Source organism: Diceros bicornis, chromosome 4 (genome assembly GCF_020826845.1).
Source record: "Diceros bicornis minor isolate mBicDic1 chromosome 4, mDicBic1.mat.cur, whole genome shotgun sequence".
Classification (NCBI taxonomy): domain Eukaryota; kingdom Metazoa; phylum Chordata; class Mammalia; order Perissodactyla; family Rhinocerotidae; genus Diceros; species Diceros bicornis.
The window spans coordinates 98,428,494-98,500,122 of NC_080743.1; the positions used below are offsets into that span (position 1 = coordinate 98,428,494).

General features: G+C 46.4%; 2 protein-coding genes across 2 annotated transcripts in view; one reads left to right on the forward strand and one right to left on the reverse strand.

Annotated features, from left to right (window-relative positions):
* Window positions 1-22,364: 22,364 nt before the first annotated feature.
* Window positions 22,365-47,100, reverse strand: STYXL2 (serine/threonine/tyrosine interacting like 2). The gene is made up of 5 exons (XM_058540153.1): window positions 46,991-47,100; window positions 35,426-35,520; window positions 32,112-32,343; window positions 30,159-30,376; window positions 22,365-25,360 (listed from the first exon to the last, which is right to left on the reverse strand). The coding sequence occupies exons 1-5, from the start codon at window positions 47,098-47,100 to the stop codon at window positions 22,548-22,550; spliced, it is 3,468 nt and encodes a 1,155-aa protein (XP_058396136.1). The 3' UTR covers window positions 22,365-22,547.
* Window positions 47,101-68,199: 21,099 nt separating this feature from the next.
* Window positions 68,200-71,629, forward strand: part of GPA33 (glycoprotein A33) — a 21,514-nt gene continuing 18,084 nt past the window's right edge. Inside the window, exon 1 of the mRNA XM_058536993.1 lies at window positions 68,200-68,448. Within this exon, the coding sequence (XP_058392976.1) occupies window positions 68,200-68,448 (249 nt within the window). The remainder of the gene's footprint in view (window positions 68,449-71,629) is intronic.

Consider the following 71,629-nt stretch of genomic DNA (forward strand, 5'->3'; position numbering starts at 1 on the left):
ATTTTGGAAATGCATGTTTCTGACAGTAATGCTTCTCATGATGTTGAATCACCAAATTAACCACAACTGTGCCAATCTGTATTTGTTGCTGTTGCGTTCACAATGATTTTAAGTAAACGTGCAAACATCTGGCTCTTTGCTATGTCTTCTAGTGTAGTAGTGTGCTAGTATTCACATATTTAAATCTATTTTATTTTACTACCTATTACTTTCCTTTTATTTTTTCTTTATAGTATAGGTGAGACATTATATTGATTTAAAAAAATATATATGTGTAGGTAGATTATCTAAGAATTTTATTTCCAGATAGTGAAAGGGATACCACGAAATATTTCTTGGAAAAGGGAAGCGCTGTGTCTGAGAGGGCTGTCCTAGACTCTTTCTGTCTGCACTGCTCCATGTTCGGGTCCTGGCACTCTGCTTTCTGTCTCTCTAATTGTGCCCTGGGGGTAGAAGGAGCTTTGTAGTCAGCCTCAGCTTTTAGGGGGAAAAGAACAACCTCCAAGATGAATTGACCTCACCAGAGTCCTCAGGGGCTCCAAGGTCATGGACTGCCTGAGAATTCCTGTGCTGCAACATGAAACACCTTCCCCTTCACCACCTACCCACCCACCCAACACCTCCCCGTCGCAGCTCGGCAGCCAGAGGTTTCACTGTGAAAACCCTTCTCCCCTACTGGAAAAGCAGCAAAGGAAGGATGGTGTGCTTTAAGAGGACACCAGAAGCCTGGCCGAGCCCAGTGTAGCTCTACGTTGGACTTTTGGCTAAAAACGACAGTATCTCTCAAAAACTCCTGTCTATTTAGAAACATGTCACCCATGAGGAGCAGCCTACTAAAGCTCCAGCATTATTAACTGAGATTATTAGGTTAGCCAGGCCGTATGCAAGAGAGGGCAGCCCTCTGCAGAAACACGGCCTTGGTGGGGCTTAGGGAGAGAGGGTCAGGCCTCGGGTCTGGTCTGGTCTGGTGCACAGACTTTACCAGGGGACTGTCAAAGGCTGGTCTCAAGATATGCCACTGACAGGGAAGAAGAGAGACCATTTCCCACAGGACTGTGCCTGGACAGCTGACAGTACTCTCACATAGAAGTGGGGTTTGCAATAAGGATAGCAGGTAGGAAATAAAACAAACAGTTAGTTCTGTTGGTGGAATCAGAGGTGATTTTCAGTCTCTTCCTTTTCCTTTTCTATATTTCATAGAAAAGGGTAAGTAAATAGCATCCTGGCTGGAGTCTGGCTCCTTGGTCACACTGCTCAGGGGTGAATCCCAGAGCTACCACTTATGACCTGTGATCTGGGACAAATGACTTAACCTGTCTAAGTTTGCTTCTTCAGTTGCAAAATGGGCATACTAACAGAACTGGCTTCACAGAATAGTTTGAGGTATCAAATGAGCTAACACACATGGAGCACAGTGGTGCTCAGCAGCTAAAATGACTCCAGTGACTGCAACTTTAGATGAGCAGGTTTCTCTGGGGTTGGTCTGGACCAGCCATGCCTCGAGTGGATCCTCTGAGGTGGTTACTGCCTGTGGCACTGTAGGGGAGGAAGAAAATTCCTCTACCCTCTAGGTCCTTCTGGCTGGCGTAAGAATTAAATTGACATGAGACAGAATAACAGGAGAAAATCAAACAAAGCTTTATAATGTGTATACACAGGAGAGACCCAGGAAACTGGGTAACTCATCAAAATGGCAGAGGCTCTCATCTTAAATAGCATCTTCAGCTAAAGACAAAGGAGGATGTTGGGGGTAGTGGTTTGGGACTTCAAAGGGGAGGAAGGCAATTCACATGGAAAGGGGAAAGCAAATTTTTTGTAGATAGAACTTTGATAAGAATGGGCTTAGCAAGGACCCTCACAGTCTATGGATATGCAGTTACCTATGGTGATGGCCTGTCCTGGGGATAGCCCTTCTATCTTAAATTCTTTTAGGCAATTAGGGGGAAGGTCAAAGTTCCTTTCAGAGTATTTTGTCATTAACCAAACAGACACATTTCGGGGTGGCCAATTCTGATCCCCCACATCACCTTGGGCTTAACTCTCTCTCTTTAGGGAACTGCAGGCATTGGGTGCCATGGACATCCTGGTCAAGTCATCTCCTGCCATGAATAAACAAATAAATGGGACTAGCCCAGCATTAAGAGAGCCCAGGGGCTGGCCTGTTGGTGTAGTGGTTCAGTTCTTGCACTCCGCTTCAGAGGCCTGGGGTTCACAGGTTCACAGGTTCAGATCCCAGAGGCGGACATACATACCACTTACCAAGCCATGCTGTGGCAGTTCTCATATACAAAATAGAGGAAGATGGGCACAGATGTTAGCTCAGAGCCAATCTTCCTCAGCAAAAAAAAAAAAAAAAAAACAACCAGAGAGCCCAGGAAGTGGTGCAGAAGCAAAGCAGGACAGAGCGAGCAGCTGGAGAGGGGTCATCTAGGAGAGAAATGGCTACCATGCTCAAACCATGGTTTGGGCAAACTTGTGGCTCAGGGAAATTGGTCATCAGTGTCCTCTTGCTTCCGTTTCCAGCCACACTTCCCTCCTTGTTTCTTTTAAAGTGATGATGTCATGGGCCAGAGCCACAGAATATTCTTACATGGGACTTTTCCCTTATCTTCCATCAACTACCAACACAAATCCTAACTACAAATTCCTGCATTTATTTATTTATTTATTTTAAACCTTTTTTTTTTTGAGGAAGATTGGCCCTGAGCTAACAACATCTGTTGCCAATCTTCCTCTTTTTTCCTTTTTCTCCCCGAAGCCCCAGTACATAGTTGTGTAGCAAAGTTGTAGAGTTGTAGTTCTTCTAGATGGGACGCCGCCTCAGCATGGCTTGATCAGCAGTCAGTAGGTCTGTGCCCAGGACCCGAAATGGTGAACCCCAGGCCGCTTAAGCAGAACATGCAAACTCAACTGCTACGCCACTGGGCCGGCCCCTCCTGCATTTATTTTAAATACCATTCTCCTCAACCTTTCCACCAACCCTTGGAAATTCCTGCCACTGTAAATTTGGTAATTCTTTTTTGTCCTCCATTAATCAGCCAATATTTACCCAGCATGGGTTACATACTGGACAACAGTTAGGTCCTAGGACTGACAGAATGGGCTCTCAGGTTACTTCAGGCACACCAAACGTTGATTTTGGGGGCGGGAAAGGAATCTTGCTTGCCATTGGGAAAGTCGGTGGTGTCTGCCCTACCCACTCCTGCAGCTAGGGACCATGAACGAGTTCTAGGCTCACAGGGTATGTAAACATGGTAGTGGTGGGACGGGTGGATGGCAGTTTGGATTTGCATGGAGAATGCTGAAATACCTCCTGCCTTAGTCATCTAGCACTTTCCTACCTTTATGAGTTAATTCTGTTTCATCTTTGAACTTTTCACAGAACCTTCTCTCTACCACTTTCCCTTAACTAAAAGCTGATCCCAATTCAAGGACCTGTTTTCTTTACTGCTCTCCTAAGTAGAAGCTTCTTATTATCTCATACTCCCTACACCACAGGACCCAGAAATTTAATTTTGTAGTTCACTGGGAGTACAGAAGTCTTTAGGAGTTTGTTTACTACTAACCAAACTGACAGGAGATTGGTGTATAAATTTGCATCACCAATTTTTCCTTTCTAAAGAGAGATACACCTAATCGGTAGCCTCTAGGGCATCCTGCCTAGCATATAGGGTTGTGTTCCACTGTGAGCCACAGAGCTCTGAAAGAACAGTGGTTTAAAAAGGATAGAAGTTTATCTTCTCTCACGTAAATGAAGTTTGGATTAAAGGTTGATATGCTGGCTCTGTAGAGTCATCAATGCTCCTGACTCCTTCAAGAAGCCATCCTTATTGTGTGGCTTCCATTCACAAGGTCACTTCAAGGTCACAAGTTGGACATTGCGTCTCCAATCATTGAATCCACAGTTTTGGCAGGAAGAAAAGGAAGGGGAAGGCCAAAGGGGACTCCCAGCTGATTCAACACTTCTTTTTCAGGGGCTTTCCCCAGAGGCCCAATGTATTAGAAGCCAGAACTTCATCTCTGGAGTTACTCAATCTCTGTAAGAGGAGCTGGGAAATTCAATTTTTTCAGCTGGGCATTTCACCACTACGCCTTCTCCCAAAATCAGAATTATGTTATAAGGAAGAAGGGGAGAGAATGAATAGTGGGTAGACAACTAGCAATCTCTGCCATTCTTGGGGAAACAGGATTGACTATTTCTTAGCAACTGCAGAATCAGAGATTAGCCAATGAGGTACTCGTGAGTGATACTTCATTTGGGCTGTGCAAAAGATGGATGAACATCCCAGCCCCACCCAGGGGTGTTTATTCCCGGAATGCAGTGTCTATTTCCTTTTTGTGGGATTGAATAAACACTGAGAGAGTATTAGCAAGATTCTTCCCCTCACACAGTCCATGCAGACCACACTACAGTAGGACTGGTCAGTTTACACTGCTGTTGCTGCTCAAATGTTTCCCCTGAAATACCCCTGTTGGTTGTGAATAGAATGTTGAGTTACTAACCAAGGCTCCTGATGCTTCCTCCCTAGCTGACAGTCTCCCTCTAGGAAAGGAGAGAAAAGACGCAAAGGCTTGTGATTCTCTGGGGAAGTTTTATTCTTTCTTTTCTCTATGCCCTTTAACTCAGAGAACAGGAGATAGGGAAGAGAAGGAGACCATGAGGAAGAGAAGGTGCTGGAGGATTCTGGATTCCTGGGATAAGCTGACAAAAGGAACGCTCCTGTGGTCCTTTGAGATGGAAATTGGGAAGCTGCTCGGAGATTTTGCTCTTTCAGTTGAACAGAGTGTGAGATAATTGATAGCTGAAGCCCAGGCTATAGGTCCCAGCAGCTCGACTCTGCACCCAGGATGGGGGGCCTGCCTGTCATTCCTGTTTGTCTTGTGAGGGTGCTCTACCTGACTTTGCAGTACTTTGAACTCTGACTTGACAGGCAGTTTTTACTTAGTATTAGATCGAATCTTCTTTGGCTCCTATTCAGATTGCCATTTTCTGCTTCAAATTCAGAATGTTTTAAGCTTAATGCTTTCTGGGCCAGCCTCTCAGGTACCGGACAGAGATGAACTGGAACTTCACACACCCACATAAACAGGCACTGATAATTATTACAAAGAACATCCTACTCTTATACCACAATTCCACAGCAACTTGCCAAGGCAGAGTAAATAAAGGCATCCTCCTAGGGGACTGTGATACCTGCTCAAGACAAGGTTGACATAAGGGAAGCCATATTGTAGAAAAGAAAAACTATATTGTAACTTTGAATGACCTCTGACAAACTAACCCAGCTGGATATGCAGCCTCCAGGAGGTCTAACTGCTCTGTAGATTTTACAACCCCTGCTTGTGCGTGTACCTCCCAGCTGTAATAAGATGATAACTTTGTTCTTTTGAGTTCCTTAGGAATGTGATGACCACCCCCCCTGCCCCCCCCCCCCCCCCCCCGTCCCCAAACACAGAATCTATGCTAATAGCCATCATCAATGAAAACTGAAAGATCTGGTGTGGTGACTCCCAGTCTGTAACACCAGAAGGTCAACATTCCTAACCCCCTCCCCCATAACCCACCAGCTTATATAACTGCTGTAAGATTTCATGCCGCCTTAAGATGGTTCTTTTGGACATGAGTTGGCCATCTTCCTTCTTGCTAGCAAACTGTAATAAAAAAGTCCTTTTTCTCCTACCACCTTGCCTCTTGACTATTGGCGTGTCTTGCAGCGAGCAGAAGGCCCCACGTTGGGCGGTAACGACTGGGGTGCAGCTTAATTAACCCACTGCAATCAAGGGTAATGTCATCAAGTAATTTGTTTTATCTTAAAAATGGATACAAATTCTACATTTTACTCCTTGGCATTGTTGTATTTACATTAATATTTTTAACTCAATAATCTTCTAGTAATATTGGTATTCCAGGAAGTTGGAAAGGGTGACTTTCCATATTATTTGTGTACTTCCAGGGTATACTTGATCCAAGTTGAGCTTTCTTTGGTTAGCTTTTAGTACTGAGTAACGGTTACCTTGATTGGACTGGGACAATTCCCAAGATTTCCTGCAGGAACATAGTCACTTCTGTGGATGGTAAATCCTTTCATTGTGCTTTATTTGTTTATTAAATTATATTGTATAGCAGTAATTTACGTTTATTTATAAAAATAGATGTTCTATTTAAAGACCATCTTGTTAGTTTTTACACCCTACGTCCTCTGCTCTTATACAGTGATTGGCAAACTTTTTCTGTGACAAGCCAAACAGCAAACGTTGTCGGCTTTGTGGGCCATCCAGTTTGTATCAAAACTACATATGTCTGCAATTGTAGTGTGAAATAGCCACAGACGATGAATAAATGGGCTGAGTGTGGATATGGTTCAATAAAATTTTATTTACAAAAACAGACAGTGGACAGGATCGGTCCCAGTTTGCTGATTCCTGCACTATACCCTGTAGACATTGACTATGTACAAAAATCAGACTGCATATTCAGCCACAAAACATAAACACCCAAACAATTGGAAATTTTAAAATACTCTCTTAAGTAATTCCTGGGTCAAAGAGGAAATCAAAATTACAATTGTAAAATATTTTAAAAATCGTGGTAATAAGCATAGTAAATAGCAAAACTTATGAGCAATAGCCAAGGTTATACTCAGTGTCAAATTTGTGGCCTTAAAGATGTTTATCACAAAATAAATATAAATAAAAAATAAATGCACTAAGTGTTTTATTCAAGAGGTTAGCAAAAGAACAATAGAGCAAACTCAAGGAAAGTAGGAAGAAGGAATTAGTAAAGATAAAGGAAGACATTTATTAATTAGAAAGCAAATAGTAAAAATACAGTTGTTTCTTTTGACAATATACAAGAAAGTAGATAATCTACTGTCTAATCTAAAACAAAAATGAATAAACAAATATAAAACATTAGGAATGAGAAAGAGAATAGAGCCATAAATACAGAATAAATGCTTAAGATTTATAAAAGTATGCTTCATACAATGAATTTGAAAACTTGCATTAAATAAACAAGTTTCTAGGAAAATATAAACAATTAAAATTACCTCAAAAAGATGTAAAAAATAATAAGCCAAAATTTATGGAAGACCACAAATTTTCAATACAGTGTAGAGTAACTAGACAGAAAATCACCAAGGAAATAGAAAGCTTGAGCAATCCTGCAAGCCCACTGGACCTAATGGACATCCACAGAACACTGCACCCAAGAAGAGCAGGACATGCATTCTTCTCAAGAGCATATCTCCTGGATAGACCATATGCTAGCCCGAAAAATAAGACTCAGTAAATTTTGAAAGATTGAAGTCATACAAAATATGCTCTCTTACCAAAATGGAATTAAATTAGAAATCAATAACAGATGGACATAGGAGGAAATTAAACAACACTCCTAAGTAATCAATGGGTCAAAGAAGAAATCACAAGGGATATTAGAAAATACTTTGAGATGAATGAAAATGAAAACACAACATTCCAAAACTTATGGGATGCAGCTAAAGCAGTTCTTAGAGGGAAATGTATAACTGTAAACGCCTATATTAAAAAAGAATAATTTCAAATCAATAACCTTATCTTCCACCTTAAGAAACTGGAAAAAAGAAGAGCAAAGTAAACACAAAGCAAGTAGAAGGAAGGAAATAATAAATATTAAAGCAGAAATAAATGAACTGTAATAGAAAAACAATAGATAATCAATAAAAAGTTGGTTCTTTGAAAAGATCAACTCTAGTAACAAATCTTTAGCTAGACTGAGCAAGAAGAAAGAGTGAAGACAGAAATTACCAAAGTCTAGAATGAAAAAGGGGACGTCTTTACCAACCTTACAAAAATAAAAAGCATTGTAAGGGAATACCACAAACAATTCTGTGTACAACTGTGCATATAAATATAAATGGATATGTATGAATTATTGAATAGGAAAAGATTTTCAAAGCAGAAACCATAAAGAAAAAGACTGAAATTTTTGATATATGAAAACATAAAACTTCTGTGTATCTGAAAAATAGCATTGATAAAACTATAAGAAAATAAACTGAGGAAATAATTTACAAGACATATGACAGAATCACAGTGCATTATAACTGAAGAGTGTATATAAATTAGTCAAAAGATAAACACTCCCAAATGAAAAGAGCATAGCAACTGTGAAAGATGCAACTTACAAATTATGAAATACCAACAGTCAGTAAACATACAGAAAAAAAGTCAAATTCAGGGCCGGCCCGGTGGTGTAGTGGTTGGGCTCACATGCTCTGCTTTGGTGTCCCGGGGGTCGCGGGGTCAGATCCTGGGGGCAGACCTACAAACCACTCATCAAGCCACACTGTGGCAGCGTCCCACATACAAAATAGAGGAAGAGAAGATTGGCACAGATGTTAGCTCAGGGCCAATCTTCCTCATCAAAACAAAAAAAAAAAGGTCAAATTCAACAGTAGTACACAAAAATGCAAAATAATGAGATAACATTTTATTGTGTGATTTTGGGCAAGTTACTGATACTTTCTATACTTGTTTTCTCTCTTCTTTAAATTTTTATTTTTATCGAAGTAATACATGTCTTGTTTTACATGTATGTCATTTTTAAAGTTAAATAAAATTACAAAAAATAATAACAAAATGTTATTCATAACAAAAATCAGTAGACACCTGCCTCTGCTCTCCTCACTGCTGATTTCTGTCTTCTGTGGGCAACTACCTTCAGCTGTTTCTTCTGGTAAATATGACATGTGGCCCTGAAGTGTGTGATAAGTAAGAAAATAAATAGCCACTTCTTGAGATGTCTACAACTGAAGCTGTGTCCTGAACGAAGATCCAGGTTTCTTTTAAGGCCAGGAGAGGATGGGATCACTCAGAGAAGAGGGTGGATCTGTAGGGAGTGCTAGCTATAAGACAACATTTGCAGAGGGAGGGTTTGGAGGTGAGGAACATTAGGTGTGCAGGCATGGGCAAGGAAGTACAGAGCCTCCTGGGGATAATGGTGTAGAGGAGGCCTGGCTAGGGAGGCTGACATGTGAGCATTATCAGATGAAAGAGGGATCAAAGGCATTGGGGTTTTAGTCTCCAGTCTCTTTGAGAGCAGTGGACAATGGGCTGGGACTAGAAGGTTGGTCTTGCTTGGTTGGGCTGATGGAGGACCTCAAAATGACAGACTCACACAAGCTCTAGCACAGTGCCTAGCCCACAGCAAGCATTTAATAACCTCAGCCATCATTAGCATCCCATTATTATACTGGCAAAGATGAGTGTATTTGATAATACCTAGCACAGGTGAGAGTGTGGAGAACTAGGGACTGTTGCTGATACTGGATTTATGCAGACTTTCTAGAAGGCAATTGACTATATGTTACAAGAAGGTTTTTGTTTTTGCTTCTTAAGTACGTATGCATTGAGGTTGTAACTGCATAGGAGTTTATTCTGAAGAAATAACTAAACAGATACACAACCATGTATGTATAAGGTGATTCATCTCGTTGCTTATAGTAGGAAAAACTAGAAGACGTAATTGTTCAATAATAGGGATTGGTAAAACAAATTGGTCAGCCCAAAGATAGAATACTAAAAGTTATTAAAAATCATGTTGTAGGGAAATGTCTTATATGGAAAAATATTAAGTGAAAGGTAAGTTTAAAAATAGTCTGTGTAATATGATCTCAAATATATAAAAAGTATATATTTATATATGCATAGAAAAATATCAACAGTGATATCTCCAGATGGTATGATTACAGACAGTTTTTCTTTTGTTTTTGTGGCTTTCTGTATGTTTCAAATTTGCTTCAATAAAATTTTCTTTTCTATTTTTTCTTTTTTGGTAATGGAAGAAAAAAACTCAATGTGATAAAAAAATATAAAAGTCTATATCGCCCAAGTTTACTTCATTACCTACTCTTTTGTTATTTTTTTGGTGAGGAAGACTGGCCCTGAGCTAACATCTGTTGCCAATCTTCCTCTTTTTGCTTGAGGAAGATTGTCCCTGAGCTAACATCTGTGCCAATTCTTCCTCTACTTTATAGATGGGACGCCACTACAGCATGGCTTGATGAGTGGTGAATACATCCTTGAGCCTGAGATCCAAACCAGCAAATGTGGGGCTGCCGAAGCGGAGTGTGTGAACTTAACCACTATGCCACTGGGCTGGCCCCCATTATCTACTCTTCTAATATTCTCTAATTGATCAATGAGTGTTAGTTTTGTCTTTTCCAACCTGGAAACTGTACGTCTTACAGGAAACCCTTTTGACATGGAGGGGTTTCCTATGCTCAATGTTTCTTTCCGACCAGAGCAATCAACAGCCCCTTTAAACAGTGGCTCTGCTCCCAGTGACAGCAGAAGTCTGCAGAAGTTAAATCTCACCAACATCCTTTAGCTGAGGCCCCCTATAATTCCATAATGGAATTACTGATTGCCTGCAATGGGTACAGATCTTTTTTATTGGCACTGTGAAGAGGATACTTTTGCTGGAGAACAGCGTTAACAAGGGCTCCATTTCTCTTCTGTCTCCCTCAAAGTACCTAGAACATGGAGTACCAGCAACTTAATTAAGAAAGCTGATAGTGGCATTACTAACAAAGGCCCTCCTCCCTCTACATGGACATTCTCAAGCAATAGGTATTAATAATATTTGTGGCATGCACCAACAAATCTGAGGAAGCGCATCTGGTACCTACATCAAGCTTAAAGCCAAATGAGAAAATTGTTTCAGAAAATAACAGATGCTCTCAGATCAAATATATCTCCCCAGGTGAAAAAGAAACAAACACAGAAAATAACCCCAGACATGATCAAGACATCCAACTGAGGAAATATCAATATTATAGACCATTTAATTAAAATTGTGTGCCCAGGGTTTATTTATGACGTTAGTCCTTGATTTGGGGCTCTGGGAATGGCAGATAAAATAAATTAAGAGCATCAGAAAAGTCTGTGGACTTCCAAAATCGCACGCCATATCTGTTAGAGCATTTTACAATAGGGAGGCCAAGTAGGGTATGAGAGAGGGTGTTGGCTCCAGAGTCAGGCAGAAATGTGTTTTAAGGTTGGTCCTGCCAGTCTAGATGTGTGACCTTGAGCAAGTGATTGAACTTCTCTGAACCCATTTCCTCATTTGTAAAACAGGTGTAGGAATACCTATCTCATAGGATTGTAGGGAATATGAAATAGAAGAATGTATAAAAAATATCTGGCATAGTGCCTGTAGACATTCCACCAATGGTGGCACTGAACATTATTGGCAATGTTCAGGGACCAGTGCACAATATCACAGAGAGGAGCAAAACAGACTTTGATAAACAAACACACACAAATCGTCGGATGCTTTAAAGAGGCATCCAGTTCCTTATTGGAGACAATAACAGAGCACTTAAAACTTTTTAAGACTAATTCTGGGTCAGACCACTGGGTGCCCATGGGTTGCAGCTGTATCTAATCAAACCAATACTTGTGTGTTTATGGGAGTCTTGAATTCAACTCTTCCACATTAAAGTCCACACTCAAAATGTGGCAAAAAGATACCAACACCCAGAAAAAAGTGTTGTCTAGAAATTTTATAGATATTCTTGAGGAAAACCAGAATTTCATTTGAAGAAAAAATTTTAAAAATCACCCTGAGGAAATTGATAATTTTCTAGAAAGTTCCTAATGGTTAGAGGGTGGGCATGGAAGTAAAAAAGGTGGAAATTCATGTTGCTGACCCATAACATTAAAAAAATGTTACAATAGACACACTCTACTAATGAATTATTATTTTTTTTGCTCTGCTTCTTTTTTTTGTGTGTGAAATTTTTGTTGTACATTATTGTTTATCAGTCACCATATAAGTACATCCCTCCACCTCTTGTGCCCACCCCCACCCCCCTAGCCCCTGGTAACCACCAAACAGTTCTATCTGTCCTTGTGTTGGTTTGTCTTCCACATATGAGTGAGATCATGCAGCGTTTGTCTTTCTCTTTCTGGCTTATTTCACTTAACATAATACCCTCCAGGTCCACCCATGTTGTTGCAAATGGGACGATTTTGTCTTTTTTTTATGGCTGAGTAGTATTCCATGGTATATATATACCACATCTTCTTTATCCAATCATCAGTCGAGGGACACTTGGGTTGCTTCCATGTCTTGGCTGGAGTGAATAATGCTGTGATGAACATAAGGGTGCATAAGCCTCTTTGGATTGTTGATTTCAGATACCCAGTAGTGGGATAGCTGGATCATAATGTATTTCTATTTTTAATTTTTTGAGGAATCTCCATACTGTTTTCCATAGAGGCTGCACCAGTTTGCATTCCCACCAGCAGTGGATTAGGGTTCCCATTTCTCCACAGCCTCTCCAGCATTTGTTGCTTTTTGTCTTGGTGATTACAGCCATTCTATGAATTATTTTTTAATTAAGAAATGGAAATGCCTTCACATCTTGCTTTGGATCTAGAACTGAAATCAATCAGGTACAGGGGAGAAATCATGAGATCTAGGGTCAAAGTTATAAGATGGATTCCCTGCTCTGTCTTTCCTAGTTGATTGACTGTGAGTGATTCATTTAACTGCTGAACCTGTTTTTCCATCTGTAAAATGGTGATTAAAATGCTTTTGGTGGTTGCTCGATCACTGAGACTATATGGAGTCATGAAAGCTGAGATGTGCCGGCTTTAGCTTTCGTAGAGGTCTTGGGGGCCCTGGAGACCTGGCTGGAGGGCTCATCTCAAAGATGAGTTGGAAGATTTTGTGGAGAAATGCAGGGAAAGCTTCAGGTACAACCAATGTAGCTAAGTCCTCAGGTAACTACGGGGAAATTTCTGAAAATTGACTTAAAGCTTCCGACTTGGAAAAACACTATTTTATTTAACAACAAAAAAGATGGAAGTATAATATCTGATGTCATTTTATTCTAAAATTTTCTTGATCATTTCCTAACTTTATCATAATGAAATAAACACAGCATGACAGTTATCTTATATAGATAGATGCACAAGTTAATGAAATGACATTTTATGGGCTGAAGAGAAGGAAATTTTGAATGTTCTCCATGGAATTAAATCGTTCTGCTCACTTGCCTTCCATAGTAAGCCCTGCTGGCTTTGCCAGGCGTATCGGAGACAAGGGGGTTCTGTGGGGATCTGATGGCCAACCCATTCACAGTCATGTGGCATTTGTCTGGGCAGCACTGTCTTAAAGCTGAGATTTCATTGAGGGTCAGGCCTGCAAGGCCAGAGTTTATAGTGCCTAGTTCAGATTGTTTAGTGTTAGGGGTGGTGAAAATATTTTATTATAGTAAACGCAATTTTAAAGAATCATCCAGTTGGCAGTCATGTCAGAAACACTATTTTTGTATCCAGTAAACATTAGCACCTAAAACTCCACAGTTTTCATGATCAAATAAAAAGCCTTGATCGGCTTGGCTGAACTGCTGACACACAGACTTTAAAAAAAAAAAAATTTTTTTTTGTAGTGGCAGGCCAGCATGTGGAAAGAGAGCTGTGTTCTGTCCTGTGATTCACTGCATCGTGTGCGGAGATGTGTATCTTAAGGGGCTTAAAACAATAGAGAAGAAATTCAGGAAAGGGGTTCTCTTCTTGATTTGCAATTGGCTTCACATCGCCCTCGTTATTCCTCTGACACAACTCATAGGCTCCCCTTTTGATATTATTCCTCGTCAAAACGTCGTCTCTCAGTGTCTGTCTCATTTCAAAGGGACACCGGCTAATTCATGCCAGGGAGTTATCCCTAATTCACAGACATTGTAACTGTAGCCGGTGCCTTAACTCCAAGGAATGAGTCTAATGCTGGGATTTCAAGCCAAGGTCGCCTCTGGGCTCCAACTAGACTGTATTCAAACTCTTCAGAGAAAGACATCGTGTTTCATTCATCTTTGCATTTCCAGCACCCAGAACAATTCTTGTCCCCCAGTAAGGACTCCATGAAAGCTTGTTGAATGAAAGAAGGAATGAATGGATGAAACCAACGAGGGAGTTCTTTTATGGCAGGTCCCAATTATTGTTGATTAATAAATATATTATAATACATGTCAACAGAATAGGTCTAGTATTAGACCTATTTGTCTAAATTTTGGCTGTATCTGAAGTCCTCATTCATCCTGACCCTACTGCCATCAAATAGGGGGCATTTTCCTTCTGTTTGAGAGACTGTGAGGGTGAGTGATTTGCCTATCTCTGTCTGCCTCTGTTTTTCTGTCTCTATCTCTCTCCCTCTCTCTCTCCCACACACGCACATACCCTCCAGCTCTCTGCCGTCTCCCCCAGCAGCCTTTGTAATAAATTGAGAGCTACATAACTACCTGTGCTGCGCAGCTTTAAAAGAGAAAGCTGTCTGAAAGACGCACAAATATTGTGACTCCCTGGAATGTAAAGCTTGTCTCCTAGGAGTCAGGGAGAGAGAGTGTGCGGAAATCTTAACCTCTCTGAGCGGCCCGTCCTGTAAGTAAAGCTCCTATTTAAGTGCAGTCTCTGGGGGTTCTGTGGTTCTCTTCCCGACACCCTTTCGCACTGGACTGTTTACTACGGAGATAGCTGACAAGAGGGATGGAGGAAGGCCAGCTCAGCACCGGCTTTGTTCAGGGACTGTATCCTCTGATGGCCAATTGTCAGCAGCCTTGCAGTCGGAGTCCAGATTTCTCTGCAATTGTGGTTTTAATCCCTCCCTGGATGTAGATCTTTCTTAAAGGCAAAATGGGGTAGTAGAAAAAGTGGCTTTAAAGTCAGACACACCTAGGTTCAAATCCTTGTTTCCTTGCTTACACTGTGATTCTGGGCACATTATTTAACTCCTCCAAGTCTGACTTTCCCATCTGTAAAATGGGGATATTAACACTGGCTTCACAGAGCTGTACTGGTCAGCAGGGCTAAACGGAATGTGGCTGAGTGGTGGTCAGTCGCCTTTCCAAATGGACTTCCAAAAAGAAGAGTGACAGAATTCTGGGGGCCTCTCTGGCTGCGTCTCTGGGGCCAACAGGGCTGGGAGCAGGAAGCCATTGCATTGTCTTCCTGTTTGAAGGCTTGTTTGCATTGTCTTCTTGTTCAAGAAATGTTAATACGGCAATGATCCATTTAAGCCACATGTTCTCAAAGTCCTGCAAAAGGCAGTGAGTCATGCCTGCTGTCTGCCCTTTTGCATGCTGCAGGGGCCTTTGTAGCTCTGTGTTCCTTTGAGGAATGCCTAGTTCTCCTGAAACAGCTCTTAGCAGCCCCGTGTGAATGAGGTCAGAGCAGGCTGGTTGTAGCTGGCACAGAGCAGGGCCAGGACCAGTTATTACTAAGATGCCTTTGGAGCAGCTTTCCTTTCCCCTCCCTTCTCCTCCACTCCAGCCTCTGCTCTGCCTTGGAGAGCATGGACATTTGTCAAGACTGGCTCTACTGAAGCGCTTGCAGCGTCACTGTGACTTGGAGAGAAATGCTTTCAGGAACTCTGGCCCGGCAGTCGGTGTCGGTGAAGTGGGGGCTGCTTCCCCAGGCGGTTGGCTGATCTGCTATGCCTCCCACAGATGGTTGGAATTCCCTCCAGCCTCAAGTGTGCTGTGACATTCGCTCTCCCATCACACCCTAAACGTCTTGCACACTCATCAGAGGAAAAAAAAAGGACAAAGATCTCTCCGAAACTAAACGGAAACAAACTGACTTCTTTGGATCCTAAAAATGATCTATGCTGAATCATTAATTAACTAGCTAATCAATAATTCCATGCTTTTAAAACAAGACTGATTTAGAAATTTATAATTCAGTAGAGGATGTAATAGATGCTTATTGATCAATTATTATGTGCCAGGCATTGTCCTAAGCACTTTACAGATGTCACCTACCCTGTAAGGTGTGTGGGCTCTGAAATCAGACTGTCTCAGTTTGAATTTTGGCTTTGACATAGAGTAGCCATATGGCCTTGGGTCATTCATTGTTTGTCTCTCTAAGTCTCAGTGCCCCATCAGTTTCTTTGTGCGGGCTGTCTTTCCTCTGGGCCCTTGCACAGCTGGCTCCTTCTCATCCATCAGGTTTTGGCTTAAATATCATCTCCTCTGAGAGATGTTTTCCCATCATTCTATCTAAAGTAACACGCCCCCACTCCCCAGCCACCATTGTTTCTTTCAGAGCGCTGTTGTCTTCAACTACAATAGATGTTTGTTGGAAGTGCCCTTTGTGTGAGGCTTGGCTTCTAGGTGCTGGGGATACAGCAGTGAACTACAACTCCCTCATGGGGCTTACACTCTCGTGGGAGAGACAGACAGACAAGTGGACAGGCAGGCAGATAATAAATAATATTCTAAATTCCTTGTTTACTGCCTATCTCCCTCAATACAATTATTAGCTCCTTGAGGGCGAGTTCTCATCTGTCTTGATTTCGCTTGAATTCCCAGTGCCTAGCATGCTGTTTAGCACATCATATGCTTCAAAAAATGAAGTAAATAAGTCAAAGATAAGACTTTGAAGAGAATAAAGTAGATAACCCATGCTAAAGCTCTTATCGTAGTGCCTGTAACTTGGTACACACTTAATGAAGTGTTGATTGGTTTTCAATTAGATTACAAAGCTGTGTTCTTAACCACTTTACCACATTGTGTCTATAATAATAACTATAACAATAATAATGTAGTAGTATTATTACAGAATTACAGATAACAATGTACAATTTATTCACTAAATTCCAATGTATTCCATGAACTGTGTAGGCATATTAAAATAATATTTTATTTAATTATAACCCTACAATAATCCTAAAGGGTAGACATTCCTATCCTTACGTACCAAATTCTTAAAATAAAAGGCAGACTGTGGTCAGCGTGAAAGACAGATGCAGACAAAATGCTGTGTGATTTCCGAGGAGGAAGAGATTCCTGTGGCTGGAAGAGGTGAAACAGAGGAGAGCCTTGGAGAGGGGTGGGCTCTCCATGTGGAGATAGCGGGGTAGGAGGGGAAGCCTGAGGCCGAGCGGGAAGCCCGAAAAGGGCACAGAGGAGTGTTTGGAATGGTGTGCTGTTCACACGTGGGTGAAAGTTGTGGTCCCTGAAGGCAGTAATGGACAGGGCTGGAAATGGAGGGTAAGGTAGTGCTCGAATGCCAAGTGAAGACATTTAAACTTCATTTCATAGGCAATAGGGAGCCATTAAAGCTTTTAAGCAGAGGAATAAAAAGAACCAGAAATGGGAACTTTGGGAAGATTAGTTTTGTTCTAGGCTAGATGGAAAGGAGATGAGGCTGGAACTAGGCAATAGCCAGGTGCTGGATAGAAGAGGCCTGGTTTGGGGGGGAGGTGATAACAGAATGAAGAGAGCAAATGCAACGGGCAGAATTACCTGGCCCACGTGCGGGAATAGGGAAAGGGAGGTGTCAAACCTGGCTGAGGTGTCAAGCCTCGGTGGGTGATGCTCTTCTGATACGCTTGGCATACGGCTATGCTAAGACCCAGAGAGCTTGATAGTTCTCTAAGTCGGAGAATTTTCCAAAAGTCTTTGCTCATGAGGGACTTGGGGCTTTGTCTTACTAGACATTGTCTCTATCTTCCATTACTTTACACGGCATGTTCTCTTGACAGTACAGTGCCCTGGGGTAGTCTTTGTACAAGGCTGGCATTCAAGAAATGTTTATCAAAGTGAACTAAATTGAATTGAATTTTTGGTTGAGGCCACTGTCTTGGTTGTCACCAAAGCTGAATCCAGCTTCTGTCTTCAGGAGCCTGGAGACAGATGAAGCTAAACCAAGTGGATCTGCTCCCTGCTCTGAGGGGCCGTGTCCACCCAGGATCCAGGTGACCGAATGGCCGGCAGCATGGTAGCCTGGCTGCTGTGGTAGCTGATCTGTATGCACACCTGCTCGCAGATGCTAGCAGGGGCCACAATGTCCAAAAATATATATATATTTATATATATAAAATACATATTATATATATTTATATATATAAAATACATATTATATATATTTATATATAAAAAATTTATATTTATATCAAAATAAAACTATGTTGCTAATTACCTTCACATGCAAAAATGGCTGGATGGATTTACACTAACTTTGGCAGGTATTTTTGGGGATGGTATGACTTTTTTAAAACATAGGTTTTACAAGAAATTCACTTGTGAGTATGTGTGGGGGATGGGGAGGTGGTTTCTGGTTGGCACTTGAAACAGATGGCAGGCATCCTGCAGAGCCATGGGAGCTGAGGGAAGACTTGTCACAGTCGACACAGGAAATAGACAATGCTTTAAAACACGAGCCCTGACTCAAAACTCATAAGAGTAGATGATCTTAAGAATAAGTATAGATTTGTATTCAAGATTATTCTCACAAGGGCAACTCTGTGTAGCATGCTTTACAGCAGTTGTGGCAAGAAGTTGTTATTTGTCATTGGCTAACAGTTCTCTCAAGCAACACCAGGGATAAAAGTTTCGGGGAGTCCAGAGAAGTTCATATTCCCTCTTCTGGTAATATTCCAAACACCAAGAGCAGAATCCTCATAAACCCGGCGTCAACAATATGTCACAGGATAACGGTGCACGGGCCTGAAATTTTGCCCCTGCTGTTGGATATCTTCCGTTTGCCCTATCAAATCCATGGGCCACCCTTCCCCATCCTCCTCTGCACCCTGTGAGGCTGACCGAATGGACTGTATGCACCAGCTCCCTTCTCTCTGGGATTTGGTTTGTGGGGAGGTGGGTGGGAGACTGGAGGCTGAAATCTTCTGGCTCCTTCTCTGTGGGGTCCTGTTGGGCTGGCTCCCCAGACCAAAGGTCTCGGCTCTTGTAGGACAGCCCCCTCCATGCAGCCCTCTCTGTCTCTAGGTTCCAGGAGCAGCTCTCTGCTCTTGCCTCTTCAGGCCTGGGGATGTGGCCCCCAGCCCTGGGACACACACTCTGCCTCTACTTCCTGCTCACAGCTTTGTAAATGACTCCTTTATGCAACTCCACTTTGAATTACCCTAATTTACGTGTGCCTTCTGTTTCCCTCTGGGATGCTTCTGATCCACCTCGTTTCCTCACAGCCTCCAAGTTTTCTTTTCCCCTCCAGAGTCTCACCTTTGGGGTAAAAAAAAAAAAACCCTGTTCTCCTCTCTCTCTCACCCCCCACCTCAGAATCCTGTGCAGGATTTCCACTCTTGGGCGCCCCTTTCTGTACACTCTTCTCTCCTTACTGTGCGGGTTTTCTCCTAGTGAACTCTTTATATAACTCAGGAGTAGACGAAGACCATAGATTCAGATCTGTCTCCTCTTTTTCTTTCCTGTGAAACAAAATCATTGACTCGATTAGTTGGTTTTGTGTAGCTAAAGCCCTATTCCAATCGTTAATTAATTCCAGAGCAGATTGATCTTGCGTTCGGTGCACAGTGTTCTCAGTCATTTAAAACAATGTCATTGGAAAGCTCTATGGAGACAGCCTTTTCACTTAAATGTATTAACCTCTGTACTGGTAATTCTCCATTTGCCCCTCCAGATCTGCTTCTGTCCTTCTCCAGACTGCTGAGCTCAGCTCTCCCACCAGCTAGATTCCAGTTAGGTTTGGCCAATAGAAGTTACTCGAATGAGATAAAAAACCAGGAGGAGAGAGAGGTCAGAGCATTCATTGCCCCACTCCCTGCCAGGTTGCCAGGTGGCCCCTCTCCCATGGTTATGGCTTTTGCTGGGCTCTGCAAACAGCTCCTTCACTTTGTCCCTTTAGCCCTAAAGTGACATCAGTTTCTCATTGTTGCTTGTACCTGGGTAGCTTTACTACCAAAAAAATAGCTTTACTATTCCTTCTTGTTCCCTTAGTCCTGCCCATGCCTCTGCACAGACTTCCTGCATTCAACCCTCATCAGTTACCACTTGGGTGTGCCATCTGTTTCCTGCTGGGAGCTTTACTGACACAACACATACCTTTTAATGTCATTCAGAGACTAGAGGGCTGGAGTGCAGCCTGTCATCCTAGGGTAGGTCTAATTCAGAAGTCACACGAGATCGTAACCCTTCACATCCCAGCTATTCCTTCAAGCTCATCATAAGTTACATAAAATTTCTGTTGATGTGGTTTCCCAAAACATAGTGTAGACGCCAGGAATAAGCTGAATTCAGAATCCTGAATTCTCAGGCAGACACCTCTCTGAGTACAGGATTGGGAAGGAGCTATCCCTGAAGACTCAGCAAGCAAGGTGTTCCTCTCCATCTTGACCCTGACCCCTCTCTGGTTTCCTCCTCCAGGGAGCTGAGCTAGTCCGCATGTGCGCCATGAGGGCCATGGTGCCCCTCTAACCTATGAGCTCATAAAAGTAGACCAGGTGGTCTCCCTGGTCTGTTTCCCCCAGGCTCACATTCAGGGCTGGAGAAAGACTGGGTGACTCTTCAACCGAGATACTTTACATGTTCATTCAACATCCCATTCAGTGGGGTATGAGTAAGGATTGACTAGGAATGTTTTTTTTTTTTTTTGATTTCTTGTCTATCTTGACATGATTGAGACCAATTTATTTATTTTTCAGTTATGTTAAAAAAAAGACATGTATAGAGACCTGAGTTAATTGGCTCCTTATGGGTAGGCACTGGGGGCAGCTGCTCAGCTGGCCCATCAGTTAATTTGGTCTATCTATCCCAGAACTTGGCTCTTTAAGTATTTACCCTCAAACTGTAAGCTAATTCAAGGTAAGAAGATCAGGAAAAGAAAAAGAGAGCTGTAGTCCTAGGGATGTTCTCATTCGTCCCTCCAGAAGATCAGCCTTCTAGAAGAGCTGCCCAATTGATTGTCTGTGCCAATCTCAGAAACTTCCCCACAGGAGTGAAGTGAGAAAGGAAGACTGGAGCTCGCCTGGAAGGTAAAACGGGCCACAGCCAGCCCTCTTGCTGTGGGCCGTACTAGGATAACGCCACTTTGTGTGATGAGGATGACCTACCGGGATGGGAAACTAGGGACCGAGGCCAACCCAAACCAAATGAGCCGGGGAAGAAGGAGAGGAGCAAATGGGACAAAGGTGAGCAGTATGTTTTCAAGGCCTCATTCCCCGTCTCAGTCAGTGCAGGGGATGTGAGTACCGCCAGCAACTGAACTGGGGACTGAAGTGCTAGAGAGAAGGTGAGCACATTAATTCAGTAGCTTTGACGGCAGCCATGTGCAGTTCTGGGTTTGAGCTCAAGTCCACTCCCTTTTGTCTTGGTATTTTTATCTTCGTGCTCGTTGAAATGTGTGATGCTGAACTAATGCACGCAGGATGGTTGCACGATCTCGGCGTCCCATGAAATTCAGTTTTTAGGAAAAGTGATCACATGATTAATGGTCACTTACCATGAATCCCATTGGCGGATTCCTCCTTATTCTTCTTCCCTCCCATTAATCACTTCATTGCCAATTGTGTCTCCTGAACTGGACTTTTTGATTGACCAAGACATCTCAGACCCCTGTGTGGCACATGCCTCTTTTGGAATCCTGTAAGGTGCTGCATCTCAAAAGGAGTTGTAGAAACCGGGCCACCAGTGCTTGTTGTAAGGTGCTCAAAATATGTCTGCTTGCTTCAGCAACCCAACTTGTGTGTTGGAGGGGCAGAAACTCTTGGGAACAAAAGCTAAAGAATTCTCACCCACCTAGCCCATCCAGAGTGCAGGCAAGGATCAAGTGACTGCCCACAGCAGTCCAATGACCCTCCAAGGAAGGAAAAGCAAGAGTGACCACAAGAGCTCATAAACTACATTTCCGTCTCCTTGTATTGGGCTTCTTTTCTTCTCTCTCCCATGGTTTGCTTTTGTTTTTCTGCCATCCCAGAGGGACCCTCTCTCTATCCACATCTTACCACAATGAACTCGGTTCTCTCTTTCTCTAGTTCCCTCTGTTACTCTCAAGGTCTTCCTAGTGTCTTTCCACGGCACTGTGTCATAGATGAAATACACTACTGTTAGTTTTTATACTGAGATGATAGTGGTATTGTCTGGAGGCACAGCTCTTGTGGAACAAGGTGAGGCTGGCTCATGATAAGCCCTCTGCGTTTTTATTTATTTATTTTTCCATCTGTGTTTTTAAAAGTGGGTTTCCCCTAATATCCAAAGAGCTAAAAGTGACCAGAATGAAGAAGAAATATTTGACAACATACCAATTTAATGCAGTTCCAAAACATTAAAAAGAAACAACCAGAACTCAGCATTGCCAGGAGAGGTGAGACTTGCCACAGGATAGATTTCCCGGGTCTCATTATGAAACCTCTACAAGCAGAACAATATCCTGCGTTCCCAGCCTTCCTGGAGGTAAGCTGGAGTCTTGGACAAGCTATGCCTTTGCAAGCTCACCTCTCCAGTCTGTGACGAACACTATCAAATACATAAGTGAAGCACCAGAGCGTAGAGGACATCGGGCCACAGAAAGTGGTGTCAGCCGGCTCAGCATCCGGACCTCACATTGACGGCTCTCCTCCTCCGCCTCCTCCTTACCCTACTTCCAGTGCCCTGCTACCTGCTACCTCTCATTTCGGCTCTGCCCCTCTGGATGATTCTCTCCACGTCCCTGTCCTCGATGGGCGGTGGCAATGTGTGCCCTGAGCCCTGTGCTAAGCTGTATGGCTTCTTCCTGTGTTCTCAGTCTCTCCCAGGCCCACCTGGCCCAGCTTAATCCTCCCTCCTCCTCTGCAGCTTAGTCCTGGTTTCTTCCTGCCGGCGCCTCCAGGCAGCAATGATGGCTTCATCATCCATTTCTTCCTCTTCCTCTCTGTCAGTGCTTCTCCGATACTGGGACCGCCGCCCTGAAGCAAACCTCCCTTCTTCTCTGTTTTCTGTCCTCTCTTTCTCTCCCTCCTCTTCAGACCTCGTGAAGCTCTGGGTGAATTTCCTCTTGGCTCCAAATTCAGCAAAGTCTGACCTGGATGACTCTTCCACGTCTTCCCAGTCCCTGGGCCTGGCCCAGTTTGGACGTCGTGGTTCCGGGGACTCTCCCCCTTCGGAGGGCTCAGGGGTCCGGCGGAAGAAGTAGGGCTCTGGGCTTTCCTCGCGGGAGCTTGAGGTTTCACTGAACATCGACCTGGAGAACTTGTGCATCTCTTTGCCCTCCCTGGTGGAGGAAGAAGAGAACCGTGACGTGCTTCTGACAGAGCCGCCATTGGCCTCATGGTAGGAGGCGGTGTCCTGTTCCTCTGACTGGGATTTGGAGAACTTGTAACTGGAGGATTTAGACTCTGTCTCCCGGAGCAGGGAAGATCTAGTGTACTTCCCCCTGGAGCTTCCAGACCAGTCGCTTTGGGGAGGAGATTTTTCCTCTGTCCTGAGCCCACTGAGCCACTTATTAATACTGCTATCCATCTCCTTGCCAGCTCTGCTGCCACTTCCATAGCCATCAGAGACGGCCAGGGAGGAGGAGGTGTCCGCTTCAGGTTTTTGGGAATTACTGCGGGAAGAATAGCGGAAGCTCCCTATGGCACTGTCAGTGTCCTCATCCCTATCACCCACATCATCATCCTCATCTTCCTTGACCTTCTTCTTCTTGAAAAGGGAGCTGCGTTTGTTGTCAGAGGCCAGCTTCTCCATTTTGTACTCAGACATCTTCTCCCTCAACTCCATCTGCATCTCCCTCTCCTTCCGGCCAAGTTCCTTTAGGTCAATATTGTCAGCAAAGAGGCTATAGATAGGCTTGCTGGTCCCCTTTACTTTGCTCCCAGTACCTTCGGCCCTCGAGCTCAGCATAGTGTGGGAGGACAGCACAGAGGGCGTGTCAGAGCTGGGTCTCGGCTGGCTTTGAGGCAGCAGGCAGCCGCCCAGGGAGGAGCCACTCTGTCCACTGAGCATGGAGACTTGGTCATCCCCCAGGCAGCTAGCTGCTGGTGCCACCCTCATGCTTGCAATGGATGGTGAGCGGGACGACAACAGCATTTCATTTTGCTTCTGGGTGAGAGTTTCGCTGACTACATTAGCAATCCAGTTCTGGATACTGGCAATGGAAATGGTGTTTCCAGGCCCCACTGGCAGGTTAGGCAGTGGCGTGGGGTTGGAAGCCAAGCATCCCCCCATGTTGCTTACAGCCTGAGATGGGTGGGAGCTGTGGCTCTGGGCGCTGAGTACTGATGCTGTGTCCCCATCAGCACTGACTGAGGGGGCTGCAGACCAGAACGCAGACAGGGGGATGCTCCTGCTGGCAGCTGAGCTGTCCGCCTCCCAGCTTCCCATGGACTGGCTCTCCTCCAGCGTCTGCTTGCTTCTCTCCAGCAGCTCCAGCCTTCGTTGCCTCTTCTTGGCTGAGGCCATGTCCTCTCCCTTGCTGAGCTCCACCACCTCCTCCTTGTTCTCGCTGCCCACCTTCTTCTGGTGTTTCAGCTTCCAGGCCTGGTAGGCCGAAAGGTTGACATCAGAGAGGCTCTTCTTCTCCCCTTCTGCCTCCTCTGCACCTTGCTCACTGCTGCTGTCTCCTGTCTCCAAGTCTTTCTTGTGAAATCCAAATTGGATTCTCTTGATCTTCCATCTTTCTAGGGCAGTGAGTTTGTCCTTGTTCCTGCTGCAGAAGTTATAGAAGGAGCTGGCCTCAGAGGACACACTCTCCTCGTCATCCTCTCGCACCCTGCTCCCCGCCTCTGAGCTTGTGTCCACCTCCTCCCTCTTGTTCCTGGAGTGATATCTCCGCGAAGCTTCCTTCTCAATCTCCAGCAGCCTCTGGTTCCACATGTCCCAGGTGCTCTCCGTGGACACAGAGTCGGAGCGGCGTCTCCCACCTCGGTTCTGGCTGCTCATCTCCAACTGCTGCTTCAGGACACGTATGTCATGGCTGGTTACACTCTCTGAGGTGCTGCTCTCGCTCAGGGTGTGCCTCCGTCTTCTCCCCACAAAGGAGCCAGCATTGCCCCCCTCCTCCTCGTCCTCCTCCCTACTCCAGCTCCGGTGCCCTTCTGCCTCGTACCTCTCATTTCGGCTCTGCCACTCCCGAATGATCCTCTCCACGTCTTCATCCTCGGGCTCCTCCCTGCCCTGGCCAGAGGAGGCTGAGCACCTGCCGTCGTCACCCTGGGGGACCTTGCCTGTGGGGAGGCCCTGCCTCTTCTTCCACTCCTCATATAGTTTCTCCTCCTCATCTTCATCAATGAGGGTGAGAGGCTTAGAGGCCCGGCTGGCCTTCCCCAAGGAGGAGCCACTCAGGTGGCTGGTGGTGTCATCCTCCTCCTCCACTGTGAGGGCATGCACTCTGGCCCCAACAGTGCTCCCCACATCCTCACCCTCATCTGCACCACCCTCCTGGCCACAGTCCTCTTCTCTCTCTTCCATCAACTTCTCGTTGAGCTCCCGGAGCTGCTTCAGGAAGCCGTCGTTGGGGTGGATGGCCCGCTTCTTGCGCACAGTCATCAAGGCCTCCAGGATGGCCATGTCGTGGAAGATCATCAGGTAGGCCACCACCAGCACTGCCGACCGGCTGATGCCCATTTCGCTACTGACCAGGACTCTCCCTGAAAAGAAAACACAAGAGATAACGAGGTAACTACAGTGACTTCCTTGTACTTTTTTTAAAAGTACTGTTTTGATGTGCTGGATCTCATGTTTACATTGCCTTTGGTATTCATCCATGCTCAAGTCCCGTGAGGGATGAGCATCATTGTCCCCACGTCACAGATGTCAGACAGAGCAGTGAGGCTGCCCTGTGCTTGTGGAAACATTTTCTACATTGTCTGAACCTGGGCAGGGAGCGGGTGGGGAGAAAAAGAGATAACCACTGGCCCCACTTTTGAAACACTGGCATGCATTTCTACTTTCTCCCTGCCAAACTGAGCATCAGAGAGAGGAGAAATCAAAGAATGGGGGAAGAGGGAAGAAAGAAGAAAAGAAATGAGGCTAAGATTGATGATTCACAGAGATGTCGAATCTCAGTGTTGGAAAGCCCCACAAGTCACAGCAGAAACTTGAGAATTCCCTTTCCAACAACATCCTTGATTCTGGATCACCCATCATTCAGCCTCTGCTGGATGCTTCCAGTGACAGACAGCTCAGCATCTCTCTTTCTCTCTCTCTCTCTCTCTCTCACACACACACACACACACACTCACCCTCACTCCGTATTTAGATCGCTCTAATGTTTTGAAAATTTTTTCACACGTTAGGGTAAGGAATAACTTTTTGTAACAGGCATCCAGTGTTTCTACTCTGACATTCTAGGGTCAACAAGGAACACATCTGTACGAACCAGGTCTTTTATACAAAAATCTTTAAGAAGATAACTCTCACATTCTTTGCTAATTTTTTTTTCTTTCCTGGATATGCTGGGTCTTTCCATCATTGTTCGAACATCTTTTCATGTTCCATTACTATACTAGCCACTCTCTTCCAGGTCAAACTTTAATTTGCCAGTTTTTCTCCTAGGAGTTTGTGTCAGGATGGAGCAAGCTATTTCAGGTTCGGACTGACCCACCCAGAGCAGCGTGAGCCCCTCACCACCCCATTCTGGGCACTGAGCCTTCATTGATGCCATCTAAGCTTGCGGTACAGGTGGATATGTCACACAGTGAACTCAAATTATCTTTTATATCAACTGAAACCTATAAAGCTTTTTTAAAAACTCCTAGTAAGTCACGTGTCTCTTATCTTGTAACATTTTTTCAACATAAGGATAACTTTACAAATTCCCATTAATGTTTTTGGTAGATATAACCTGTTGTTATAGCCTAACAGAAACTTTTGCAAGTCTCAACTCTGCCATTCAATAGATTAGTTATCCCCTGGCCTCCTCCTCTGTTTTGCATCCTTCATAAACGCGGCAAATGTGCCCTCTATGCCTTCATCCTAATGGCTGTATGAAATGCAGCCTGGGACCACTGCAGACCTCCCTCCAGGCTGTCACCAGTCTATTTGCCAACAGTCTTTGGGGATGTTTGTCAAACCGGTTGAGTTCTATCTAACAATATGGGATGAGGGTGACTTTTATTAGTATATCTTTGCACCAGTTAAGACCACATCATTGTCACACAGGACGTCAGAGACCAAGACAAGACTTGAGGGAACCTGAGGCCCAGTAATGCTGAAAGGCATTATTGCCAAGGGCCAGCAGTCACTAGAGGGAGGTCAGCGAGCAGAATCGAAGCCGCTCAAGGAGCATCTGCAGATTCACTGTCTTATCTCCTCCCACCGCCAGCTCAGCGCCCAGCTGTGCCTCGCCAAGGCCCTCCCCTTAACAGACTGACCAGGCCACGATCTACTGCTGTAAATTATTACCAAAGTCTCACTCCCTTCCTTTGGAGGTGGAGTTACCAGACCAGCTCCCTTCAGGACACAAGCAGCCCGGCTTCCTCATACGGGCATCAGCTGCTCCTCAGACTTCGTCTGGCAGAGACAGGCGGGGTGCCAGGCTTTCCTATGCTGTGTTCCTTGCACCCTGGGATTCCAAGGAGCCTCAGGGGCAGCCTGAGGGACAAGGGAGAGGCCGGGTGGGTCAGACTCTGGGCGGCAGGATTTTCTATCTTCTCTGTTAGGCACAAGGCAACCCTAATGTCGTATAGATTGTGTTCTGCACAACTCCGGCGGGCGCCTTTCACATCAAAGTCGAAATAGATTTGATGATGAAAAATTTCCAGCAGTAAAATGGCTTGAGGAAGGTGGTCTTTTTCTAATCTGCAGTCACTATTTTTATTCGTAGCAGGGTTGATGTGAGGGGAAGTCCATCTAGATGTAGTCCCTCTGTTTAAAAAATTTGAAGGGTACAGCTAGTGGAGAGAGCATTGGGCTTGAGTCAGAGAGGGTTCAAGTTCTGTCTACGTTCTCAAGATGCCTTTAAATGGCAGGTATTTGTGTTGTATCCTCCCAATTCATAATTCTCCTTTTTCTCAGAATTTCCCCCTCTCCACACCGCAGGAAAACAAGAAGTACTTGCCCAGAAGCCACTCCATTGCCACCATGGATAGAATTCAATGTAGACAAAGGACTAGAGTCTGCCAAACAAATTCTTTCTCTAGGGAATTTGGAAATGGGACTGAGGCAGGAAGTTAGCCCGTTAGGCTAGGCCTGTGGAGGGCCGTGCTATCTGAGGCAGAAGGAGAAAGAGAAGACGGAAACCAGGAGTCCTGAGGTTGGCCAGTCCTTGTTCCAGATCGTCCTGGGGGCACATTCCTGTCTTTAGATTTCTTCTTCTATTGTTATAATTAACGCCTTTGATGATTGTTAGGTAGTTTGAGACGGTGTCTACTAACTAGCAACCAAGAGCACCTTGACTATTACACCGTGGCAAAGTCACTGAACCTTCCATGGGTCTCAGTTTCCCAATTTGTAAAACGTAAAGAACCTTCTCTCATGAGGTCATTGTGATAATTAGGTAAAGCTCCAGGTGTTAGTTTCGCCTTCCTCCTAGTTAAGAACTGACTCCCAAGCACGCTGGAGTGCAGAAATCAGAAACTCAGGCTCCGGGGGTAATTCTAGGGATGGTGACCGCTCTCTGCGGAGAAAAGGGAGGGTGAGGCTGATGGCAGCAAGGGGACAGCAGATGGCCTGCGGAGCGCACGGCCGCTGCGGGTGCTGGAGCCTCCACTCGTCCGACCAGCGGTCTGCGAGGGCGAAGCTGATGCACTCGCCCGCAGGCCCTGCTGCACCGCTGCCGGCCCGCGGCCCCAGCCCGAGCCGGCGTCCGGGAGGCAATGCTGCCGCCTTCCTCAACCCGCCAGGAAACTTCCCTGCTCGGCGCGCCTCCTCCCTCCAGCCTCGGGCAGCGTCTCCCGCCGCGGCCTCTGCTCTCTCTCCGCCCTGGGGATGCGTTTCGGCTCTGCGATCGGTCTCTCCGCCCTCGGCGGCGTGGGGCCGCCGGCCTGTGGCCGAGTCCACGCGCGGCTCCACCGCGCAGCCCGCGCCGTCCGCACCGCCCAGGAGGAGCAGCCCAAGACCCCTCTCCCGCGGACGTCTAGCAGACACACGTGAGGCCACATGGTCAGAAGAATACATTTAAAAGTAGGGTTTGTTTGTTTTTAAGCCTTGAAAAGGGGAGAAAACTATTTCATATATATAGGTAATTTATACATATACATGAAATTTATAAATTCATAAATTATATTTTAATAAAAATTTATACATATAAAAATATTCCCTCGGTAGATCGATAGATAGATAGATGGCTTTTCCATTAGAAGTCACTCTTCATGGCCACTGGCCACTGGCCATTGTTATCACCAGCTGCCACTGGTGATGACAGGCAGCGTCCTTCCCCGCAATCATTAACAATATTGTTTATTATAGTAATGGCTATAACTTTTTAAACACTTATTATTTGCTGAGTGCTGTGCTAAGTAAGCCCTTATTGCGTTTTTAAAATTTTAATCCTTACAGTGATTTTAGGAAGATTAGATCTCTTTATCTTTGTTCTGTATGTAAGGAAACTGAAGCTCCCTGGGACCAAGGAAAGGCCTGAGGTCCCAGGTATACCCTGGAGAGCACAGCAAATCCCCGCCTCAAGCCCAGGGTCCTGAACACCCACCACCCCCACTGCATGGGCTCAGCCCCTCCTCACTGGATGCCCCATCAGCTCCGTGGAGGAGCCTCCCCTCATCTCTCACCTGGACTGCAGCCACAGCCTCAGTGCTGCTCTCCTCATCCCAGTCTCACCTCCCCACCCGTTTAGTCTCCAAAGCCCAGGGAGAGAGTTTTCTAAAACGTAGATCAGATCAAGGTGCCTTCAGCTCCCTTACCTTGGCCTTCAGCTTCCTGCATGTTGGGGTCCTGCCTCTAACCCTCGTCTGCCGTGCTAACCCACACTCGCCTTGGGATTCCTGGGCACACCGAGATGATTCCACCTTAGGATCTTTGCACCAGCACTTCCCTTGGCCGGGAATGCTCTTCTTCCAACTTTTTCGTGGCTAGTTCTTCTTGTCACTCAGCTTAAATGTCCCCTTCTCAGAGAGTCCTTCTCACCCACCCTCTCCAAGGAGCTCACCATCATTCTAACACATCATCCCAGGTACCACCTCTGCCTCACACTTATCAGAATTTGACTTTTTTTCTGCCTTCACTACAATGTAAGAGGCAAAGGCTAGAAGCTTTGTCTGTATCTTTCACCACAGTGCCTAGAACAGCCCCTGGCAGGTTTCGGGCCCTCAATAATTGCTTATTGGATGAATGATTGTCCTTTCCTTTCCCCTCCTCTTAGAATGAGATGACAACCTTCTGAAGACAAATAACCTCCAGACACGGCAGATAATCAAGAGGTTTTCAGAACATTCCCCAGGTCGCTTCCCCCCCATGGAATTCCACCAGCCTGGAGCAGGCAGACCCCCTCACCTCTGTAGGTCAGCAGGGCTTCATCGAGGAACTCGGCAGCCTTCCGGAAATGCTGGGAGATGTCCACCTCGGGGAAGTCATCCACCTCAACACCCAGGTACTGGATCTCCATGCCAGCATAGAATTCAGGCCCAGTGTAGACACCAGTGCCATGAGCAGCATTCAGGATGTGGGTAATTCCCAGCCTCTTCAGCCTCCCCTTGTTCACAGCCACAGTCCTGGGGAGAAAGAGGCAGGGACATTTTTGCCAGAGTCAGAGCTGGACTGAGACTACCACTGAGAATGGGGAGCCTGTCTCGGCTGGGTCAGGAGGGCCACAGCTGGGCAAGTGCCCGCCCTCTCTGCTTCCCCAGGTGTCTGGGACTCACTGCAATTACGGTGATAAAAAGAGGCCAGTGACTCGGCCCCAGCAGGAGAGAGAAGAGACAGGGAGCTGGGCGGGGTAGGGCGGGATGAAGAGGAGAACAAGACTGATGTGTAAGAAAACATTTGAAGGGTCTAGAGATCTCTAGTTTAAAATCCCATGCCTTGGGAATGGACATTCATCAAGACCCAAAAGTGGCAGACAAAAATAATAATAAAATTAGGTGTGCTTCATATTGATATGGCATGCTATATTTTTCGAAGTCCTTTCACATGCATTATTTTATTTTATCCTGATAATAAACTTAAGAGGTAGACAGGGCAACTATTGTTATTCCCATTTGAAGATTATAAAAATGAATCAGAGAGCTTTTATGACTTCCCAAGACTGAAAGGAGAAAAAGATTCTGAACAAGAACTGGTATTTTTGGTTTCTAGTTCAGAGCTCTTTTTTTCTGCTGCTGAACAAGTGGAGTTTAGTTTGACGAGACCCTGAGAACAAGGTTGCTCAAGAAGTAGCGAGGCCTTTAGCTGGGGACATGTGGAGACGCCTGGGGTCCCTGGTGCCCACGATGTGAATGCTTCTGGGTCAACAGAGCTAATTAGAGGTTACTTAGGACTTGGTGCCCAGCTCTGGGAATCAGGTTCTGGGCACTTGATTCCTCCACAGTGGAGCACAAGACCCAGTGTCCAGAGCTATTTCCCTACTGCCTGCCCTGGGGCCCCGATTCCCTCCTTTGTGTCTGGATATATAAGTAATTACCCTGGGAGACTATCTTATTAATTAGTCAATGGATCTGTAAAAATTAGTTTCACAAACGAACCTATTGGTACCAATTACGCACTGGCAAGACCCTGAAGGAAAGGAAAAGGATGTGAGTTGTTTTTGGTTTTGTTCTGGAAACCATTGATAAACTTTTAAAAAATAACATTTTTTCTGATTATAAAAGCAATAAATGTTTACTCTAGGAAATCTGTACAATTCTAAAGAAACCTAAAGAAGAGAATAAAAATCACTTGTAGGACCACCTCCTAGGGAGTAGTTAACATTTGATCATATTTGTTTCTAATTTGTTATCTATGCAAACGCACCCACACGCACAGCTATATATTACTCAGCATCATACTGTATATAGATTGTTTTGTAACCTATTTATCCTCTTACTATATTGTGAACATTTTCGTAAGTTGGTAAACGTATAAAAATCAATATTGTCAATGGCTCCGAATGTTCCATTATATGGTTGTTAACGGAAGTCATGGGATGATGGTGGGGTGTGTGTTGGCACGGCTCTGCGGCAAGAAAGGAGGCCCAGAGCAGACACCTGGAGGGCAAGGCTATGACACGAGCCTGGCAGGATGGCGGAGGATGAGCAACCGTGCCAGCATTTTGCCTGAGGATCTCTGTGTGCAGGTGGGCGAGGGGGACCATTCTCCAAGGCGAGGGCTGGGTGACTAGCCAACCAACTAGCTTCAGTTTGCTGGATGGAGCTATTGGGGCCTTTAGTGAAAGTTGGGGGAGTTTCATCTCTCTCAGGCACTATCCAGAGGGGTAGGATAAAGGGTCATGACACCAGCAGTCAGACTCACTTCTCTGCTATGAAGACGTTGGGCCAGACCTCATCCACCTCGTTCCAGGGGGTCTCTTGGCGGTCTTGGACCAAGGCCCGCTGTAGGTCCAGGACGCAGGGGGTATTGTACAGGCTGGTGTCATCCATCTTCTCCCTGACGCGGTTGTACAGGTCCTCCACCAGCAGCTGCTCGGCAGACTCCAGCATGCCTGGACACTCTGCCTCGGCTCTGATCCCCCGAGGCTTGAGTTCTAGAGGGGACAGGCAGCATTCTCATCCAAGAGTTAGGAACCCCACGGCCTTCCCTGCTCCCTGGGAGAACCCACTCTTGGCCAGTTTGCCGCCAGGACTCTGGGCGTGAAACGCCAGCAGGGTCTGCCAGGAAGGACTTTGTGAGGGCCCAGGAGCCCTGCATGGGCCTGGACCCTTGTGGTCTGGATCAGCAGCAGTACGGTGTAGACGTGTGGGGGAAGCAACACCAGTTTCCCTTACCTCCCATATTTCTCTAAAGCTGGCTGATAATTTCTTAGACTGAGGCCCTTGCGTGTGTACCTGGTATAAGCCCTGTAACCCCCACAGCGACGGGACAAAGTGGATGCTCAGGAGCTTTCACCAAATGAATAAATTGCATTCTAGCGTTACATAGTGCACCCTGTTATTAGCTTGCCTCCTTTACATATGGAATGCAAATAAGCCCAGGGAAAGGAAAAGTTCCAGCCGTCATTTACGCAAAATCATGTTTTAACACACATTTATTCATTACTTCATCTATTGTCTGCTTGCTCCCCCTGGAGCGTAGGGCCTGTGGTTCTCAGCCTCCCAGCTCTCTGACAGGCGGCAAAGGTCTGCCATGAGCTCCGGTGCCAGGCTCAGCACAGGACTCAGGGCCTTTGTGACAACAGGCCCAACAACTCCTAGTCCAGATGAATTCAGATTCCATTCACCCAGGTCTCAAGTGACCCTTTATCTCCTGCCCCTAATATATTTGCTCCAATGTATCAAAATTTGGGGGGGAAAGTAAGATGTTTCCTTTCTCTAAGAAGGGAGACAAGAACAGTGGAGGGCAAAACCTTTCCTCCCATGTAGCAGCCAAAAACACTGAATAGACAGAGAGAAAAAAGAAGTGAGGTTAGGGAAGGAGTGCCCTCTGTGTCAGCCCTAACCTCTTGTCGGCACCGCCTCTGTCCCTGCTGGGTGAGGAGCACGGCCACATTTGGCGAATAGACTCTGCCTTCCTGGAAGAAACTCGGACAGGTGTCTGAGGGCCAGGCTTGCCTGCTCCAGGCCTGCGGGTCCTGGGAGTCCTGGGTTCTCCGGGGCGGAGGACTCCGTTTCCCTAAAGCTCCTCTCTTCCGCCCTCTAAACCACCTGATGGGCACCCACATTCCTGCGTCAGGTCTCTGCTCTAAATGTTCTCTGATCTCTGTTTCAAAAGCAGAAAGAGAAAGCCTCTGCAACCCCAGAGCTCTGTTCTGTTTAAAAATAGATGAAGCGTTCCTATTTTCTCCACCACTCAGTTTGCTCCCCGCTCTCCTGGGGGTTTACACAGCAAATGTAAAATCCCCTCTCCTCCCATATGTTTCCTTTGCTACACGTGAAAAATAAAACTCCCAACACCTCACTGAAATACACAGCATTGTTTTCCTCAGCTATTTACATAACAGACTGTTGTTTCGATTTCTCAACCCTTTCCAGTTTAAAACAAATATCCCAGCCCCTCATTCCCACTGCAACTCCTCCTTTCTCTAGGTCTCTGCTTCACACCTCAGGCTTTTTCGATTCCACCCTCCCCCTGCATCAATTTATCCCACTTATTTCTACCACCTGAGGTTTCTTCAGAAGAAAGTGACGCCCACACACGTCTCCTCTGCACTCGCTCACAGCATATGCAGACTTTTGTGAAAATGGAGGACTCGTCAACATACATTTTTACCCTTCTGATCTCCAGTGAGCAGGGCATTGTTTAGAAATATCACCTGATGGTTCTTTCTCTGTAATATATTGTTTTTTCTTCCCCCACCACCCTTCGGCCACTAAGACTAATGAAACTTAGGCTTAATGCCCCAGAGGAGGAGAGGGTAGAGAAGACCTAGAATAAAGAAGGCTTTGCTCAGCTTTAGGGTTCAATGTTGAATGTCCACAGCATCTTATAGACTTGAAAGTGAAGCTTTCAAAGACAGAAAATGGTTTTCTCCCAGCTCCCGAAGCTAGGTTCCTACTTATCCAGAACCAAAGCCTGGAGAGTGGTCCAGAGAGGGAAGCACAGAGCAGGATGATGCAGGATGGAAGGTAAAGGAAGTTCCCAACCACACAAGAGGGAAAAAGAACTTCCAGAGCTAGGGTGGTGCTGGGAGCAATTTAGAGAGAACTAGACAGGGGTGAAGACAGCCTGGCCTGGCTTAGAGCAAGGTGACAGAGACGCTGGGTACGGTGGTAAAAGAAAACAAAAAACTAGAGACTTCTTTGAGAAGATGGGGCCTTCGGGGGTGCTCAGATCAACAAGCAACAGCTTGTTGCTTGTTGTCTCTCCTCATGAGGTGAGAAAGACCTGGGGTTATACGAAGGAGCAGCACGTATGGTTCTTGTGACTAAAAGCCAGGGAAGGGATCATGGCCACCAGCGGTGGATGCTGAATTAAGTCCAAAGGCCAACTGGGCCCTGTGCTGTCAGCAGTGTGGCCTTTCCCACCCCGCCCCAGCAGAAGTGGGAGAGACACCAAGGCAAAGGGGGCAGAAAAGGGAGGAAAGAATTCGTGAAGGATTATTTGCCCAAAATTGATTAGAAAAAAATCCATCCAATCAGGATGAGCATCCTTGCATGGAATATACGTTCTCCACTCCAAAATTTACTGTGTGAATATTAACATCTCTCCCCACCCCACCTCTCCCCACCTCCTCCCCACACAAACTTCAGTTTGAAAACCATCTTTAAGCACTTGTAGAAATGCAGATCTAAATGTAGACATCCCTGTAAACAGACCTCTCTGGATACGCCTAGCCATTTCTTGGGCTCTCAGGTCTGTGTCTCTAGCATAAGCCACGCCAGGTCCCCTGAGATTAGCTGAAAACTGAATGGGAGGCCCTAGGGGCAGGTCAGAGCTGCCTCCCCGGCTGTCAACTCTAGAGAACTGATCACACTGGTACATAATAATTTCCACCCTGTCCCGTGAAGTTGATGAAAGGGGTTGGCAGAACTGCCTTCTTTGGATCTGCTCCTCTCACTGTGATGGGCAGCACCTGAGAAGCACACTGACTCCTCCCGATGGGCTCCTCCGAGGGTCTCCAGATGACCCGTGGACTCTCCCTGCTCCCACCCAGCTTCTGATGGCATTACCTTCATTGATGATCTGTTTAGCTGCGACGGCTGAGGAGAGGTGAATGGGATCCATGAAAATGCTTTCTGTTTCTGCGTCTGAGACCAGTGAGTACCTGAGAGAAGAGGGTATTCTTGTGAGATGACTCTGGGCAGCATCTGAATGGGAGGTGTTCTTTTTAGACAAGAGACCTGGATCTGATTAACTACAAGTGAAAAACAATGAGAGATACAGGGACTGCCTTCCTAAGTTTAGGGAACCTGAGAATGCAGAGCACTGGGTACCTGTGGCTCAGTCGTCCATCTGTTCTCAGACCAGAGTTGGCCCCCATGTGAGTTGATGTTAATGACATGGTGGTCCAGGCTGTGGAGGGAAGAGGGTGTGTCTGTGGTTGGGGGAACTCACCTTGATGTGGCTTCGCTTTCTCTACTGGGTTCCCACCTTTGGATGTCCTGCTGCTCATTTTTTTCTCTTGTCCCTGTTCCTCTGTTATCAATACTATGGGATGTCTCTTACTGTGCCTCTACTGGGTTCTGCTGGCTTGGTGGGCCAGGTAGGCTGCCCTCATTCTCTCTGCACCCCACGTCTTCTCCCTGCTTGTAGGGGAGTGGGCTAAGAATGAAGGACTGGACAGCACCATGGGAAATGTGAAGATGTGCTCACATGCACTGTCCTGATTCTGAACACAAGAAGTCAAGGGTCAGCCTGGGCCCAGGGATGCAATAAAGTGACTTAGGTAAGTGTTAGGGTGATTTTCCAGAAAGAATTCAGCAGAGGTGTCCAAAGAGACCTTGGAGGAACATGGGCATCAAGGGCAGAAACAAGGGTTAGGATGCCACTGTAGTGGTGGGTGTCCCCCTCCCTAGTGGGTTCTCCTCTTTTCTAGGGGTTGGGGTGAGCTTTGGGTCTTTTTTGCTTAGTCTTCCTTTTAGGTCCAGGGGCTTAAAAAAAGTGAGAGGCTTTTATGAATACCATTTTTTATCACAAAAATTCCCTCCCTGCACCTTGTCCCCTAGCAACCACTGATCTGTTTTCTGTGCCTATAGTGTGGCCTTTTCCAGACTGTTATATAAATGGAATCTTTTGGATCTGGCTTACTTCACTTAGCAAAACGCATCTAAGAGTCATCCGTTCTATTGCATCAATCAATAATTTGTTCCTTCTTATTGCTGAATAATATTCCATTTGTCAGGCACCTCAGGCTATTGTTGCCATCACTGTTACACTGCCTTGAGTCAAGGCTGGGTATTCCAGAGGAAAAAATGATACTCATGCTGCTGGTTTGGTGGTACTGTGGGTTCTGGTCTTCTTTCTCAATTTGCTTGCTACGATTTAGTTTTCAGAGTCCTCAAAGAGCTGCTGTATCACTCTGTCCAGGTTTTGTAAGGGCAATCCCTGGGAGAGTCCAGGCGAGGGTGCATCTTCCATCTTAACTAGAACTTCTGTCCATTGTCTTTTTGCTTTTGAAAGTCTGAATCAATGTGTTTCCTGATCCCTGCAATTGACCTACGAACCATAGGATTTGTCTTGGTTCCTAGTGTTTAGAAATTTCCCAATTATGTTCGTTGGTCTATTTTTATCCATTGTGTTGGGAATGGATACCATTTTTGGGTGCCTTCTATGAAATTAATCCTGACAAACCTCCCACAAAGCAGGTATTATTATTCCTGCTTTAATATGAGAAAACTGTAGCTCAGAGAGGTTAACAAAAGGCAGTAAGTAAGTGGCAAGGCTGAGTTGCAAAGACAGGGCAATCCTGCTTTAAGTCCAAACTTCTCTCCACCACAATGTACTGACACCATTCAGAGTGGAAAGCGGGGGTGAGTCAGCTGGTGGGAGCAACCCCAGCTGGATCCGCAGGCCCAACATAGGCTTTGATACAGAAAAGTACTTTTAAAATACTTGTTGAAAGCATGGATTGATGGATGAATGGGCTGGGTGGAGTTGAGCTGAGTCCAACGGAGCTAACCTGAGCTAGGATAAGTTTAGTTGAATTGAATTGATTAGCAGAACAATTCTCTTGTAGTAGACATCTGCAACATCAGAGTCCACCCTTGGGAGAATGGTGTGCTCAGGCCAGCAACGCTGTGAAGAAAGACATATATTTGCCAGAAGAAAGGAGTTGCCTGTGACTCTAGGCAGGATGTGGCTAGACCTGCCCGCGCAGCATAAGGGACAGCACAATGTGGCATTCTCATCAGCAGTTCCTGAGAGATTTCCGAGAGCAGTTGTGTTGGGTCATTCCCATTCCAGCACTAAGTGCTCTTTGTGACCAGAAGACGTATTTCAAGTAAACATGACTGGCAGTAGGGGTGGATGCAGAGTGAGGTTTGTGGGACCTTATCCTTGGATGTTAGAACTAGAGAGGTCTTTAGAGATCTCATCGCTTTCTGAGAGGTATTAAACACTAGAACACCTGGTGGGGGTGGGGGTAAGCTCTGTAAAGGTACAGATTAGGTAGTCTTATTTACCCCTGTATCTCCAGCACATGGAAAATGATCACGCAGAGTTTGACGACTAATCAACTGGATGGTAGGTAGACAGATGAGTAGATGGATGAACAAATGAATGGCTGGATGAATGGATGGAATATGCGAGGCACTGGGCAAGGTGTCCACATACCACCTTGGGTAGCAAACGCGATGGACTCCAAGGCCCTGCAGTCTCTGGCCCCTTCTTCCTCTCTAGCCTCAGGTTCACTGGGTTCCTTCTGGCTCACTCCTTTCCCATACACTGGTCTTCTTTTGGCTTCCCATCCTCACCCAGTTTCCTTCTGCGCAGGAACTTTGCAGAAGCCCATTTCCAATACCTCGATGCTCAGTCCTCCCGCTCTTCACCCATCTTTCAGATCTTAGTTGAGTCATTACTTCCTCAGGGAAGTCTTCCCTGATCTCTACCTCTTATCGCACCATACCCCTTTCCCCTATGGCACTTCTGTCAGATGCAAGTTTACGTTTATTTATGAAATCATTTAATACACATCTGTCTCCTGTGCCAGACCATGTCCTCTATGAGGGCAGGGACCGTGGCTGGGTACCTGGCTGGCTGTTGTGTCCTCAGCACCTACCACAAAGTCTGGCACAGAGTAAGTGCTTAATCGATACTTTCTGATTCACTGACTGACTGAATTCGCCCTCAGTACTATCATATTTAAGGGAACGTAGCAGTTACAACAATTAGCAACAAGTATTTATCAAATATTTGGTACTTGCTCATCATTTTACTGGGACACCAGTAGCAAACCCAGAAGCAAATGGCCATGTTCTGTCAATGCTAACTCTCTGTCCTTCTGAGGCCAAGATGGACACAATCTTGGAGGCCTGTGTTGGCAATTAGCAATTTTTTCTTATGGTGGGTTAAAGGTGACCCCAAGTCTGTGACACTCCTCACAAAGAGAGGTAGGGCCTATGTCCACTCCCCTTGAATTTGGGTGGTCTCTGTGATGCTCTGACTAATAGAATATGGCAGGGCCGGCCCCGTGGCTTAGCGGTTAAGTGCACGTGCTCCACTGCTGGCGGCCCAGGTTCGGATCCTGGGTGCGCACCGACGCATCGCTTGTCTGGCCATGCTGAGGCCGTGTCCCACATACAGCAACTAGAAGGATGTGCAGCTATGACATACAACTATCTACTGGGGCTTTGGTGGAAAAATAAATAAATAACATTAAAAAAAAAATAGAATATGGCAGAAGTGGCACTGTGCCAGCCTCTGAGCCTGTCCTAAGGGCAGCTTCCCCTTCCTGCTCTCGTCGCTCTCTCTCTTTGGAAGCCCTGAGCTGCCATACAAGAAGTCTGACTACCCCAGGACCACCATGCTGGAAAGGCTATTGGTCAACTGTCCCTGCTGAGCTCCCGGCCAGCAGCCAGCCATGTGGACGAGCCTCTTAGAGGTGGATCCTCCAGCCTGTCAGGCCACCCCAGCGGACACCACGTGAAACACAGACAGGCTGCCCAGTGGAGTCCTGTCCAGTCCTGACCCGCCAAAAGGGGAGCAAAGGAAAATCATTGTCTTAAGTCATTATGTTTTGAGGTAATTTGTTAAGAAGCGATAGATAACGGGAACAGTGCTATTCCAAGTGCAGAGAAGGGAATTTTGAGCAAAGGCTAAGGCACTCTTCCCCTCATAGTGATACACAACCTAACAAATATCAGCGATGGACCCAAATGTGTTGTGCTTGGGAAGTAACAACAAAATGATGCCAATATGAGAGAGTGAGCCCCGCCACTCTGCCAGACTCTGTGGACAAGCTGGGCCCAGGATTCAGGGCAGGCTTGGTTTTAAAACATCAACATTTCATAAAACTAGAGTTAGAGCCTCAAATTTTATATAAATGTGAGATCCAGTTCCATTTCAATAATATTTATTATTGGAGTTTTATTCTTTTATTTATTAGTAATTAACATTATTTATACTATTATTAATAAAATAATCATTTTGTTTATTAAGCGTCAGTATTATATAAAATGAGGTTTTAGGGGGGAAAAATCAAAACAAAACCCTGACAAGGTAATTAGCTGAGAAGTCTTGTGCTACTTTGGGGACGAGAAGGGCTTCCTCCTGGCACAGCCACTCATTTCTCCCACGAGGTCAGTTTTTTGTTCCTCTGTGGGCCTGCAGCGCTCGGCATTCTGAGGAGGCTTTCTTACATCTGTGATCAGTATTCCGAGCAACTGGTGCAAGCTGAAAAGGGACGCAGGAGGAGCCCTCACCTGTCAGGTGTGCAGAGAGGGCCGCAGAGAAACTCAGCAGGGGTGTCGCTGGGATCCCGGCCTGGTACTGTCTGTCCGCGAGCCCTCCGTCATGCCACTTTCCCTAAACAACGTTGACTTCAGATTGTGTGGATTTGGTTTTAAGTGACAAATACCAGGAACTGAGAATCTGTCCTAAATATACCTAAACGCTGAGGCTATGGGTTTGATAGGGGAAAATTTGAGATTAAAATTTGAAAATAGGAATGACCGAGAAAACATCCTCCCTTCTTGTAGGTGTTACCACAAGGTTGGACTTGGCTAATGAGTCAGCAAATCTGAGAAATCATGTTTGAAGACTCGACCTGGTACACTTCTGAGAGCTGGCGGTTTAATGATTGAGAAAAGAGGAGGGTTAAGAACAGATTCCCTCCCCAGCCCCGCAGTGTGTCTGTTCTTGGCTGCTGATGCAAAAATGTGAGCAACAGTAAGCTAAGCTCCACATTATCCAGTGTCGAATGTAGGATGTAAATGACAGGCGCTTTTATGAGTCAACTGCTATGAGAGGAGACGTAAACCGAATAGTCATAAAGTTGTTTTGCCACAGACGCAGTTTACTAAGTCTAATAAAGCAGGCGTGGGGTTGGGACTGAAAGGAACTGAGCGGAGAACGACGTTCAGGCATTGAGCAGCTGGTCCCTCATTTTCCACGGAGAAGCAGGATTGCCGAGAAAGCAGCGAGGAAGGAGGGCGAGACCTGAACAACTGGTCCTGTTTCTATTTGCAAGGTCAGAGATGGCAGCCCTACTGGTTTTGATTCATGACCACGTCTGTGCCTCCAGCTGCACGCCTGACATGGAGTGAGAGAACACTCACATAATGACTGGAAAACAGCGGGGGCTGGCTGTTCATAAAGACAGGCAGGGAAAGAGAGGATCCAGGATCGACACACACCTCATCATGGGATCAGGAAGAAGCAGCTAAAAAGCCTTGAGTGTGAATTGAAAGAAACAATAAAGCGGAGTTGGATGGTCTTCCTGACCAAGAGCAGGAGACTGCTGCAGCTTTATTTAAACCTGTGTTTTTCAAAATTGCAGACTGTGACCCATTAGTGTATTATAAAATCAGTTCAATGGGTTGTGCCCAGCATCTGGGGGGAAAAAAAAAGAAAAAGAAAAGAAGGAAGAAAGGAAGAAAAATAGTATTCTATTCCATCATCCATTGCAAGGATAAGTATAATTTTGTGAAACCTTTTTTTTTTTAATTTATACATGCTTATATATACTCTGAGTTGAGATGTCAATGGTATGTCCTACTGTGGATTACACTCAGCAAAGTTTGAAAGCCACCGCTTTAAACAAATCGTCAGGTTGTCAAGACACAGAATGGAGTGAAATTTGGGTCCTTCCACCCAGACCTCCTGACAGCAGATCACTTCCTTTCAAGGAGTCCCTTGGAAATGAATTGGAAGCAGAGGCCCAGGAGGGAGTGTCTTGATTTGGCTTTTGCAAAAAAGATACAGGTTTCTGAGCTCCCTCTAAGTGTTCATTCTTCAGAGAAAGGGGCCACACAGGCAAAGTTCAGGCTCCAAGGAAGGAGAGAAGTCAGTAAACTAAAGCTAATTGATTTTTAGCAAGCTGCTTCCTGCAGGCTTCGTGAAAGAGCCGAGGCAGAAAATCTTCACAGGAAAAGAAACATAAAAGAGAAATGTAGCTAGGAGGAGCCATTTCCCAAAGGCACACAGACCTGACACTCCATGCTCCCTTCTCCTGTGCCACCACCACCAGGCACACAGACCTCTCTGTAGGAAGGGCAGGCAGAACGCCGTTACGGAACTTCTCTGAAGGTGGGGTGGAAGAATGCCACCAAAAGAGACTGCCTGACCAGATCACCAAGGAGTTCTAAAACACTGCAGAGGCTTGAAATATTCAGATCCAAAAGCCAAAGCAAGAAAAGGATTTTGATTTAGAAAGACATAAAGGAAAACATAAAAATATTCTTCAAATCAGAACAAGTGAAGGATAAAGAAGTTTGATCCTTTATTTGGAAAGGAAGAGAAAACTGGTCAGAGCTAAGGAAGAAGAGAAAAAGCAGAGGTGGGCTCCATGTCACCTGCATGGGAGGGCGTTGGGGAGGGGGTAACAGTCTCCTTGGAAGGGCAGGGAAGGCCCGTCTTGAGGTTGGTTTGCATCACAAGCAGAGTGTGCTCATCTGGGTGACTGGGAGGAGATTATGGATATGGGTGAAGGCCACGCCAAGTTGCCCCACTGGACAGGGAGTTTTAAATTTTAGTGTTAACTCATGAATTACCTAGGCAAATTTGCCTAGCTGGGAGATGGATGAATCTCTAGCCACAGGTTTTCCTCCAGAGAGAGTGACTCACAGTGGCTAGGTTTGAATTTAAGGTGTTTGAGGTCAGCGCCTAAGTCAGGCAAAAATGAAGACTGGACACTTCTATCCACTGTCTACACCCCTTTCTTGGGTTCTTTTTTTTCCCCCCCCCCAAAGCCCCAGTAGATAGTTGTATGTCATAGCTGCACATCCTTCTAGTTGCTGTATGTGGGACACGGCCTCAGCATGGCCGGAGAAGAGGTGCATCGGTACGCGCCGGGGATCGGAACCCGGGCCGCCAGTAGGGGAGCACGCGCACTGAACTGCTAAGCCACGGGGCCGGCCCCTCTTGGGTTCTTAATTCACCCTAGGATGAGATTTACAGATGAAGTTGGAAATGTTAAGACTCCCTGCCAGGACAGAAAGCAGACTTCAAGCAGACTTCATCCCTGAACAACTCTAGTTGATTGGCAGTGGCTATTTGCAGCACTGGGTGGACTTTTGCAAGGCCCTATCCTGGTTCCACAGGAAAGAGTATGGTTATGTCTCCCAGGGGCTAGATCTAACGCTATAGGAGGTTGAATGGTGGCCCCCCAAAAAGATATGTCTCCTAGAACCTGTGAGACATAAGAAATGCAATCTTATTTGGAAAAGGATCTTTGCAGATGTAACTAAGTTAAGGATCTTGAGATGAGATCATCCTGGATTAGGGTGGGCCCTAAATCCAATGGCAAATGTCCTTAAAAAGGACACCCAGAGAAGAGACAGAGAAGAGAAGACCATGTTGGAGGCAGAGGTTGGAGTTCCGCTGCTGCAAGCCCAGGAACTCCTGGAGCCACCAGGAGCTAGGAAGAGGCAAGGAAGGAGTCTTCCCCAGAGCCTTCGGAAGGAGGGCGGCCCTGCCAACACCTTGATTTCGGACTTCTGGCTTCCCAAACTGTGAGAGAATATACTTGTGTTGTTTTTAAGCCACCTAGTTTGTGGTAATTTGTTACAGTAGCCTTAGGAAACTAGGACTGAGAGTCCGTTGGTGGGGTATTTGCTGACCCAGGGCATAATTTAATTTTAAAAAGGCTCAAGCCTTTAGCCAAAGAGATAAGACAAGAAGGATGGAATTTCAGGCATTTATTAAGTACGGGGAAGACTGTTCAGGCTGGCGACCCAATAGCAATAGGTGATGATCAGTTGCTTAGAATACAGTATTTGCAGAATTAGGGCAGAATTAGAGAAACATGGTGTTTTAACTAGAGTATGCAGGACTCTGGTTAAATAAAACTCTGGTTAAATAAAAGTTTCTTGACATTACGAGTTACTGAAAGGAATTGGTTGTCATATATCTTTCTCTGGAAAGAAAAAGGAAGAGTATATATATAATATTACTTAATTTCTACCACTGGGTAAAACGGGTATTCCAATTTTATGATTAGGTAATTTATGCAGGCTCTCATGGCTAATACGTGGAACAGCAGACCTGACCGTGACTTTGGCCTCAACTGCACCATTTAAGTTCTTTCCACAGGACCATACTGCCTCTTGAAGAGGGCTTATTTCTCTTTTCATAGCTTAAAAAAAAAATAACTGCTTTATTTGAGGTACAATTGTTATACGAACTACATATATTTAAAATGTACAGATTGGTAAGGTTTGACATACATGGAGACCTGTGAAACCATCACCACAATCAAGATTGTGAACTTACCCACCATCCCCCAAAGTTTCCTCAGGCCCCTCTCTAAGCCCTCCCTCTACCGCCTCCCTGCCCTATACTCCCCAGGCAACCACTGACCTGCTTTCTGTCACTGTAGAAATTCATTTGGATTTTCTAGAATTTTATAGAAATTGAATTATATAGTATGTACTCTTTTTTGTCTGACTGCTTTCATTAAGCATAATTATTTTAAGATTCATCCATGTTGTTGTATGAATCAAGAGCTCATTCCTTTTTACTGCTGAATAGTATTCCAGTGTATAAACATACCGCAATGTATGTATCCATTCACTTGTTGATGGACATTTGGGTTGTTTCTAGGCTATTACAAACAAAGCTGCTATGAACATTCATGTACAAGTCTTCATATGGACATAGGCTTTCATTTCTCTTGGGTAAACACCTAGAGGTAGAATGACTGATCATATAGGCATAGATGTATGTTTAGGTAGGTGTATGTTTAACTTTTTAAGAAACTGACAAATGGTTTATAAAATGATTGTGCCATTTTCTGTTCCCACCAGCAATGGGATTGTTCGAGGTACTCCACATTCTCACCAACGTTTGGTATGGTCAGTCTTTTTAATTTTAGATATTCTAATAGGGATCTAATGGTATCTTATTGTGGTTTTAATTTGCATTTCCCTAATGACTAAGGATTTTGAGCCTCTTTTCATATGCTTATTTGCCATCCATATATCTTCTTTGGTAAAGTATCTGTTCAAATCTTTTGTTCATTTTTTAATTGGGTTGTTTGTTCCCTTTTTACTGGGTTTTTAGAGTTTTTTCTTATATATTCTGGAAACAAGTTCCTTATCAGATATGTGATTTGCAAATTTTCTTTCAGTCTGTGGATTGTCTTTTCATTTTTAAAGATACCGTCGAGTCGTTCATCTGGGCTGGTTCTGTGTAATGCAGGGGGTTGATTGGGTGATAATTCAAAGCCAAGGCAGCTGTAATGGTTTATACCTCAGATTTTATGACGACCATTGTAGGAAGGGATAGTCCATGAAGAGTCACCGTGTGTTTGCCTTCCTTGAAAATTTCTGAAAAGGATTAGCTAATTTGGGATCGATGTCGAAGAACCAATTGCTAAGGAGTATACACAAACCAAGAAGGGCATCAAAACCAAGAGGATTCAGCAGGAGTCACTGAGAACCCAGAGAAAATTTGCTCTGGATGTGGAACCATGCTTTTAGGAAGCTCAGCCCATTCCATGTGTTAGTAGGGCTTTCAGGCGGAGCCTGTTTTTGTCTAGGAGGGGGACCGGCAGGTGGAAGGGCTAAGGATGGAATGCCTTAAAATGGAGGACCTGCAAGTCAGAAGGAGCCTCGGTTCCTGAATCACTGCTCCAGTACCTGTTTTGGAGTTTATTTGAGTGAGAAAAAAAGTCCATTTGCTATAGCAGCTAACATTACCCTCACTACGATACAAAATCATCACCTATCCCAACCACACAGAAAACTACCTCTGCCTTGTCTGGGAGTGGAGAGAGGGGAGGGATATATTTTAAACCTCTCAATCCTGACAGTTTTTCTAAGTGGGAACATAATGCTGAATTTTGTGTGTGTGTGTGAGGAAGATTAGCGCTGAGCTAACTTCCGTTGCCAATCCTCTTCTTTTTGCTGGGGAAGATTGGCCCTGGGCTAACATCCATGCCCATCTTCCTCTACTTTATATGGGACGCTGCCACAGCATGGCTTCACAAGCGGCGCATCGGTGCACGCCCGGGATCCGAACCCCAGGCCACCGCAGCGGAGCTCACGCACTTAACTGCTATGCCACCTGGCCGGCCCCAATAATGCTGAATTTTAAGCTCCATTTGGACAAAGTGCCCTGGCCCCTGAGAGATGAGCACCTGCGGTTGCTCCAGCTCACTCCAGTAGGGAAGCCTTTCCAGCCCTGAGAAGCAGGAGCCAGCAAGACCCCAGGGGACCCGAGGAACAGTGGAGTCAAGCAGCATCAGAGATAGTTGGAGGTCAAGTTACCTTGAGATATTCTAGTTGGGTCTTTACTTCCCCTTTTATAGATAAGGAGACACAGCTCAAAAATTAAAGTGATTCTTCACATAAATTTGGTGACAGAGCTAAGATTAGAAGTCGGATCCCCTACTATTATTTGTGGCAGAAGAAAATGGATAGGCACACACACTATTGCTTTAGCAGGCAAGTAAGCTTTTCTTTGATGTCTCATGGTTTTTCTTAAAATTTCACGCAAATTTTTTATTCTACATCATAATATATCCTCCATGATTTTATGTAAAAGGAAGTTTTAAATAACTTGTCATAAAATAAAGAGGACTCTCCAGGAAGATGCATCATGTTTATCTGCCCCTGGGCACACTGCCACTTACCCCCAGCCATGCACAGATCACAGTTTGAAAGACACAGTTGCTCACAGATCAAAATTATCTCAGTGCTGGCACCTGGTTATGGGCCTCTTCCTCTCCTGATGCCTTCAGTTACAGTCTGCGGTCTACCATCCCATATCCAGCCTCAATCCTAGTGAATCGGGTAGAGCTGTCAGACTCCTGTTCACCCTTTCAGGCTCAGGCACGGCATCATCTCCTCCGGTAAGCCTCCTGTGACCCTTCTGACCCAGTTGTTCCTCTACCAGGCCCACCACACACTAGACCCTGGGCATATTAATTCTAGCACTTCCGCCACACTGCAATGCAGTCTGTGTGCACGTTTGCCTCCTCCAGAAAGAATGACACACCAAAAGTATTCAATAATGATGGCTGAGCGAGTGAATGTAAGGTGGTGGCTGCAGGCTCCCCAGGCCCACTTCTCCCCACGCTCCCTAGCCCACTCCCGTCATGCCTGGAGGGACGTGAAGTTCAGCAAGGGCTCACTTACTGGCTGGGGGAGGGACTCCGGAGGTACCGGGCCTGCACAGCCCGCACGTCGGCTTCATCCTCTTCACTTGGGACTACCTGCTCCTCCTCTGGGTCCCCACCTGTCGCCATGACAGCCTGTCAGCCTCTGTAAGTAGCGCATGAAAAAGGCGATTAGGGAATTTGGTTCTGGAGCTTTTGTTGGGGGACGGGGTATGTCAGTGATGTCACCTCAGTGGAACCAGGAATGGGAAGGTTACCAGATGCTAATACCCTGGTGGGGAAAGGACCCACGGGGAAAACCTAGTCAGACTTGGCCCAGCCACTGTTACCAGGACACCAAGACACACACCCTAGCCATGTAACCGGCCCACTGTGGAGTCACAATATTTAAGAAGAGACAACTTGGCTCCTTCCACAGATGCCAGCAAGGAAGCAGTGAGGGGAACAAGAAGTTTGCCTTAACTATAGCTAAAGCAGTTGAAAAATAGTGAATTCCCCAGACCAGAAAGATCTTTCTGTTGAAACTCCTGGGCATGCGCACTCACACACACACACACACACACACACACACACACACACACACACACGAGCGCACACACCCCCCACCTGCACGCGTGCATAACCTTTTGTCTCTACTGGGGGAGGTGCAGCTGGCCTTCTTCAGTGTCTCTAACCAAGGCCACGGGAGTCGTCGCCTTTGGCTCTGGCGCCATCCCACAGCCTATTAAGGAACATGAAATCCCCCGGAGCTGGTCCCAGACATGGCTGGGCCCTGACACTCAGGGCAGAGCTGCTGCCCCTCTGCTTGTGAGTCCTGGGCTCACAGGACAAAATGAAGGAGGATCACACTCACCGTGGCTGATCTGCCTGTATCTCCACACCACGGGGCAGTCACCCAAGGGCTGAGGGGCCCAGATGGAATGGCCAGCAGCTCCGACCAGTGAGAGGGCCCAACCTCTCTCCTGTCTTCAGTGCTTCTTCTCTGAGGGGCAGGACAGCTGTTAACAGGAAACCTTAGCTACCGTCTAAATTTAGCCTCTGGCCCCACAGCCTGGCAGATCTCTGGGAGGAAGGAATGCAGGCTCAGGACCCAGACCCAAGAGCAGGCCCCACTTAACGCTTTCCCTCCTGGCTGATTCTCCGGCCACCGACACTGACCAGCAGAGCCAGGAGAAGTTCACGCTTTGGAGAAGGAGAGGCCTAAAGAGAAGGTTTTCTTCAGGCTCTTTCTCCATACCCTCTTGCTTGGGGCTGCCTATTCAAAGTCCTTCCAGAAGATGGTCTAAAGCCAAGGATCTAGAAGAATGAAACAAACTGTACCTCAGCCCCAAGTCAGCTTAGAGGGGGCTGGAAAAAAATACCTGATATTTAGTTGGGGAGGGACCTCTGGTAGATGTTGGGAGAGCACCGTGGTGCGACTAACCTTGTGACCAGGGTTACGTTTCTTTTAAAAGAGAGGACTCTGGATGGTAAACTGGGCAGTTGTGCTCCCCTCTACAATCCCTTCCCCACACTCACACCCCATGGTGATGGTCAATTGGCAATTCTGGGTGATATAAAAATTCCGTGGGCTTCATAAACTTCAAATGAGCTCATAACCCACCCTACTCCACTTCACCACCTCCCACCATCGCTGTGATCAAAGCAAAGCCCAATAACCAATAGTTCACCCCCTCGACCCACACATTCTATAATGACCCCTTCATCCATCCATCCATCCATCCATCCATCCATCCATCCATCCATTCACAAATACCTACTGACTACCTACATGTGTGAGGCACTATACTTGACCAAAGGTAGTAAGACACATAATTACATGCTTAAAATGGTCTTTCTTCCCGACTAGGTGGAACAATGTCTAGCACATGGTATCGTTAAAAATTGGCTGAATAAATGAATGAGCTCACAGTTTATTAGGAGGAATGAGACACAGATCAAAAATAACTCAAGCATAAGGCAGAGTGTAGTTAGTATCCTGAGAGAGATCCAGACTGCTGTGTGAGTTCAGAGGGGGGAGAGAGCCCTCACTGGCTTTAAAGGACCAGTTGGATTATAAAAGCAGATGAGGTGGAGGGGAGACATTTCAGAGGGGACAGCATAGACGAGGTTTCAGGGTAGCAAATTAGTTTCATATAGCGGTTAGAGCTGTGAAGAAAGCAAACAGGTTGTGTGGCAGAGACTTGTCAGGGTTGGGGTCTCCTTTGGAGAGAGTGGTCAAGGAAGGCAGCTTTGAGGGGGCACATGGCACCACCATTGACCAGTCACCAAACCACCACCCTGGGGGGTCAAAATAGGGTCTCAATAAGTGATTGCTGAGGGATGACCACAACTGAGAAACCATGGGGGTTCAATTCACATCTACAGACTTGAAGGTTCCATGAAGATGAAAGGTGGTATGAAAGAGAAGAGAGATGGGGTGGGGGGAGTGGGACAGCAAGGGGCAGGGAAGGACTGAAGGCAGCATCAGTCAGGGCAAGGCTCAAGATGATGGGCCCCCAGCATAGGGAAGGAGAGGGTGGAGGGGAGGTGTAGAGGGAAAGATGGAGAGCCACACACCTAAGATGGGTAACAGATAAGGAGGGGATCACTCAGGAAGAGAGAGGACAGAGGGCTCTGTCTTCTCTATCCCCTCAGTTACCTGCAGATGGTCATATCTGGGCCACCACACTGGTGAACTAGAAATTAGAAAACCACTTACTAGCTGTGTGACCTTGGAGAACTCATTTAACTTCTCTGAGACTCAGATCCCTGTTTGTAAAATAGAGAATCATAACACTCATGTCCCAGTCTGTTCCGACCATCCAGCCTAAAGTGGGGCCCCTTCCCCCGCCCCCATTTCATTCCCCAGGTTGTGTCTCTCAGAGTACTACCGCTCTGTAGTAGGGTGACCAACCATCCCAGTTTGCCTGGGACTGAGAGGTTCCGGAGACATGGGACTTGGTTTTAAAACTGGGACGAGCAAACTTGGACAAGCTGGTTGCCATATTTCTGAGACTGTCTTCTTTGTTTACTTGTGTAGTATCTAGCTCCCTGACCGGATTCCCAACTCTGAGGGTAGAGACTTCCTGTCTTCTTCATGACTGTGTCTCTAGCGTGGGGTGGGGTGGGGTTGTAGACGAGGGAGGGAATCATATGTGCCTTGCAGGTTTCAGCAATTGTGGGCAATATCCTTCCTTTATTGGCTTTGGAAGTCTTCCCCTGAGATCATTTCCCTTTTTATTACGAGGCGGCATTTCCTGTCCGTTAGAGGAGAAGCCCACACCTTAATGAGAAGACCGGGACTTTGTACACCTGCTAAGCGGAGAGAAGGCGGAGGGGTGACTGCTTCAAGGAGAAGGTGAAGAAGGTTCCGGTTGGGGCCTTTGGTGGAGTAGGTGGAGCACGAGTCCAGTCCCATAGGTGAGCTGACCTGCCAGTCCAGCTGAGGGGCGGGGTGTGGGGGCCAGGCTTGGCAGAGGTGGACAGGAAGAGGGAAACCAGAGGGACGGAAGGCTAGGCCGGGCCAGAGGCTGTCGTAGCTTCAACCAGTCAGCCCAGATCTGTCTGGGGCCCACCGGAGCCAGGCGGGGCGTGGGGCTAAGAGGAAGCAAGACCATGGTGGGGAAGATGCGGCCTGTGCTGTGGACACTTTGTGCAGGTGAGTAGGCCCCTCCCCTGTCCAGCACTCGAGGGTGGGCGAGACAGGGGGAGTGAGCGCTGAGGGTCTCCCAGAGCCCCCCAGGGAGGGTCTCCAGCAACACACTGTGTTCTTGTTGGGCAGAATGACACGTTCTGTCATTTAGGCAGCAAGTTCCAGGCCAGCATCCAGAATCAGAATGGCTTCTATTTGCACATTAGTAAATAAAATTCCAGCCCATTTCTGGAAAGAAGAATTCCTAAATTCTCAAGACCATATTTTCTGATCCCAATTCAGATGGTAGGATCAGACACAGGATCTGACAATAGGGAGGAAGTATTTGAAATTGAGGTTGTCTCGGAAAATCCAGGATGTATGAATCTAGATATGTTCACTACTTAGAATTTTAACAATTGCCTTAAAACCAGAGAAAGAGGCAATGTGTTAACATCCATCACATGTAGGGAAACTGAGGCAGAGAGACAATGCAACTTATCCAATATCATTCCCAGAGCAAGAGAAGACTCAAACCTTTCAAAAACAACTAGAAAGGCCCTTTCCAAAGGCCAAAACCCTGCAGCCCTTCCGATACTCTGGTCATTGAAAACTTGGAAGATGGGGAAACCCCACAAAATAGCAATCAGACATTTGTGGATATAATGGTTGAATCCAAATCAAGCGCTAAATAGCAAAGCCGTTGTGTGGGGACCCAGGAGTGTCCAGGGGTAGGATGGACGTCTTGGCATTAGGGCCCTGGGCACAGGCAAGAAGAGGATGGAGAAGGGAAGCTGAGGGATGGGGCTTGTGGGAATTTTAGGAGTACCTTTAGTTCAGTGTATTTGGTCACGCTGAGAAATCCCATCAGCTTGCGATTTAGAAACTGTTGCCGGCTTCAGGGATCTGGCAGGAATGGGGAGGAGGCGAGGAGTTGTACCAGGAAATTTGGGAGCCCTACGGCTTGGGAAGCATGCCGAGGAGGCTCTGATTTAGAGCTCACTTGTCAGCTTGTACCGGCAAGGCCAGGACGAGCCAAGCTGCAGTACAGGGTGGTTCCCCCAGGTCCCCAGGCTCCCCCATCTCTCACCGCCTGGCCTTGGGCCCCCGGGTGGAGGGCAGCTGTGCTGGGGAAGGGCTGGGTCATGGCTTGGAGGTAGACCTGGAAAAGATGTATTAGCTCAGGCTGGCTCAAGCCCTGCCAGGAGGTCCATCTGGCTGGGGCCCAGGAGCCCTGGTCATCAGGTGAGAGGGCCTGGCTGGTTCATTCCTTCAGGCAAACAGCTCTTCACTGAGCACACAGTTTGTGCAGGTGCTGCAGGAGTGGGGATCCGGAATGATCACAGTCATGAGGGAACCTGTCTCAGCCATCAGATCCAGACAGGAAGGACGCTTCAAGCCCCGGGGAGGGAGGCTGAAAGGAAATGACGGTCCTCCCCAGGCTGGGCCAGTGACACTCTGATCCTCTTCTCCGAGCCAGAAGGCACCCCGCCCACGCCCCGCCTCCTCCTCCCCCACGCCCAGTCCACATCCCTGCCTGTGTAGTCCGGCTGCAACGCATGTATGAATGAAAATAAGGGATTTTGGCTTAGGAAAAAAAAACCCAAAACAAAATGCTCACCCAACTTAGAATGAAAAGTGGCCTTGGGGCCGGCCCCGTGGCTTAGTGGTTAAGTGCGCGCGCTCTGCTGCTGGCGGCCCGGGTTCGGAACCCCGGGCACGCACCGACGCACCGCTTCTCCGGCCATGCTGAGGCCGCGTCCCGCATACAGCAACTAGAAGGATGTGCAACTACACATACAGCTATCTACCGGGGCTTTGGGAGAAAAAGGGAAAAAAAGGAGGAAGATTGGCAATAGATGTTAGCTCAGGGCCGGTCTTCCTCAGCAAAAAGAGGAGGATTGGCATGGATGTTGGCTCAGGGCTGATCTTCCTCACACAAAAATAAATAAATAAATAAATAAATAAATAAATAAATAAATAAATAAATAAATAAATAAATAAAAATGCATAAAAAAAAAAGAAAAGTGGCCTTAACTCTAAATTGCCTGGAGCGGTACATTTTGCCTCTTCCTGTGAGGAGGCATGTGACCCCTGGGTGAACTCATCCAGTGGAACCAGTTCTGGGGCATGTGTTCAGACACTGAGAAAATGTGTCTTCTGCCCCCACACCTTTCCCTCGACCCTCCCAGCCTGCCCAGCCCAGCACCATGTGCCCACCACCCTTGCCTCCATACCTTACACTAAGGGGAAGGGGCTGGAGCAGTGGGGCTGGGCTACGCCAGGCTCGGTGGCCAGCTTGGGGCATATGGACAGTTTGCTAAATGGAAACATTTGGGGAAAAAATAGCCATTGCCATGTGCAGGTGAGCAAGAGGGCCTTCTAAGGTCAAACCTAAACGCAACTTGGTGGCCCTCCCCACCATGCCTCGTAAGAGGACACCAGAGGAAGGAGCAGGGGAATTTGGGACGGCTTCCCGGAGGAGGTGGAGCTTATGTTGGGGTCCAGAGGACCTGCTGGCCTTTGTGCTTCTTTCTTTCTCCATCTGAACTTGCACAGTAATAACAGATTTTGCTGATGTTTCGGGCAGAGCAACACTGAGCTGATAAGAATAGGCCCCAGGACTCATCAGACTTTGGGGAGGCAGAAGATATCACATGAGGTCACATGGAGGAGACGCAAACAGAAGGCAGTCAGTGCATTAGAGAATTTAAAAACAATACTAAAACTGACTAAAATTCAGCCTGACCATTCTAAACAACATCAGTGACAGACACCTCCCCTTCCGGGGCAGGTGCTCCCACCCCTCCTCTCGTGGCACTGCACTGCCGTCACAGGTGCCTGAGGGGCCGCCCTCTCCCTTACATGGCTTTAGCGTAGGACAAGTTAGTTCACCTCAATAAACCTCAATTTCCTAATCTGTGAAATGGATAGGGAAATCTATAATGCATAAAAATGCATATTGTACCTCTCATAGGGTTACTATGGATATTAAATTAGTTTGTAAATGTAAAGATCTTGGAACAGCACCTGGCACATACGAAGAGTTCAATAAATTCCAGCTATTACTGTTGTTGTTATTATTAGTGTGGGCAAGTGTAAGGTACAGGAAATTAACTAGACTTGGGTAATCAATCGCCTGAAAGCCCTGACCTGGCCGACATGTGCCAAGAACGAGAGTCAGAGTCACTGTGGATGAGCCCTAAGTCACCAGCCTCCCAAGGGCTGCTAGAGAAAATGCTCCAGCTTGGGCACAAAACCAAGGCTCTTCCATTCCAGGAATTTTTTCAGCCACCAGACTCCATGAAAGACTTGATGTGATGGAAGGTGCAGATGCAGGAAAAAAGATGCATAAAGAGGAACCCACCGGGGGAAAAAGTCCCTAAGCAGCTCTGCCCAGAGTCACTAAAATCTTTGAAGCCTTGATAAAAACCACAAACAAAGAAAGCCCCACCTTCCTAGAACTAGCGGACACCTCCTTGAAGCTTAAATTAGAAAAACTCAGGAAAGGACTGCTTTACATAGAGAACTAAAGGAATCCATCATCCCCAACTACACCAGATGAGAACATACATTTTTTTCTCGCCCATCTAAAAAAACTGCAACAAACCCATGGATGCTTCATCCATGTGGGTTTTTGGTGGGAACTAAATTTCCAAGTCCCTGACCTTTCGAGGCTGATGATGGCATTTGAGAATCCTTCCCTCGGGGTCTTTGTTAGAGCTGCAATCTCCTGCAGGATAATTTTCCCTGAATGCCTCACTTGCCCACCCTGAGGGGCCATGTTCCTGTTGGTCACACAGGCTCAGGGAACTCCCTGGGGGCTGCGCTGTCAGACTGTGGCATATCTGAGCCCAGTGTCACTTGCATGTCTAAGCTCCATACAGCGACCTGGCCCAGGCTGTGAGGTCTACGGGGCTCAGCGTCAGATGTGCACATCTGATGAGAATCAGATAAGAGAGTGACCTTGTGCCCAGTTAATCTTGACCCTGAGAGGGTGGTATTCAGGCCAGAGCCACAGAGGTGTCAGCCTGCAAGTGCCCTGCAAGATGGACAGCCTGTCTTTCATCTGCTCTGTGGTACTGAGCCCTGGTGCCACTCCAATCCCTAGGGCCCGGCTCCCACCTGGGGCCTGGGCACCACCTGCTGGTGCCTGAGCACAAGTCAGAAGCTGGTACTCCGAACTCGCAGGGAGGGCTCCTGTGCCTGGGAAATTACACTGTCTGCCTGTCAGAGATGCAATCAACATTAAAATGCCCGAGTCCCAGCCCCATCCTCAAAGGGGAAGGACACAACGCTTGCTCAGCCTAAGAGGGGGAAGTGTGCAAAGGCAGAGGAGTAGTGGTTTAGGGCAGTGGCTGTCAGCCCTGGCTGCTCATCAGAATCACCTGGAGAGTAAAAGTACAGATGCCTGGGTGCCCCCAGACCTTCTGAATCAGAATCCTGAGGGACAGAAGCTGGGCATCTCTCTGATTTTGAAAAAGTTTCCCAGGTGATTCTGATGTGCAGTCTAAGTTTAGAGTCAACATACTGGAAGTTGAGGAAAAGCAGGTTTAATGAACAGTTGCCTCTGTTACTGGGGCTGATAGTCTGCACATGACTTGAAGCCTGGCTGCTTCCCTGAGTTGCTGTCCAGCCTCTGATTCAGTGCGTCAACTCCAGGGGGACAATTACCTGCAATCTCATAGTTTCACGTGCATACAGGTCACCTGGGGAATCTTATTGAAATGCAGGATAAGACCTGAGATTCTGCATTTCTAAAAACTCCCAAGTGATGATGATACTGGTCCAGGGACCACATTTCAAGAAATAAGGCTCCAGAGAACTTGTTCACGGGCACGGGTGTGATCCTCATCTTGCCTTTGCCCCTCAGAGTCCCATCCCAGAGCTTCTTGGTAACTCAGCCACACTGTGATGTTGATCACCAGGAGGCCTGGGGGAAAGGCCTGTCTCATCATGTGCTTGTACTCCTGGCAGTGCATGACTCTGCTAATCCCTCCCTCCCTCCTTCCTGAGACACTGTTCTGCCCGTTCCTGTGATACACCCTCTCCTGGTTCTCCTCATACATCCCTGGCCTCATCTTTTCATGTCTTATTTGCAACCTCACTGTCCTCCGCCCACCGTGAAATGTCAGAGCTCCTCACACTCAGACCCTCTTCTATTTTGACTCTATATCCACATCCATGACCATATCTTTAGTTGACACTCATTCCCAGTTGACTCACAAATTCTTGTCTTTAAACTCAGCCTCTCTTCTGAGCTATAGACCCATAAATCCAATAGCCCACATAACTTCTCAACTTGGATGTCTCAGAAGCATTTCAAATTCACAAGCTGAAAATCAAACTCATGACCTATGTCCCCAAACCTGGGTCTTTTTCAGTGACCTCTAAATCAATAAATGATACCCCATCCATCCAGGAATGAAAGCCAGAAACCTAGCAGTCATCTGTTACAGTTTTCTATGGCTATGTAATAAACTACCCCAAAACTTAGTGACCTAAAACAATAATAATCTTTCATTTTTCTCATAAATCTGCAATTTGGATGGGGCTTGGCAGGGACAGCTTGTCCGTGCTCCATGCATGGGGTGACTTGACCAGGGTTGGAAGACCCACTTCCAAGATGGTGCACTCACTGGCAGGCAAGTTGGTGCTAACTCTGGTTCCTCTCTTTGTGGACCTTGCCACAGGGAAGCTTGGGCTCCCCATATGGTGGCTGGCTTCTAACAGCAAATAGTAAAGAGACAAAAAGTGGAAGCTGCCAGTTTCTTAATGTCTGGGCCCAGAAACCGACCCAGTATCACTTCCACCATATTCTATTGGTCAGCAGTCATGGAATCCAGACTCAAGGGAGGGGACATGAACCCCACCCACCTCTTGACAAGAGGAGTTTCAAAGTATTTGGGACCATGTTTTAAAACCACTATGTCACCCTTGACACCTTCTTCTCCCTCTGCTATAAATTTAACTCATCACAATGCCCTGATGATTTTCGCTCTCCAACATTTCCTGAATCTGTTCATTTTCTCCATTTCCTCTGCCACCTCACTGATGAAAGCTGCCTCTCTTAAGCTATTTCCACAGCCTCTATCTGCCCTTGTGAGCCTGTTTTGGCCCTTCTATCTGTTCTCCAACCTGGAGCCAGATGATCTTCTAAAAGAAAATTATGACCATGTCACTACTCCTACTCAAAGCTCTTCAGTAATTTCCCATTACTATTAGGATAAAGACTCAAATCATGAGAAGAGGTTCTCCTAAGTTATATTTAGGCTATATAAACCACTGAAATGTTCCCTAAATCCCAATATTTCAGCACTCAGACTGATCTCCCAGATTGCCTCCTATACCTTGGACAGTACAAAAATTTTTGTCATATCACATCTTTTACTTCTTGGTTTGGAAAAATATTATCACCATATCTACCCGTTGTATCAACACCTTCCTTTTTTCTGTCTGACCTTCAAAGGCCACAAGTCCCTTTTCTCCATAAAGCCTTCCTAGGTCACTTCAGGCCCTCTCGATTTCTTCCTAATATGAATTTATGGTCTCGACCACTCTTTTGGCATCTGTTACACTGCCATTGCACTTTTTACCCACTTTGGGGCCTGTTTTCTGAAGCACCTTGGGGACAAGAACCACTGCTTATACTTTTTTTTTTTTTTTTTAGTATCACAGTTTCCAGAACAAAGGCTCACAGTACACAGCTGGTTTTCTGCTATCAAGTTATCTTCTTGGCCCTCTTTTCCTCTCCAACTCTTTTCATTGAGCTCTCTCCTCAACTCTGAAACTCCCTTTAATCCGACTAGAGCATCCCTCCTACCAAGCATTATCAGATACTATTACTGACTTTTAAATCTTAAGATGCTATGACAATGGGTGCCAAACAAAAATAACTAGACTCCTGTCCTTGGTTATTGGGTTTTCTTTTTCTTTTATTTCTTTGGTTGGTTGTTCTGCTTATGTCCTTTATAATTTTCCTCTTCTCTCTCTCTCCAAAATCTAACTTACCGTTCTATGTGGACAGCTTCCACAGACAAGGCTTCTTTCCAGCCAGTATCTGCCCTCTAACCAGTCCCATCGCCTCCTCGAGGTCATTTCTAAGCCCTCGTTCTCTTTTCTAAGATGGCCCCCACACAGCCCAGGGAAGGCAGTGCGCGTTCCACTCCCACATGGCCACCGTTGTTCTGTGGCCAGAGGAGATGGGCTAAAAGAAGATGGGCTAAGTGGGGGAGTGCTGAAGAGTGGGAAGGGCCCAAGAGGGGGCTGCCAGACAACGGAGCGCCCAAGTGGCGCACGGCTGAGCCCTCAACCCCAAGCTCTGGCCAGAGCCCACCGCAGGCACAGGAAGTGGGCCCCACCGCCAACGTCAGGGGCTGGAATTGAGCCTTCCTGCCGGTGGATGTGGGGCGAGCATGTCTCCACTGAGCGCATGGATTCAGCTCCTTCATTTCCAATATGGAAGAAACAAATCATCCTGATGTCACAAACAAACTGGCTACTTGTCCCTTCAATGCTCGCTACCAGGTTCCTTGGCTGAAATCAGTCATCATATCTCCAGCTGTGACAATAAAAGTTGTATTGAGCAGGATGTTGTCAACCAAACCAGGAACCTTGGACAAGAGACATTGGCTGAGAGCACATGGCAGGGCCCTCCTTGCAGTGAAGACTGGGATAAAGATTTGTGGGAACAGACCAGCACCCCATTTGTCTGGGGCCGACTACTGTGGCAACAACAGCTCTGCGAGTGAGGTAGTTATGGAACATAAGAGTGCCCTGGCTTCACGCATGTGCGTGCCCAGTTGTTCTGCATGGAAAAACAACAGAAATGCACAGTAACTGAACAACGATTTCATCAAATGCCGGACCCTGGAAGACGGTTGCTTCTTCCTGCTACCAGTGGGTTCTTCATTTTTCTCCTAATCTAATTATAGAAAGATAGACTATGACTTTCAAACTGACAAGTACCTTTTTTCCCTCCCTCCTTTGAGTCTTCACTTATTTGATGCAAGAAAGAACCCTCATAATCAGAACTATTTCAAATAAACCATCCATGTGGATAGCAAAAAAAAAAAAAAAAGACTCAAATCATTGTCATGGCCTATTAGACTTGGCCACGTTTCTGGCCACACTGGCAGTGGTGTAACGTCAGAAGAGCTTTGTAGGAGAGTCTTGAGAGGGCAAGGGGAGGCAGTCTGGCTGAAATGGCAGATAGCGGGATTTGTCCTAAATTGCCTGATGGAACAAGTATACTGTGTGTACTTGGCCTGTATGTTTATCTGGAGTCAATGAGAGTCTAAAGGATCATACAGGGGGAATCACACACCCCCAAACCACTCCCTTGGTACCTTTGCTACACACTGGCTTGTTTTAGTTTCTGGAACATGCCCCACCTTCGCCCATGCCCTGACCTCTACACAGTGCTCTTCTCTCTCCCATTCACCTCTTCTCCCATTTTCTCGTGGTTCATTTCTGTTCATGCTCCAATGTCAGCTCAAAGGGCCCTTCTGCAGGACAACCTCTCCTCATCCCCAAATCCTCTGTTATATCCTCTCATTGAATGTGTAACACTTGTTACCATGGTAGTTTTACATTTATCTCCGTGATTATTAACTTTTCCCATTTGACTCACCCAGAGGACTGAATGCCATAAGAGCAGGAACTGTCTGTCTTGGCTTGCCATTTTATCCCCAGAGTCTAGCACAGTGCCTGGAACATGCACGTCCAGCAGCCATTTGCTGGGTGGGTGTTCATGAATGAGCACCTACCCTTCTGCACCTCACCAGGCAGCAAGCTGGTTTGCTTCCATTGTCTCCTATCCTGCCTTTCTTCCTTTCTCTCTTTCTCTGAGCAGTCCCTGCTTCTCTCCAAGACTCTACTTCCTAACCTCGTTTGCTTCTATCAAAATTTACACAGCCTGAGTCCCTTTTTGGGGTTCAGTGGATAAGAAGGACTAATTAGGGAGATAGATTTGTCCTGCAGGTTAAAGGTAGACGGTCAGTCAACAGGTCTGCCCCCCCCCCCGCCCCCCAGGCGTTACTTGCATTTTAGCAGGAGCTTTGGCACCTTCACTCAGGGCTGGGAATTGCAGTGATGAGACAGCCAGTGGAGGGCATAGTATTTGACATGGAGGTGGAGTTTAGCTGTCCCTCAAACCTCCCCACGTTGGCAGCACTTAGGCTTTGTCCTGTCTCCTCTCTGCCTGCTGAGCTTGTCTCTGTTCCCAGATCACCCTGTCCCTGGAGCGGCCCTCTCTGGCTGGGGCACCAACTTGTCACCCTTGGAACACATCTGCTTCCTGAGGTGGCTCCCTCCCCTCTGCCACCCAGTGACCTTTGGGCTGCTTCCTCATTTGCTGCCCTGGTGAGTCAGGGATGCCATAAACACCTGGCATGGGCAGAACAAGGCGACAGACAGGCGCTCTCACTTAGCACTGTCACAAAGTTCACTGGGCGAGAAGCATAAAATGTGGAGGGCAGGGCCCCTGATCAGAGCTCACTGCCCCACACCTGCCCACCGGCTTATCTCTCTCTGCACACCTGGGAACAGGTGCCACTTGCTGTGAGCAAGGCGAGTCCTCCCCTATGCCCTGAGCCCTCCTCTTCCCTCCTCTTCCCTCTTCTCCCCACCCAGGTTGGGGGCTTGCTTCATCTGGCTTCTCTATTTTCAGTCTCTCCTTTCTAGGAGCTCCTTCCCTATAACCTACAAGCCCACTCAAATCTCTCCATCTCCTATCCCAGAAGGGACAAAAGAAACCCTCTCAAAATCCTGCATGGCCCTCTGGTTCCAGCTGTCTCGTCTGCCTGTGTTAAGCGAGCTTCTTGAGAAAATAGGCTGCTGTCCCTGTACTTCTTCACTTCCTACTTGACTTATAAAACTGTAACACAGTTCTCTGGTGACAAGGGTACTGCATGTTTGTTGCAGAACATTTCGAAAATAAAAATACATAAAGAGGAAACCCAAAATTGCCCCATGATCCCAGAATCCAGAGATAACTGTTACTAATACTATATTTTGGTATATTTTCTTCTAGAATTTGCTTCCTCTCTGCAACTAAGTGGAAGTGGGATACTCTTGTATATATGGTTTTGTGTCCTGCTTTATTACCTTATATACACAAGTTCGACATAGTGAATTGAATTCCTTAGGGGCTATTTCAAGTCTCACCTTCTCAATAAGCCTTTCCTAACACAGCCCCCCCCCCCCTTCACTTCCTTAACATTGTACTAAACATTTACTAGGCTCCATTAGGACGCTGGCTGACAGCAACCTCTGACTGCTTTCTGGGCCTGGACTGTGCCAGGAACCACTCAATCAACAAGGTCTTGTTAGCACCCAGCTCTGAATAGATGCCTTGGGGTGGGAACTGGCAAGTGGTGGCTACAAGAGAAGTCTGAGACACAGACCCTGGCAGAAGGAGCATGCCATCTGACGAGGGGCAGGGGGCCTGCACGCACAGACCCACATCAACATAAGAATTAGGTACAAGGGGGTGAAATACACACTGCCTGAAGTGGTTCAGAAAAGCAGCAAGCAGTAAGGGTTAGGGTGGTCCCAGTGAGTTCCCGGAGGAGGAGGGACACACATGCCTCTGATCATTTACTCAGTGCCTTAGGCACTGAACTAGAGCCTTAGGAAAAATTCATTGAATTGATCGGAATTTATAGATTCCTAAAGATCCATGTTTTATGAACAGTTCAACAAACATTTATTGAGTTCTAACCCCACCCTACCCCTCCTGATCCTCTCCCCAGCTGCCAGTTGGAGAGCTTACAGAGGCCATTCCCACCTGGGGAGGCAGGACAAGCCAACCTGCCTGTGTGAACTGCCCCCTTCTCCCTAGAGACCAGCACTTTCTCAATGGCAGAGCGTGTATCTTGTTCTGGGGCAGGGTGAGTCCCTTCTGGCCTCCAGTACCTCCTCCCTAACTATAAATGTGGTTTCTCTGAGCAAACGGATTTTCCTAAGTGGAGGCATCACTGCCAGTTTCCCAAGGGTTCCCATAATGTGCTGTGTATGCCTCAAGCAGCCAGTTCCATCGAACATTTCATTATCCTCCTTGGATGTATTACTTTCCGGTTAGCTCTCAAGAGACAGTTTATTATCTTCTTAACAAACCTTAATTATTTACGAGCAATCATCAAGGCTTCAAGCTGAGTCTCCACCCACGCCCCCCTTGGGGAGGTTAAATGACCTCTCCTGTTTCCATCTGGGGCGCCTTGCAGAATCGGCTTCCCCTCTCTGGGGCTCCTTTGGTCCTTTATTTGATTTTTTGGCATTTTCTAGCAATATGTGGGATAGGTTCTTCAACCAAGTTTCTCTGATTGTAAATCCTATCCATCTTTTAAGCTTAAATTCTCTATAGCTCATTCATTTGCTGTCAAAGAGCTCTTATTTGCGCACTTCCTATGTGTGAGGCACTTTGTTGAGCCCTGGGGATCTGAAGATGAAGAAAACACAGCGTGGCAGAGGAGAAAGATGTGACAACATAGAATGCTGGGATAGTTCTCACTTATGTGCCCGGGTAAAGGACGTGCTAAATATGTTGTCATTCGACCTCACAACAACCTCGAGTGAGATGATATCATAACCCTCTCTTTACAGTTGCGGGCACTGAGGCACTGGGAAGTTGCCCAAGTTGCCCAGGGGCACACAGCTCAGTGACGTGAGGACGAAGATGTTAGCCTGGGCATTTTGGCTCTAGCACTTGTGCTCTTGGCCGCTCTGCCATATCGTGAGATAAACTTCCAGGAGAGAGAAGCACTCATGGGTAGTAGGTGGCAAAAAGGACAGCATAATCAGTTCTGGTTAGGAGAGTTGGGATATTTTCTCTAGGACAATGTGTGTCCTCAGAACGTCTTTCTCAGCACACCCCTCCAGTGCCGTGAGCATCTGAGTCCTTCCCTGCAGGTGAAAGCACTTTCTGTTCCGACAGTATACCCCGTAAGGTTTGCACACACTGAACCATTCGTTATTAACACCTTATGTTGAGTTAGCTTATCAGATGGATGCTCTTCTGAGCATGAGAAGAGCTCAGCCTTGAGAAGACAGGAGAGCAGGGGAGTGAGGGGGGAAAACAGAAGACTTCTGGAGCATGAGAGATACAGCTCTGGGGCAGCAACAGGACTACTGGGGGGAGGGTGGGCTCTGGGCAACCAGAAAAAAGATACCCAATGTAGACCTATATGGGGAAGTAGAAAGGGAGGTAGTTGGAAGGCTCCAGAAATGAACTTCTCCACTTCCTAGTTTTCTAACCATTGATTAGATGTCCCACCTGGTGCTTTTCTATCACCAACTGAGTAGGGATGCAAAGATCCCATGAAGAGAAAAACCAGGGCTGCAGAGCTAATCAACATTAAACCTATGGAAAGAGGTGAAAGGAACTGGGTTTGTTCCAGATGGAGGTGAGAAAGCTGGTGACTACAAACAGCAGAAGCCTCTGAGTATTTGATGGGAAATAAAGAAGTTAAGCCAGATGTCTTCATTGCCAGTAATGTCAGGAGGTGAGGATATTGACTGAATCAGTGGAAAGGATTTAGATTGGCTATGGAGGATTCCCAACGATGGCTGCTGGCATGAAGTTCTTAAACATAGGATAAATTCTCATCTAGGATTATGGAAAATGTAAGTGTGCCTCGGGGCGTAGGATCAACCTTTAAAGATCCTTCTCAGGTTTACAAATAGCATTTAAATAGTGCTCTAAGTTTGTTCAGATTTTTTTTTCTCCTTTTCTTTATGAGCTCTTTCTCATCCATTCATTTCAATCTCTTCCCTCACAAATCTATCAACATAAAATGATTGTAACTCAGTTATAATGATCTATAAAATTGATTTATTATTTAGTTATAATTATTAGCAATTATTATTCCTTTTTGACAGTTCGCCCATGGTGATGGTGGGTGGTTATCTCTCGTGATTAACTTCTAACCAAGGATGCACCTCAACAACAGACTATGGGATGAGAAAGTAGAAGAGATTCAATATGACAAAAAGTATATATGATACTTTACTGGACATTGATTATGGGTTAGGATCTATTCTAAACAAAGTACACATTTCATGTCATTCCCATTTTTCAAGTGAGAACTCCGGCACAGAGAGCTCAAGTTTATACATTTAGTAAATAAAGGAACTGGAATTCCACCGGAGGCATTCTAGCTCCAGAGCCTGGGCGCTTATGCTCTCTGCCATGCGACTTCCTGAAACGGTCATAGAGAAGGAGTGCATTAAACATGCAGTGGTACAGATATGGGGATAAGAGTATCAAAGGGACATTCTGAATTAGAAGGGAGTTGGGAGAAGAAAAGAACAGGTGGTAGGAGTGTTGATTGGCATATATTGCCCTCCTGGAAGGGGATCTTCAGAGACCTGAATCCAGCCAATCTGGCCTGTTCCACGTAGCAGAGGCTCAGCTGTGACAGGGATGTGGGGCACCTGAGAGCTGGGAGGTGCTGCAGACAGTGGGTGTTGTTTCTACGTAGTTACCAGCTCTAGCTCTTCTCCTACATAAAGTCCACATTGAGTTCTCTTCTGTGAGAAAATACTGTACTTGGGGTTCTGTTCATAAGATTACTGTGTATATGAGTCCAGTCTAGGTCCATAAACTCACCCAGTGTAGGAAGATGACTTTATGGGCATCTATCTTATTTCCCAGAACAGAGCAGGGAGCTGGGCCTCTACACAGTCACATATTCAATACTTGTCGATGGGCTGGAGAAAGCATCTGAGAGTTTCTGTGATGGGGGTCAGGGGTTTGATGTGGATAGGGACTAGATAAGAAATGGATTTTGTTTGTTTGTGCAGTCAGAATACCCGTCCCCCTCAGCCCCTACAGGCAAAAGTGAGCACTTTGCCCGGCCAGTTGGGCAGCAGCCCTACGCCCTCGATGGGGCTGCCTCCATCAGACAGACTCGCCAGCAGCTCCGCTGTTTGTTAGCTCTCAGATCCAGATAGAGCAAATCGCTTAACTTCCTTGAACCTCAATTTTGTCACGGTAGAATGGGGATAATACAAATATCTCCCCTAAAGGGGAATATGAGAATAAATGAGAAAAAACCTACAAATATCTATATGTTGCCTGTATCATCAAGTTGTCATTAACGCAACATGGGACTAACAGGAATTGAGAAATATTGACTCAATATGTTGGTTCATTTTCCTTTTTTTCACTGTTGGCTTAACATCTCTTTAATCTTGCGTGAGCAGGTAATTAGACATTCCATTGTCTAAAGGAATGACTCGGTGGTCCTCTTTGATTTGGTAGTGAGAATTAGTACCATCAGATAAAATAGGAGGACGGCGTTGGTCCTCCTACAGCATGGGAGGACCAACGGTGCACAGGCCAGCTGGGTTCTGCCAGTGGTAGCAGTCCCTTGATTGGCAAATTCCGAGTGTTAGACAAGAAGGGAATCAGATTATGCAGGTCATGGAGAGGCCTGAGAGTGGTCACCCTAAGGACAAGGCTTGAGCCAGGTTCCAGGGAAAGGTCCTGGTCCAGGTGAGGATAGACTAGGTGAGTAAGGATCAGTGGCAGTTGCCACGAGGACCCAGGATTATGGGTGAGGATATACAGACGGCCTGTCTGAATAGGGCAGGGCGCTGCAGCGGGAAGCTGGGGAGATGGCATCAGAAGACCCCGTTTAAGCAAACAGCCTCATGGTTTGGAAGGGTAACTTGTTAGTAACTCTACCGAATGTGTTTTCTGACAGATGTGAGTGGTGGAAAGACCACTGGTAATATTGCGGGTCATTTGATAAACCTGGGCCACGGGGGAGGCACCTTCTGGAGCAGGCAAGGGCAACTAAGGAAGCTAGCCTTTGAACTGATTCTCAGTGGCTCGTGGCACTGGGGTCACCATACAGAAAATATGCAAATACAAGGGAGGGGACGTCTGGCTTTTGACGGCTTCCTGTTCCTCTCTCCCCCAATATCCAGTACTCTCTGACTTTACACACCAGCCCCAGGAGCTCACATTGCCCTCAGTGCTCAGTTCTCCTTCTAGAAGGGCGGCTCATTTTCCCTTGATGAAGTACTGCACACTAAAGCATGAACGACTGGAACACTTGTACTGTTCCCTGGGAGCTATGTGCACTTTAAAAGCAACGTGTTCAGCAAACTGGAACTTTGATTGGACAGCGGAGTCTTCAGGGCTGGGTGAGGGAAGATGGTCTTCAGCAAGACATTTTCCTTCTCTGTGCTGCCACCTCATTGTAGGAACACTCAAAAAGAACTAGCCCACACTCCTACCACCAAACCCACCCACCCACCTGCATCATCTAACATCATGTTACAGTGGGTGGTCGACCCCAGGCCCTTTCTAAGGCCTGCCCTCCCCTGGCACCATGGCCACAGCCTCATTTGCCCTACAAGGATGTCACTCCTGTCCCCAGTCTCTCTCGGTTCATTCTCATAATCAAACAACATGGTGTCAAGAATATTTTTTAAATCATCAAACATATATTTTTAAAAAGGCACAAAGCTCTCTTGACCCTACAGACTCCTTCAGCTCCTACAGCCCCTTTTCTCTCTCCCCTTTTTGGCAAAGGCTGTCCACTTCCTATCATCCCATTTGCTTTTAAACCCCTTTTACCCAGGCGTCATCCTCACTGCTCCACAGAGTCTGCTCATGCCAAGGTCACCTCCATGTTGCCACCTCCAGTGGTCGTCTTTCGGTCCCCAGCTCCCCGGTCCAGCTGATCTGCAGCATTAGAATAGTTGACCCCTCCGCCGTCTTGAAGCACTTTTCCTGTGTGGCCTTTGGGGAACACTTTCTCTTGGTTCTCCTCCTCTCTCCCTGGCCAGCTTTGCTTCTGCTTTGCTGCTCCTCATTTTCTCCACCTCTAAGCAATGGAGTGCCCCTGGGCTCAGTCCCAGATATCTTCCCTGTCTTCACGCACTTCCTGGGTGAGCTTCCCCCTCCTCTGGCCTTACGTGACCTCTCCATGGAACCCCAGACTTACACAACTGCCTCCTCAACTGCTCCACTTGGATGTCTGATAAGCGTCTCGAACTCCACGTGTCCACAGACAAACCCGTCCCCCTGAAACCTGCTCCTCCCTCAGCCTTCGTCACCTCGGTAAATGAAATTCCATCCCTCCAGCTGCTAAATCCTTGACTCCTCTTTTCCTTTAGTGTTTCAAATCTCAACTGCAATCAAATCCCGTTGGCCCTACTTCTTGCATACATTCTGATTTGGACGACTTCTCTCCACCTCTGCTTCCGTGACCCGCGCCCATGCCACCAGCAGGGCTCTTCTCGACTCTTGAAATAGCCTCTTGCATGGTTTCCCTGCTTCCACTCTGTTCCCCAGTCCCCTCCTGTCTATTCACCTCACTTCAGCCAGAAGGATCTTTTAAAAACGTATGTGAAATATATTGCCTCTGCTTAAATCCCTCCAAGGCTTCCCACCTCCTTCAGAGTAAAATATAAAGTCCTAAATGGGGGCTACAAGGCCCAATGCGACCTGAGACCCCTCTACTTCTCTGCCTTGTCTCTCTTCCTCACTCACTCTCCTCCCACCACACAGCTTCCTTGCTGTTCCTCACATGGACCACACTTACTCCTGCCTTGCAGCCTTGCCCTCGCTGTGCCTCTGCCTGGAAAGTTCTCACCACAGGTATCCACACCACTGTCTGTCCCACCATCTATTGCTGCAAAACAAACCACCCTAAACTTAGTGGCTTAACACAATGCCAATGTATATTTTGCTCCCAGATCTTCAGTATGGGCAGGCTTTGTGGGGATAGCTCCGCTCTGCTTCCCGAGACAGCCGAGCTTGCTCACCCGCATGCTGGCAGTTGATGTTCGCCATCCCAAGGGACCTCAGCTGGCGCTGGGTCCCAAACACTTACACGTGGCCTTTCACGTGGGCAGCTTCGCTTCCTCATAGAATGCTGATTGGGCTCCCAGGGTGAGCATCGCACGAGGACCAGGTGAAGCTTATGGCCTCTTACGTGTTAGCCTCAGAAGCCGCATGGCATCACTCATACTGTAGTCACAGGCCCACCCACATTCAAGGGGAGGGCACACAAACCCCACCTCTTGATGGAGGAGAGAGTCAACAACACATGGTAAGAAGAGTATATGTGGTGAAAGATACTGGTGTGGCCACACTCTTTTTCTTACCTTTTTCTAATAAACGTATATCCTGGGAGTACCCTCCATTTCTTTACTTTGATTTAATCTTATTGTTAAAAATCCTTACCATATTTAAGTGCTCCATAAATATTTGTTAAATAGATGAATAAATCATCATCACAACAAAAAAGATGGCAGGGAATATTTATCGAGAGCTTTCTATGTGCCAGGCACTAAGCAAGGTATTTATACATATTATCTCATTTAATTCTCCCACCAACTTTGAGAAGTGTTAGTGCTCCTAGAGAAAACTGAGGCTGAGAAAAGTTACCCAGCTGGTAAGAGCTGGAGCTGTGGCTTCAAGCCAGGCTTTTAGCTACCACACAATGCACTTAACTTCTCTGTGATGCTGCGGTATGGGGATAGGGTGGACCAGGGTACACGTGTTTGTCTTCACCCCAGCCTTGGGGGAGAACAGCTGGTGTGCCAGGGCCGAGACTGCTGTTGTAGTGTGACTAGCTGTGGTTGGGGGAGGAAGCATGTCGCTGGGTGGTCCCTCAGAGGTCCTGTGGGCAATGAGTGGGTATGCCCATGTCATTTACTTCTCCTTCCTACTTCCCACTTTCTTTCTAGTCTGGGTAACTGTCAATGCCATCTCTGTGGAAACCCCAACGGGTGTTCTTCGGGCTGCCCGGGGAAAGAGTGTTACCCTTCCGTGCACCTACCTCACTTCTGCCACTGACCGAGATGGGTTTATCCAATGGGACAAGCTTCTAAGGACTCATACGGTAAGGATCCTTAAAAAGTTGGGGGCATCATGGGAATGAGTATGACGTGACCATGACCTCTTGGAAGACAAGCACTACAAAATCTTTCAGTAAATGGCAGATAGGATAAACATGAGTTCCCAGGCTGGGCTGGGTGAGCAGGGAGTAGTGAATGCTGGACCCAGGCAGGGCCATATTATGTCACATTTATTTTGAAAAAGTCACCTTCCCTAAAATGTCTTTCTGTTGACCAATCTCAAATGACCTAAATTGTATTGTTTGAGTCAGTCATTCCTTTTGATTAGCATAGAGCTCTCCTTCTGGCCAAATTTTATTTTATAGTGTATTTTATTATAATTTATTTTAATACATTTAAGAAGAGTATATGTGGTGAGAGATACTGGTGTGGCCAAACTCTTTTTCTCACCTTTTTCTGATAAACTTATATAAGATAAACTGCCCTGGGAATACCCTCCATTTATTTACCTTGATGTAATCTTATTCTTAAAATTCCTTACCATATTTAAGTGCTCCATAAATACTTAATACAATACATTTTAGTATACAGTACATATTATGAGTATGTATGTTTACATATACTGCATACACACTGTTCTACACTTGGTTTTTTTTCTCTTAACAATACATGTCATGGAGCTCTTTCCATATGTCAGTACCTTTACATCTATCTCATTCTCTTTTGAACATTTGCACCAAGTATTCCATTTTATGAATGTACCATATGTACCAATGAGGGACATTTGGTTTGTTTCCTATATCTGGCTGCTACAAATAATGCTGCAATAAATATCTTTATATGCATGTCTCCGGGTATATGTGTATGTATATATTTATATATAAAGTATATATAGATGATAAATTATTAAAAATGGAACTTCTGGGTCAAAGGATATGTGAATTTAAAATTTTTATAAATAATGTCAAATTGCTCTCATTAGATGTCACGCCAGTCTTCACTTTCACCAACCACAGTGAGGGTACCTATGTCTCCAACACAGAGTATTCTCAAACTGTTTGATACTTGCCAATTTGAAAAGTGAAAAAAGAATTTCATGATTGATCAAATTCACATTTCTTTAATTATAAGAAGTGGAGCATCTGTGCATAAGTTTAAAAGTAAGGTCTACTTGTCAAATGCAAGCGTGCCAGGCAGAGGTGAGTGTTAGCTCCCTGGACAGAGTGAAATCATTTAGTTTTTCCTGGACAGAAAAGATGGGGTGGCCCAGGACAGCCAAGTCCTAGCACAGCAGGACCGATGGGGAAGGAGAGTAACTTGCGGCCTGACGCACCCAGTTGTTTGTTGCCCAAGAGACCCTGCTGGGCCACGGGCCCACATCCTGTCCATTCCCAGAATCCCAGGGTAAAACCCAGAGAGGGAAACTGCTGCCTTTAGCTTGCAGAAACTGAAGGACATCTTTCACTCTCACATGTTTGCAGCAAACCAGATGTCAGGTCACTGCCAGGCCCTTTTCTAAGTGCTGAGGTCACTATGGAAGTTCTTCTGTTGACTGATGGACCCCTCACTTTCAAAAGGATTTGAGGCAATCCCCTTGGGAGCAAGCAAGGGTACAGAGAAAGGGGTTAGATCTGTGCCCTCACAGAGATTATTGTGACAGGTCCTAGCGAGGGGAGTGGCCCGGAGGAGATTCAGGATGGAATAGGGAGGATAGCTGGGGTTGGGAGGAGGGTTGGAGCAAGAGGAGTCCCAGGCAGAGCCAGCGGGTCAGAAAAGAGCTGAGCTGAGAAAGACCAGCATCCTTGGACTGGTCCACAGGCCAAGACACCTCCTCACCTCCCAGCTGGTGGCTCCTCCCCTTCTCAGCAAAGCTCCCTGAGAGTTATCGGCCCCTCCCAGGGCTGTCGCATGTGATTGGGCAGATTATGCTCTGCACAAGGGTGCCCAGGGGGCCTGCACTCCGCTAGCCAACTCATGTGCCCTGGCACAGGCTGTGTCTGTCCAAAAACTACAGCCCCTTTTTCTAATTTGCACAAAGGGCACATGCAGACATCAGACCTGGCACTACGTCTCACACTCTCTTCTCTACCCAGCACGGTCTGCCTTCCGCCCCTCACACTCCACTGAGATCACCAGCAACTTCTCTTTTGCTAAATTCATTGTGCTCACTCAGTCCTCATCTTATGTCTTCTGTCAATAGCATTTCCCACTATCAACCACTTTCCCATCTTGGACTCTTCCTCCCTTGGCTTTCTGGCAGTCTCGTCTTGGCTTTTCCTCCTAGCTCTCTAACCACTCCTTGACCTTCCCGAATGAAGTAACTTGAGGACCTGCCATTTCTCTCCTCATTTACCTGGAGTGGCTTCATCTAGCTCATGGCTTAGTTAACATCTGCATGTCATTGACTCCCAAACCTTCATCCTCGGTTGCACTTAGCTGTCCAGCTCCTACTGAACCCCTCCACCTGGGTGTCCCATTGACACTTCAGGCTTACCACACGTAAAACATTCTTTCTAGGTGATTCCTCTCTTGGAAATGACATCACCATTAACCCAAATACCCAGGCCAACACTCTCTCACCCTTGAGGTCTGCCCCTCCTGACCTCTGTACGTTGAATTCATCTCCAAGTCCCACTGCTTCTAACTCCTTCATACTCCTCAAATTCACTCCATTCTTTCTATCTGCATTGCCACAGTCTTAGCCGAAGACCCATCATTTTTCACCTGAATTGCCAAACTGATTTCTTAACTAGTTCTCCTCTTTCTAATTCATTTCTCGCCCTGTGTTGAGAGATAACTTCCTAAAATATATGGCTCTCTAGTGCTTTCAGGATAAAATGCAAACTATTTAGTCCCATACACACAGTGTCTGCGATCTGGCAATATAGACTCTCCAGAGCTCGGGCTCTGAAGCGAGATGCCCAGTTGGAATCCCAGCCCTGCCATCTAGTTAACTTCTGAACTTGAGCAAGGTACTTAACCTCCTGGTGCCTTGGTTCTTCATGTGTCAAATGGTGTTTTCATAATAACTACACCATGGCGATGTTGTGAGGATTAAGCGAGATAATACAAACAAAGTGCTTAGAATAGTGCCTGGCACATAGCACATACTCGGGAAATAGCAGCTGTGATCTTTATTGCTACCCGCCCAAGCTCACCTTTCACATCCCTCACTCACACACTCACCTCCATTCATGCTGAACCACTTGGGGTTGACATGTTGCT

Excerpts from the sequence above, each read along its gene's own strand:
- STYXL2 (XM_058540153.1), bottom strand. The coding sequence starts at position 47,100 with ATGGCGACAGGTGGGGACCCAGAGGAGGAGCAGGTAGTCCCAAGTGAA. Across the intron at positions 35,521-46,990 it reads CGGAGTCCCTCCCCCAGCCA|GTACTCACTGGTCTCAGACG; the intron begins GTAAGTGAGCCC and ends CTCTTCTCTCAG. Across the intron at positions 25,361-30,158 it reads AGCCCTGCTGACCTACAGAG|GGAGAGTCCTGGTCAGTAGC; the intron begins GTGAGGGGGTCT and ends TTTTCTTTTCAG.